The following is a 72,089-nucleotide window of genomic DNA, read 5'->3' as shown; positions in this document are numbered from 1 at the left end:
ACAACTACTACTACTGATTCTGCTGCTTCTACTATTCCTACAGCATCAGTGGCAACAACAGCTGCTGCACCTTCCTGCCAAGTGGTATAAAGTTCTTGTAAAGGCATCGTTACCATCCCCTTCGCTTCCGTCACCCGTCTCATGTTCTGACCAATCCAAGAACAGTTGAGACGTTTATCTCAGTCGTTTTTAGGGGTTCTGCACCTCAGTCGGTAACAACGGAATCATTATATGATTACCTTTTTGTCCGTCTGTCCCACTGTTAAAAGCTCTTTTTCTCGGGAATGGGTGGACGTATTAAGTTGAAATTTACTGAGGTCTATGGTCTCCTGGGAGTGTAAAAATCCGAAGCTTCTAAGTCAGTGCAATCAAAAGATACGGCCATTTCGGAAATAGAGTTTGACACTCGAAATTTCACTCATCAAAACCTATCCGGTACTTATCGTCGACGTAGAATCGTGAAATTCGGCAAGAAACGAGGTTTCACGGTAAACGAAAGGAAAAATTCGAAAATTGTTTATTTGCAATTATATAACACGAAAAAAAAATTGCCATTCGTTATCTGACTTTGCCTGTCCGTGCGTCACATGCTAGAGTATAAGGACGCTTGGCAATGCAACAGATGTAAGCTTCTACGTCAAGGAAGTCAAAAGATACCGTCCTTTATGTCACGTGATATTCAAAAATCCACTCATCAGACACACAGGGTACTTCCCGTAGACGTAAACTCATGAAATTTGGCAAGAAGCTAGGCTTCACAGTGCAACCAATGGAAAAATCCGAAAATTGTTACTCTGAAATTATCTTAAACGAAAAAATCTCATTTTTTATCTGACTGTGTGTGTGTGTGTGTGTGTGTGTGTGTGTGTGTGTGTGTGTGTCTGTGTGCGTATGTTATGTGCCCGCCCGTCTGTTAAGATACCTTTTTCTCGTGAATGAGAAGACGTAGAAAGTTGAAATTTACGGTCCCTTTGCGCTGTAAAATATTTAAGTTTCTACGTCAATGCAGTCAAAACATACAGCCACTAAAGTCACTTATTTTGACAGCTCACCATTTTCGATATCGACAACAGGCAAAAACAGTCGACATTATCGACTGCCTGGATTGATGAACTATCTATATACGTAATTAATTATGCACGGAACGCTCGGTGCGTGAGTTCTTCTCATATTTATACTGATATGTTTAAGGTAATGTCACCCAAATATACAAAATCCCTATTCGTCTTTAGGATGTGAGTAGTAGATGTGTTGCAAAAGCTGCAGCCCCTCGCACAGCCCAGTAGCTTATCGCTTTTCGCTATCCAAACACTGCGGTTGCCAAACTTAAGTGGTTGCTGACCGCATTCGGTTAAACATTTCCCATAAAAAGTGGGGCACTCTTACTACGGGTAGCTCATTTTCAGAGAAGTAGCCCTCAGAGCAGCTTAAAATGGCAGATGTGCAAAGTATCATCCACTAAATATCGATGACGAGGCTGAAGAAGCTGTTATTCGACAATGTTTCCATAAAAATTTAACGGATGATAACAGTTCATCGTCTTGTGTAGACACACCATTGTGAAGCAGTAAGATGACGACTTGTAGCTATAGAGTAGTTAACAGAGACGCAGTTAGTAGAAACTCGCCGTTCAATGGCGGTAGCCGGTCACAATAAAGATCCCGTAGACGTAGAGCGCCGTAGATCCGTTCTGCGAACACGACTCAACTTAGGCGCCATACCTCCACGATGAAAACAGTCTAATTTCTGAGTAAGCAATGAAGTGTGACGCCTAGCAAATATTTGAATAACAACAGAGCAAATGGAAACTACGCTAGAAGTTACAAATTACGTAAAGAAACATAAGTGCAGGCAAAGTCATCTGCTAACATATCTTAACCTAAATAAAATTTAATTCAGTTATGCCAAGAGAGAACCTCGGAAGGGAAGTATGAACGCTCACTATCAAAATACAAGCAAATTTTCTGCAATAAATTCGATATGGGTTTCCGGAATGATCACTCTGATACATGATCCACTTGCAAAGAACTTATGCGAAAAATCAAGGGTTCTAAAAACAATGTGATGCTAAGAAACACGGCTAGAACTGAATACACCGACATGAATTAAGAGCCACCATTTTTTTTCAGTCTGAATGAGACTAGCATTGATATGATAGTTCAGACTCAGCAAAACCAACCAATTCCTAAGTTTCAATAGGAGAAGCATTTTTTCTGGGTTAGTCGTGGCTGCACAATTTGTGTGTCATGACAAGCGGAACGCCAATAGATAAAAAAAACAACTTTTACACGCAGCAGGTAAGGTAACACAACGAGGTCTTGGAGCTAATGAAGTTGCCTCAGGCGCAAAGGACTACCTCCAACGCCTGGAAAACAGACGAAGGGAAGGGGTCCAAAATAGAACTCTAGGACTTTTCTCTGATTCATAAACTTCAGAAGAAAAGAACAGTATTTTAATGGCAACTTTACCAAGATTTCTGGAGAAGTTCAAAGTTTTCGCGAGTATTCCTATACTACCCGATGGAGAGCTACAAAGTTTTTTCCTGTTCGGGTGTTCGGAAACGTGAAAAAAAGTACAGAGAGAGAAAAGAAGTTACATCACATAACCAGTATCATGACATCCTCAGAAACCAGAATGACGTCAAAATATTGTAAAATGTCTGGTATTGTATAATCTCAAACAGAATTCTAGCAGTATTTTAAACTTTGATTGCCTTTGATTGCAGTATTGTCAAAGCCTAATTTATCCAGTAGAAAAAGCACTAGAGCTGCAGATTTCAGATTTCTGTTAGGCATACATATTGTGGGGAGTCAGGTTTAGTAGAGATCCTCAAGAAAGGACAGAAATTCTTCAGAGCCAAAGATGCAGCCTAAAAAATTAAAACAACAAATCATGTCAGTAAAGAAAACCATCAAGATATGACAAATTGAAGGTCGTTGAAAAAGCGGTTAGACCACGGAGTTTTGTGAAAATATATTCAAGGGGTATAGTGCTGTGGATAGTGCAAATGTACGCGATGTGACGGAAAATAGAGATCTCAGGGAAACAGACTGAGACTGGATTATAAACATATTAATTAGATTGACTCAGAATTTTGAAGTGTTTGTGCCGGTTTATTTACTGCATTATATATCAATAATATTTTCAAAAATCATACGTAATATACGTCTTTATTGTGTTTCCTTGGTAAATGGGTAATAGGAAAGGAAATTGCACACGAATGTCTTAAGCATAAAGCAAACTTTGAAATAATTTGAGGTTTTCATGGTCTTTTTAAAATATATGTACATAGATTGGTCTTTTGATTTATGGATGTATCAATAGCTGTTTAGGAATCAGTGAGTTACATGTGAAGTTTGGAAAGTTTTCATCCATATGCAAATCCCTGAACAGTCTTTGCGTTTCCTGAAAAACTGCAATTCTTCAGAAAGCGGAAATGGTCCTGTGTTGTGTCTGGACTGGCATAAGAGCCGTAGGCACGAACGCTGCCCTCAGCGGAACACAGCAGGCAGTGCTTGCAGCGAGAGAAGGAGGGTGGCTGCCGTCTGTCATGCAAGGCGCCGCTCAGTTAGGCTGCAGCACGACAGTTCGCAGCACCAGACCAGCGGCCAGTAAAGAACACGTGACTCCCGGCGTGCTGATCATCACGCAGAACATCAGCGCTCTCAAATGAGTTCCAGGCAGACACGGGCGCTGCAGTCTGGCCTCTCAGCCACTGCAGACTGCACAGCGGCGGTCGGTTCCACTCAGTGGACACACACCACCACTCACAAGCCAAATTACGATACGAGTGGTACATTATTTCTTTTTGAACTGCAATTTCCTCAACCTTTAATATAAAGGGAGTGGAACGACTTGACCCATACAGTGAACATTTCATTTCAACATATTTATTTGCATCATAGATAAATCATTAAGAGAATTACAATCATAAATCAGGTAATAACTTCTTTAAGAAACGGCACTCAGGCAAACTTTACAAACTGCTTGTAATATAAAACCACAAATAAATTAATCCCTTTAAAAACATTTAAAAACCCGCCACTACGGCCATTTTTACAAACTGCTTATTACATGAAACCAGAAGCGAATTAATCTGTTTGCAAATATTAAAAAAAAAAAAAAAAAGAAAAGAAATCACTCGGCTCAAGTAAATCATTTAAAATAAACTTTACATCATATAACCAGGAAATTAATTATTATTTCCACATAGATTGAAAACCGCCCCTCCCGAGCGAGATATTACCAATCAACTTTAGAAGTTATACACAATTTGATCAATAATAACCCATGAAACTTCCTGGCAGATTACAACTGTGTGCCGGACCGAGACTCGAACTCGGGACCTTTGCCTTTCGCGGGCAAATGCTGTACCAACTGAGCTACTCAAGCACGACTCACGCCCCATCCTCACAGTTTTACTTCTGCCAGTATCTCGTCTCCTACCTTCCAAACTTAACAGAAGCTCTCCTGCGAACCCTGCCGGTCTGGCACACAGTTTTAATCTGCCAGGAAGTTTCATATCAGCGCAAACTCCGCTGCAGAGTGAAAATCTCATTCTGGAAATAATAACCCGGTTATTTCCCCATCAAAATTGACATACGCCACTAAGGCTGAATTGCACCGCAATTTTAGAAAACGGTTTCAATTAAGACACATTCTTCTAGAAATCCCTCAAAATTGTTAAAACAAATATTTAAAACATTTAACTCGGGCAACCTTGCAGAGCCACCACAAGGTTTAGGGAACTGCTGTTTGTACAATAACTATGGTCCGAGACTGTGAGGCGGCGACTTGGCCACGAGCGGTGGAGGCGACTGAGTACTTATCTTCGAATTAAGATGTGGACTCCGTATTTACTTCCACCCTGTTCAGAACACCGAAATTGGAACCAAACAGCACACGCGAGGTCAGACAAAGTCCACCGCCCGTACGCCCGCTAGTAATTTAAAAGTGGGGGCTCTGCACTTCGCTGGCCCACTGCTTCCGATCTGTGAAACATAAATCAGAAGCGACAACATGGAACCAAACAACCCTTCCTTCACCTGAATACTCAACCTTATACAGAAAACTACTTCGATAAAAATGACCGTAATAAAACTGATTTCATTCCTTTAAGCAGAACCACGTGCATGAATGATGCAAACGGAACTGGCCCATTAAAACCCAAGCATCACATGGAGCACCTTATGTGGGCCTGTAAGGTAGCACACGGCAATCTTTATACACGGAATATAGATCGTTCGGTAAGGCTGCGCACACGTGTCAATGTTTTAGACACTTGTCAGCTGAAGTAAGAACAATACTATTAAGGAGCGAAGCACACACTTAATAAGAGGAATGAAATATCACATCACGGTCCTTGCAACACTTTGCTGCCTCAGGAGCAATCATCATTATATTTCACTAATCGTTGGTAGGACTTGAATTACTTAACTTGATGCCAGCTGCTGGATCGATGTGGCGAAGACGCCAGACGTTGCTTAGTCCGATAGCAACAGCATGTTGCTTCACGGAAGCGAGCACATGCACAGCTTCACGAGGTTGCCAAGACGCCACAGCGCCGGCCCGCTGTCACTGACCCCAGTACGGTCAAGCGCCAACTGCCGCCCGTACTCAGGCACACCGTGCTCGCTGTCGTCTACCCAACGTCTCGCTAAAACGTGCGCTTCCGCGTGCCGTGCCCAACTTTCTTCCTTTTCATTCCGTACTGCCCGCTATATCCTGAGCCAGCCCAGGCTCCAAACTTCTGCCAGACAGAATGAATACTGCCTAACCAAAGATAGCCCTGGCACCAGTCCCGCCACGGCTCAACAAGCTAAGTACAAAAAAAGTAGTGTATGGTACCGACATTTTAAGTAGGAGCTTCACCCAGAGTAGCTATTTATTGTCGTCTTTATCCTTTCTCGTTGTTCCGTTTCAAATTAGTGGGAACGTAAATCTCATCTCTCGTATCATACCGTTCAGTCACTTGGAAACATAGAGCCAAAAATTTAAGTAAGGAGCTTCACCCAGAGTAGCTATTTATTGTCGTCTTTATCCTTTCTCGTTGTTCGGTTTCAAATTAGTGGGAACGTAAATCTCATCTCTCGTATCATACCGTTCAGTCACTTGGAAACATAGAGTCAAAAATTTAAGTAAGTGTTTCAACCTGAACCGCCAAAAAACTTTACAGCTCACGTACCACTCAAACCCTTGACTCAGTCGCAGTTTTGCACATCTCGTCCAGTTATGTTCAGCACGCTTGAACCGGTAAAGGTTCAAAGTTGCTTATTAAATTGCACTTCCGTTTTTACACACTTTTTTCTCTTTTTAAAATCGATAAATAAGCTTTGCAATATTCAGCAAAGACAGTCACTCGTCAGCTTCGGTTAGTCGTGCAAACTCTTCGAGTTATTTTTTTGTGGCACCACTGAAACGGATCGGAGCGTGGAACGATAGATACCTTAGTCGAGCAGATAGGTTAGAAAATTTAAAAAGGGGAATGGATAGTAGAAGTTAGATGTAGTGAGAATTAGTGAAGTTCTGAGGCAGGGTGAACAGCACTTATGGACAGGTGAATACAAAGTCATATAGGGGTAAATCCGGAGTGGGCTCAATAATGAATATAAAAATAGGAACACGGGTAAGCCACTATTCACCAGCATGTGAGTGTGATCCTGAGTCGGAAGCTGATGTCAACCACATCTTATTTATGTGCCCCAAATTTGACCGTGAACGTTTGGTCTTTCTGAAGACATTGCTGAATATGGGCTACCAACTTCCTCAATCAGCTTCTTCTCTTTTGCGTACTAAAGACGTTCGTCTATATAAAGTGATACTTAACTTCATCAAGAGTACTGGTTACAATCTGTAGGTTTTAATGGTGTACGTGAATTATAAATATGTCTTGCTGATAAACATATTTCAGAATTGGTGTGAATTGTAAGCCAAGGCACTTTTAATTATTTTCCAATCCAATTCAATTCAATTTTTAAAACATTATGTACAATCCTGTAACAGTTAAGCTTTTTATTCTTGTAAACATACATTTACATATTTGTTTATTCAATTATGTGTACATTGTCACTATGTGTTGCCGATGGCTAAATTGAGTACACACTCAAAGTCCAAATAAAAAAATAAAAAAAGAGCCACTATGAACAGCGTAATGAACGCATTGTCACAGCCAAGACAGATACGAACGCCACACCTAATACAGTAGAGCGAGTTTATAAGCCAACTAGCTTCCAGAAGATGAAGAGATTGAAGAAATGTATGATGAGATAAAAGTAATTATTCAGATAGTTAAGGGAGACAAATTTATTTGTATGTGGAACTGCAATTCCACAACAGGAAAAGTAATTTGTTGGTTATGAACTGCAGATTAAAACTGAAGAAATTGCATAAAAGGTAAAAAGTTAAGGAGATGGGACCTGGATAAGTTGAAAGAACTAGAGGTTGTTGAGAGTCTGAGAGGGAGCATTAGGCAACGGTTGACTAGAAAAGGGGAAAGGAATACAGTAGAAGCCAAATTGGTAGCTTTAAAAGACAAAATAGTGGACAGTGTGTAAGCGTACTGTCATATCGCTGGCTTGGTTGCGGAGTATCTTTGCGGGCAGCACGTTTGAAGAGCCGAGCACGGGACACGGAACTGTTATGTTGTGTTGTGGGTACCTCTGCATGTGAGAGGCATTGTTAGTACGGAAGTTGAAGTGCTGCTACAAGTGCTGTTAGAGTAAAGTGATGAAATATGGAAGTGACTCAGAGGAAAGTGCGTCAAGAAGTAATGAAGAAATGAGCAGTGCCGCCGAAACGTATTTGTGTTTCCTCTAGCTGCATGTCGCACCGCACATCAATCATCTGCGCCGTGTGCAGCCTCTCAAAAAATGGTTCAAATGGTTCTGAGCACTATGGGACTTCTGAGGTCATCAGTCCCCTAGAACTTAGAACTACTTAAACCTAACTAACCTAAGGACATCACACACATCCATGCCCGAGGCAGGATTCGAACCTGCGACCGTAGCGGTCGGCCTCTCAGAATGAACTAATGTCGATCAGGAATATAGTTTACCCGAAAGAGAGCATTCAAGTGCCATTGTCTTGTAGCGAGCGTCAGAACGTGCGTTCGGTCATTGCGTTCCGCATCATCAACAATCAGCCGCGCCGCGACGGTTACGCGCATGGTTGTACATGTGAGAACTGAGAACTGAAAAATTAACTCTATGAACAATGTTCTATCATTACTAACGTCAAGGAGGACTGGTTCAAATGGCTCTGAGCACTATGGGACTTAACTTCTGAGGTCATCAGTCCCCTAGAACTTGAAACTACGTAAACCTAACTAACCTAAGGATATCACACACATCCATGCCCGATGCAGGATTCGAACCTGCGACCGTAGCGGTCGCGCGGTTCCAGACTGTAGCGCCTAGAACCGCTCGGCCATTTCCGGCCGGCCCAAGGAGGACTGGTAATAAATATCTGTGTATGCGTGGTGAGTGTAAGAACTTTCATTCGATTATTCGGCTTCCGCATCATCAATCATTCGCGCCGTGTTCGTTTACGCGTACGCTCGCCCAAGTGATTTTGGGGACAGAGAATCATCTAGAAGTTGGCATTAAAACTTACGACTTAGAGTGTAAACAGAATATAGTTGTTCATACCAGACCTAGGGTAGTGTTGTGTTTGACGCTGAGTGGCTCCCCTAACCCGCTTGCATATTTAGGTACATAATTTCAGGCAAGCCAGCAGCAGTGTGGAGCAGAAAAATACGACCGCCGCGGGACTATCAGGTACGTGGTGTGGACAGGGCGCACGGTCAAGAAACGCAAAGCGAGATCCAATTTAAGAATTCCCCCATCCATTTGTACCCCCGGGCGTGTTACAAGTAGAGGATCAAATAGGTAAAAAGACAGAACCTGATAGAAATCCTTGGATAAAGCAGGAGGTATTGAATTTAACTGATGAAAGGAGAAAGGTAGGAATGCAGCAAATGAAGCTGGCGAAAGGGAATACAGATGTCTAAAAAATGAGACTGAAACGAAGTGCAAAATGACTAAGCAGGAATGGCTAGAGGACAAATGTAAGGATTTAGAAGGATATTTCAGTGGCGGAAAATAGGTACTGCTTACAGAACAATTAATGAAATTTTTGGAGGAAAGAGAAGCAGCTGGATGGTGATCAAGAGCTCAGATAGCAAACCAGTATTAAAGAAAGAAGGGAAAGCTTAAATCTGGAATGAGTGTGTGTATAATCAGTACAAGGGAGATGAACGTGTGGGTTATATTACAGAAATGGGAGAGGATGTAGATGAAAATGATACTGCGAGAGTCGAAACAATGCCCCTGAAGTAGACGACATTTCGTCAAAATTACTGGTAGTCTTTGGAGAGCCAGACATGACAAAACTTTTCTACTAGGGTCGTCCACAAAGTAAGTTCCGTTTCTATGTCTATCCGTGGCAGCGCTACGATCGCAGTTCCGAGGATGCGCGACACTTACTCTGACTCAACGAGAAGACATGTACTCCATTTTCAGATCTCTGCTGCCGACGTGTGTTTTGTAGTGCTTCTTTATCGTGTATGGTGTGCAGGCTTCTAGAAGACTAATAATTCCAATTCCAAAGAACGCAGCTGCTGACAGGCGCGAAAATTACCGAACTATCAGTTCAATAAGTCATGGTTGCGTAATACTGACACGCATTCTTCACAGGAGACTGGAAAAACTGGTAGAAGCCGACCTCGAGAAGATCAGTTTCGATTTCGGAGACATGCGAGGCAATACTGACCTATGACTTATCTTAGAGGATAGGTAAAGAAAAGGCAAACCTACGTTTATAGCATTTGTAGACTTTCATAGGTTTTGAAAATGTTGGCTGGAGTACTCTCTTTGAAATCTGAAGGGAACAGGGGGAAATTCAGGGAGAGAAGGCTATTTACATATTGTATAGAAACCAGACGGCAGTTATAGCATCCACAGCGTGTGGGAGGAGAAGCAATGGTTAAGAAGAGAGTGCGACAGGATTGTAGCCTATTTCCGATGCCGTTCAATCTGTACACTGAGCAAGCAGCGAAGGAAACTAAGGAAAATTTTGGAGTAGGAATTAATTTCCAGGGAGAAAAGATAAAAACTTTGATATTTGCCGATGACATTGTAATTGTGTCAGAGACAGCAAAGGACTTGGAAGAGCAGTTGAATGGAGTGGACAGTGTCTTGAAAGGTGGATATAAGATGAATATCAACAAAAGCAAGACAGGGATAACGGAATGTATCAAATTAAATCAGGAGATGCTGAGGAAATTAGATTAGGAAACGAGACAAAGTAATAGATAGGTTTTGCTATTTGGGCAGTAAATTAATCGATAACGGTTGAAGTAGAGAGGATGTAAAATGAAGATTGGCAATGGCAAGAAAAGTGTTTCTGTAGAAGAGAAATTCTGTAGAAGAATCTAATACAGACTTAAATGTTAGGATGTGTTTTCTGAAGGTATTTGTCTGATGTGTCGTCATGTATGGTAATGAAACATGGACGACAAACAGTTTAGACAAGAAGAGAATGGAAGCTTTTGAAACGTGGTGCTACAGAATTATGCTGAAGATTACATGGGTAGATCACGTACCCAATGAGGAGGTACTGTACAGAGTTGGGGAGAAGAGAAATTTGTGTCACAATTTGACTAAAAGAAAGGGTCGGTTGATAGGACACATTCTGAGACATGAAGGGATCACCAATTTAGTACTGGAGAGAAGTGTGAGGAATAACAATCTGTCTGTCCTAACAAAGAAAGAATTACAATAATTACTGGAGAACGTAACATATCGCGCTAAATCATACCACCCATGACTCTCTTATCACATGATAAACCAACTACGTGAAATAGGTATTAGTTTATAGTGATGTACCGATAAAGCAGCTATATAAAGTGGGTGTTAGTGTTAAGTGGTCTATAGTTCAGCCACCTGCGGGGGTGGGAACTGTTTCTTAGCGAGTGCTATTTTGCTTGGTAGGGGTAAAGCCTACAGTTGAGTAAGGACCCGCCCTGAGTTTTCTAACTGACTGCCATCGGTTCAGGAGTTGACTATCAGGTGGCAGGTTTGTCTCATTTAACTTATTGTTCCAAGAAAATTCGTACCGGCAGATCGCTGTAGAGGTGAAAAATTGATTACATGGAGTTGGTCCCCAAATTCGGCAATGTCGCATTTGATTACTCGTCAGAGTCAGATTCAGATTTCTGACATCACGACAGTAGCTACTTACAATTTGGCGAAGTATTATCCGAAGAAGACGAAGAAGAAGAGACTGAAACTTCAAGAAAGAATCAGAGGAGTTAACAAACTGCACTATTTACTACGTACCTAGACAGGCTACTCTGACTAACTGAACTCATTTAACATTAACTGAATTTTCCGTCGGTGATTGGCAGAACATGATAATAATATTAAAAAGGAATACACTTCATAAAGTTCTGCAAAATTATATTTACTTCGTCACGAACGGGTTTCCGACTTCTTAGACCATCTTCAGATGACAAGAAAACAGTGAAATATAATTGTAAGAAACTATTTAAACTGCTACGGCTTACTAAAGGGATAAAAATATATTTTAAACAGCAAAGGGAAATGTATCTTATAGTTAGGAGGAGTAATGATCCCGAAAAAGTGAAACATTACAAAAATTACTGCACTGTATTAAGAAAAGTTATTAAAAAGTTCAGAAGTATGTGCACTATGTCTGAGATTAGCACATCTGATAATAAAATTAGAACAATTTGAAATGCTGTTAAAAGGGAAACAGGATAACCGAGAACACAAGACGACTGTATTTCTATCAAATACAGTGCAAAGTTTGTTAACAAGAAGTCAGAAGTAGAAAACATTTTTAATAATCATTTTTAAGTGTTATAGAGAAAATAGGATCCAGCTATTCATTAGAAAATGCAAGGCAGTATATGTAAGAGGCAGTACTTATGCAATTCGATGAAATTGAAATTCAATCCACCTCTCCTACTGAAATTAGGAAAAAGTTCACATGGAATTGATAGCATTTCCAACAGAGTACTAACAGCTTGTTCCCAACAAATAAGTTGAGTTCTAACCCACGTATTTCGTACGTCACTGAAACAGGACATTTTTGCCAGTAGACTGAAATACGCTATTGTTAAACCATTGCATAAAAAAGGGGTTAGGTCTGATGCTAACAACCACTGCCCAATCAAACTTCTGACAGCTTTATCCAAAATTCTTGAAAAAGTAATGTATTCAAGAGTAGCATCACATATTTATAAAAATGAAGTACTAACAAAATGTCAGTTTGGTTATCAGAAAGGTTTTTCAACAGAAAATGCTAGATATGCTTTCACTGATCAAATGTTAAATGCATTGAATAACTGAACATCATCCACTGGGATATTTTGTGATTTCTTAAAGGCTTTTGATTGTGTGAATCATGAAATTCTTCTAGATAAGCTTAAGCGTTGTGGTATGAATGTGACAATGCAAAAATGGTTTAATTCATACTTAACTGGAAAAATCAGAAGGTTAAAATTAACAATACAGATAGTCTGCAAAAATCAGCATAAACATCTAAATGGGGAGTTATCAAGCATGGTGTCCCACAGAGTTCAGTCTTGGGTCCCTTATTGCTCTTAATATACAGAGTGAGTCACTAACTATTGCCATCAAAAACTCAGAAAGTATGATAGGAGCTGAAAAATTTGTGGGACAAAGTTGCATGGGACAACGGGGGCCATAATATGACGCTGGTTGTTTGTTGTTAGGTGGGGTCGCTTCAGAGATAAGAAGGTCAACTTTGTTTTTTTAATGGGGTGCTATAGTTTGGTACTTATTTTCTGATAGCGGCTATCGAGACGACTCCAATGATGTGTAACACTAAGGTCTTTGAAGGTCAACGAAGGTTACAAAGGTGGCATGAACGTCCATTTACAGAAGGTGTTCGAATTGATGACCATTGGTATCAATGCAGTGCTGCAATCTTCTTATAATGGATTAAGTGGTATTCCTTCTCACTTCGGCTCTTATCGAAGCACATGTTCTGAAAATTCTCTCTTTCATATCTTCAGGTGTAGCTGGAACGTCTTTGTAAACAATCTCTTTTACGAATTCCCACAAAAAAAAAAAAAAAATCCAGAGGAGTCAAGTCTGGCGAACGAACCGGCCACGACGCATCTCCTCCGCGTCCAATCCAACCGTTTCGGAATTGTCTCTGCAACTCATTTCTAGCCATCAGCGAAAAATGTGCCGGACACCCATCGTGCTGATATCACATTCTGTTCCTTGTTCCTAAAGGTATTTCTTCCAATAACAGACCTAATGTTTCTTGCAGGAATGTGGTGTATTTACTACCATTAACACTTCCTTCGATGAAATAGGGGCCTATAATTCTGTCCTCCAGAATCCCATACCATACATTCACCGACCATGGTTTTTGGTCTGCAACTTGCCGCAGCCAACATGGATTATCAGTTGCCCAATAACACTGTGCAACAATGAAAATGTAAATCGGTTGAAAAGAGCCAATTCCTATCAGTTCTAATATGCTGATCACGAATATCACAAAGACAATTCAAAATTAGCTCTAGTTTTCATTTTACACTTTTTATTACGGTGAGACAATTATATATGGATTTTTATGTTAAGTTTAAAATAAAATATTATAATGGTTTGACAGAGTCATAATAAATAGTAACGATGGATTATATTATTGTCCCTAGTCTTACTTGTGTGCAATATTATGGATATAAACATTTTGATACCAATTTTAGTGATTTTTTTGTCCCCCTCCTCTTGAACATCAGTGACTTTATTAAAGCATGTAATAATTTTTGCACATTTGTTTCCAGATTAACTACCAGTTGTTCAAGTTGACTGCTACTGAAGAGAACAAAAATGCCACGAGGTGATGTTAACAGTGCTGACACATTTTGCTATGTGTGTGAAGTGACATTTGCTTCACAAAACCGCAAATAAAAGTTGTTATTTTAGGTGCAAAATAGGTGATAAGGATAAACCCTGGGCTCCACATGTGATCTACAACACTTGTGCCAGCAACCTTAGGAATTGGATGCATGGAAAAGGATGTTCAATGCCCTTTGCAGTGCCCATGATCTGGCGTGAGCCAACTAACCGTGCCAGTGACTGCTACATTTGTATGGTTCCTCCGATCAAGAAGGGAATATCTAAGAAGAAGAAGCGGACAGTGATCTAGCCTAACATTCCAGCTGCCATACGTCCAGTTCTACGTGGGGAACGACTGCCATAACTGAACCACCGACAGAGAGCGAGATTACTTCCGATGGAGATTCTAAATGTCCTGAACCATGTACATCACAAGATTCATAGTTTCTTCCAAATATATCATCAACTGATGATCCACAAAAGCTGTCTCAAAATGAGTTAAGTGATTCTGCTCCCACCCTTGCACATCAAGTTGGATCTCATGGAGAACTTTGTTAAGGGAATGAACAAAGATTGTGACATGTTTAAGTGCTTAAGGCAAAAATTTCCTTACTTAAGTGATGCCAAAGTAAAGTAGGGCATCTTTGTAGGCCCACAGATTCGAGAGCTCTTTGGAGACCATACTTCTGATGGACTCATACAAGGTGATGAGAAGCATGCATGGGAATGTTTTAAGACACTCTGTTTACAGTTCTTATGGAACAAACGAGCAATAAAATTACAGGGAGATTGTAGATAACATGTTGTCATCTTCTGAAAAACTTGGTTGCAACATGTCATTGAAAATGCGTTTGTGACATAGATATCTTGACTTCTTCTCCAAAGATTGTGGTGGTGTAAGTGATGAATATGGCCAGCGATTTCATCAAGATATTGTCACATTTGAGAAGAGGTATGCCGGGAAGTGGAGCCCCACTATTTTAACAGATTACTGCTGCACTGTCATAAGGGATGTTCCCGAGTATGTGTATAAAGGTCAAGCCAAGCGAAAACGGTCATCTTCTGAATTTATCCCTGAACTAACCATGTAATTGTATATACTGTACATATAGACATTTAACATTTGCAATCCTTTATATACATCTGTGACCAGTTAATTTATATATTTTCTTTTGTGCTTTACATAGTTCTGGTAAAAAGTAGACTTACAAAGTATTCTCATTCATGTAATATTATCTTCATTTTTTCTTAATACTTTACTTTTGTACTTCCAGAATGGCACTGAAATTTTATCAAAGCATACCACACAACAGAATTCAAACAACTAGTCACTTAAAATTTGAAATGCTGAATCTTTGAACATGAATGCATATTTAGTTACTGAGTTAATTGTACAAAAATGTAGATTGCTTTTTTAAAAAAAATATTCATAAAGATGATGATTTTGTATCATTTTATACTGAAATAATCATAACAAACTCAAAATAATGCAATTTACACGCTTTCACTTCAAATTTGTCGTTCTGTGTAGTGTAGTGTTGATAATCATGATGGAAACTGATATCGCCAGGATGATATTTATAGCGAACAACACTACTCTGGCTCACGCCAGATTACCTTCCGATTTGACGCGACCTAACACAAGGATCTCGAACCACAGTGGCAAGAGTACCAGTTTCCGTTTTCTCGTTAGGAACTTTCCTTTGTCAGATATGTTTCCGATGCGTTAAAGATCCAGTTGTTCTCAATTTATCATACACATATTTAAATGTACGACGTGTAGGGTGAGTACGTTGAGGATATCTTTCCGCGTATAAGTCTCTAGCTCTCACTGAATTTCGTTGGCATTCTCCGTAAATGAGAATCATATCGACCTATTCTTCGAAGGAATACATCATTCACATTCGTTTGATTCGACAATACTAGTCTTACGGTTCCTATTAGTGTTGTATTGCGAAACCGTCGAATGGTGTTTAGCTGCAAATGGCACGTGAGATGGATACGCCGTATTCAGCGAATATTTACTAATTCCACGATATACGAGAGAGAATTATCAGAGCATGTGCTTCGGTAAGTGCCGAAGTGATAAGGAATACCACTCAGTCTATGATAAGAAGATTGCAGCACTGCATTGACACCAATGATCAATGGAAAAAGGGTTTGATCATTTTATACTAGGCTGGCACTCATGTGTCATGTGTTTGTCGATTTCCAGTAGGGTCATCTTTCTGCTTTTTTTGACAGAATGTAAAACTTCACGTTCTACACCATATGAATGGCACCAGTCACTTACTACACGGCATAGCAGCCACAACGCGGAGGCGACGAGGAAACAGGAAGCCACACCGGCTCTCCGAGAACACGGCGTCTGTCTTCCGTTACCACAGCGTCCTGCGGAAACTGAGACCACAGATATTGCGGTCAGTGTCTGTCACCCGCAGCTTTCAGTTCAGCTGCATGCTAGACATCTGTTTTCAGCTCTAATGTTATGATAAAACGGGATTCACCGCTATATGGGGGGAAGTTAAGACGATTGTCATATTTCAGCTTTAGCTTTAGCTAGCAGAGTGAGGTAGATGTAAGTGCTCCACTACGCAAATATCATTCAGACCAAACAAAGTAGAGGATAAGGAGACTGTTAGGTTACAAATTTAGAAAACCAGGTGCCACAAAGGAGCATATGTACAAGAATGTATGTAATATATAGGAGAAAGTGAGGAGCAGTGTTACAATGAAATTAGTAGAGAAAAGAATAAAAACATAAATATAGTAAAGAACTTAGATCAATACAACGATAGCTGAATGTCTTACGTGAAAGCCCTACCTTCACCAGGCAAGAGGTGATAATAGTGATAATCATATGGTTAAAGAATCAGTTATTTACGTTGGAATCAAAAAAATGGTTCAAAATGGCTCTGAGCACTGTGGGACTCAACTGCTGTGGTCATTAGTCCCCTAGAAATTAGAACTACTTAAACCTAACTAACCTAAGGACATCACACACACCCATGCCCGAGGCAGGATTCGAACCTGCGGCCGTAGCAGCAGCGCGGATCCGGACTGGAGCGCCTAGAACCGCACGGCCACCGCGGCCGGCTACGTTGGAATCACTGCGACATTATCCATACATATAATAAAATGGTTCCTGGTCAATATCTGTAAATAAGTCATATTTAAGAAATAAATATGAGGATTTTCTATGACAGCAATGGAAGGCAAAATAATTACTTTTAGAATTTTTGTTTAATTCGTTGCTTGCCTGTCTGATCGTATGTTTGTACGCACATCATGAAAAACCTACTGCACAGAATTGGATGCGGTTTCCACAGTTGTATTGTTGGAGATCCAACTTAAAAGCTGGTACCTGTTTCGTCTTCACATGCCACCCAGAAGCCTAGTTATCTATACAGACAATGTGTCTTCTTTAAATGGGTCAGTACAGGGAAACCGGAATCCATAGCAGAAAAGAGAAACTGTGATAAGAACCTTTTGGTGCTTTTTCCTGAGAACATTTTGGCCATGATCAGATTTTTGGTGAAGCGTGAGTTGGCAATGAAACTGAGTAACTGGCAAATTTTTTAGTGTGGATCAACTCAGATTCGTGTAAGGATAATTTCGTTATATTGGAAGAAGAACATCGAGACAGCAGACGTTTTATAAAACTAAACTAAAAAAAAAACAGGACAGAAATGACAGAAAGCGTAAGAAGTATTATTTTGGAACATTTTATCATAATAATAATAGCGTTAACAGTTAAATCCCGTTACCCAAAGACATTCTTGGAACCATTCATGAATCGGTACAACTACTATCGTTGATAAGTTTGCCCAGCTACACTACTGTTACCGTTGTTAAGTTGTCGATTTGACACTAAAACATATAATTGTTGGTAAGTTTCTCGAGTTCACATTAAAAATCACTTTCGTATGTTTCTCCAGAGGTTCTCATGGTGTCTTATCGAAGTAAGTGAAGTGATATAGTCTTTGTGATTTCGTACTAGTGTCTTCGTTCATTTAACTTCTTTCATTTTTGAATTCATTCTTCAATTGGTGAAACTATTAACATTGATAAGTTTGTCTATAAGTAATAATGCCTTCGCGAAAACGGTCTTATTTTTTTCTGTTCCTGCTCAAGCCAAACGATCGTGATTGAGAAGATAACAAAGTGAACCGGATCGTGAAGATCGTTTAGCAGTGCAGCGTTCTATAATAGCGTCGCCTTGATCACAAGAGAATTCTTGTGAACGCGAATCACTTTGGATGCTTATAGACGCCGCAGTGTCACGGTCTGTAGACAACAACGTAAAACACGAACTTCGCTTGAGTGCAGGCCGATCTCGTCTCGCTACAGCCCGCAGGGCGCAAACGCAGAAGAACGTGATATTTGATTATTCTCTCATCGTAGGCGCTACGAGATTTCCCGATCTGTAGAGACGAATTCCGAACGGAAACTGCGCTCGCCCATGGCCACATCCGTCAAGAAATTTCACGTTCTCTTGAAATGCACCACGAAAGAGAAGCACGTTTATTTTCTGGCTGCAGCCGTCATGACATTTCGCGGCTATTGGAGACAGATGAGCAGCACGAGCTCCGTTCGTCTGCTGCTAGGAACCGCTATCTTCATAGGCGGCTGGCAGCCGCCCATCACTTGAAACAAGAAAGGAATCGTTTACAGGAGGTGCTGCAAACAATACTGTGAGACACGAATGATGCAGTTAGAGGAAGACCAGCCGCACTGAGGAGCTGCCGTGGCTAGAAAAATATGAATTTTCCTACGATTCAGTAATAAAATATGTCTGTTATTCTCAACTTGGCTCAACGCAATACGCGCGCATTGCTGTACTTAGAAGTGGCACGGAGAACCGGAGGAATTTGTTGCTCATCTGACAAAATTTACCTAGAAAGAATTCAAGACCCACCAGAGCCGTTGAAAGAGTTATTAAAGGAAGAACATCAATTACCGAAACACTTTTTGCAGAACTGAAGAGCCTACAACAGCGCTTTCCAAATGATTTCTTTTGGAGCGAATCGGATCACTGAAGGAACGTTTATGCCTACTTTTAAACTACAGGGCCAAGTGTACATTTAATTGGTTCTTTGTTGCCGGCAGATGTTCCAAGACTTTTACAAATTTATTTTGTAGCCATTTACCAAGATCAGCCAAATACTGGGCAACAACATATTCTTAATTTAAACTCAGGTTTGGACAGAAGCCTGCAAAATATGCTGCACTGTGAACCCGTATGTCAACAGCTTTAAACAGCACTTGAATCATTTCCAGAATAATGAGTGCAATAATTAAGATTTGTAGTCAAAGCTGGGAAAAAGACAAAAAGGATCTGACGAGGGTCGCTATAATGCACGAACTACAAAAGAAGTCGCTGTCCCGTTATTTGAAGGGCAATGTGATAATGTGTTACGTACTCATAATGATCGTCTTCAGAGAATCAATGAAACTCATCACTCTTATGATTCGCTACAGTACCGTTTAATGTTTGTCGAGGTGAAGACGGCTACAATTTTTCTGTGCATAATGTTGATTCTGGCACTGATGTTCCGAATTTTAACAAAACAGCTTCCGCAATGCAGCTCTACAGCTTTTTAATCCAATTACATAAGAGCGAACATATCTACTTACACCGATTTCAAGGTCTTTTTAGCGAATTTATAGCACACGTGAATGCAAAAATTGTAACTAAATGGTAGTATTCATCCGCACCCAGAGACGTGCAGAAAGTTACCCTGACGTTAGAGACGCTTTACAGCAAGATTCTGATGCTGAAAACTTGGGTAGCATGCTGATTCTGCCCACATTTACTTGTGGTCTCAGATGTTTGGGCATCACGGTTTCCCCAGTCAGAAGCACCGATCTCAAACTGCAACTAAGCCTCGCATAAGGCAACGGACCACCAACAATGTTCCCAGAGCCTTTAAACCACAATGAACAGTAGTTACTCCAACAGCGATAGAGAGACTATGAATGTACTGCGGATGGTTAAAATTGAATTCAAATAACAAAAGTAATTTCATTTCCTTTGAGCTCTCAGCAACTTAGATACAAAAAAAAATTTAATCATTTATCCCGACAGATTGATTGAAATTACGATTTTTAAAGTGTACATCCGTTCATTAATAATAGTCTTATCAGATAAAACAATAAACTGATCAGAAGTAAAATCTGAGTTTAATTACTTTGGCCCGTGGATAAGAATCACTCACAATACACGTAAACGAAATAGAACGGTGATATACACACACACACACACACACACACACACACACACACACACACACACACGCACGCACACGCACACACTGGACATCAATCACTAGAAACCACGTAGGTGCAACACAATTTCTAATGCTCACCGCACCATTTATCATGCAGCATTGCGGTTTAACTTGCTACTGCCGAAACACCACAACCCAAACAAATAGCACAGCGCTATTCGGTGGATGAATTCAGTTTACGATAAAGTTATGCTAAAGGAGTCTTGCTTAACAGCCTTACTTCTGGTTTAAAGAATCTTAAACCAAAAAAAGTAAACACGACAAATTAAATTACCGTGGTGGTTCGAATACCCAGTGACCAGCAATGAAAAAGAACGCTGGCATACCACGGCTTAACGCCCCTATTTTACTTAGAATCACACGGGACACATCATCACTCCCTTAACATGTAATCCCTATAATCCTTACAGCATATAACACCTTAACCAATGTTTTGATAGGGAAAACTTTCACTGCATCGGCCAAATGTGGCCAGACGCAAACGCTTCAATACTTTAGCGAAATTGGATAGCCCCTTGCATAGACAACACACATCGGGAAGGTGTGTGTAACCACATTCTCATGTAAGGGTGTAAAGCAACATGCCGGTCCTTAGTGCAGTGAACAACATAGAGAAAATGAACAAACCATAACTTTCCGTAACTTCGGAAAACCAGACGTGCAGCAACAAATGCCCGACAACGACGTAACAGCTGGAAGGGCCACACTTCGAGACACCACTTCGCTTCAGTCTCAAACAACACTAACCTAGTTCCGCGCTGATCTGTGCTGCACAAAAGACGCAGCATCCGGCAGTGCTTGTTCTGTTGCGTCCATGTGGATTGTCCAGCAGTTTACGCAGTTCCCAACGATGGCTTTCGGTAATACAGTCAGACCACCTTGCGCTACCGTTCCCGATTCCACATCAAAAGTGAACACTAGCGGACACAGTGAAACTAAAGGCCTCAGTCAGAGTCACAATGCAAAAAATGCATCTTTACGTATCACCCAGTATCACCTTAGAAGGCGGGTCTGGACAAATCCGACCAACTGCTACAACGACATTAAGGGGCTCCGGAAAGGCTCAAAATCATGAAAAGTTCAATTTTTACTTTTCTGCGTTTTCTGAATCTGCAGACTATTACCTTTTAATAGATATATATAATTTATTCAATTCCGAAGACTACAACTATTTTTAAATTTTTTTTGAAAAATGTTCTACATGGGCGTGACCGACTGTGGCGCTGTTAAACTGCTGTCAAATGGTGTTATTATTAACGTCCGTGTTCATCAGGTACATTTTAGTGATGTGAGATAAAGTATGTGCTGTGGCTAACCTGTGATGGTTCAATATATATCGCTGGTGTGTTTGTCGATGGTTTCATGTTTATTTACTCTGTCGTTATCTCGAAAATATTCGTAATTAATTCTGTTTCTTGAGTCTCTGTTTTGTTGAAGAAAATACATCACAGAAGAAGCTTGGTTCAATTAGTGAAAACTATGAAGGTTTTATGGGCGAATCGGATGTGAATGAAATATTTGATATGTCGGTTCTCAAAGGAATTTTTTCAAACTGTGTAAGATGTATTCATTGTAGTGAAGTTGGTCTGGAACTCTCCATAATAAAGCACGTAGGACTTGCTAGTGAAGTACAACTGAAATGTGATAAGTGTTCATACATGACCACCTTTTGGAACAGTGTTGCAGTAACTGTTACTGAAGAAAATGGTAGCAAAATCTACGAACACAACAACGAGCGACGCTTGCTTTAGACAAGGAACGCCTTCGGGCTGCAGACAGGGCTGTAAAGAGTCTAGAAATACAAGCAAGAGTAAACAGGAGGAGGAACAAGAGGAAGATGGAGGAGGAGTTTGCAGAGGATGAAGATAATCCATCCTATGGACCTGGAATGCCCTAAAAAGTTAATCCAATCTTTGTCGCTCGATTCCCAAAACTTTTACTTTCTCATACTAATTACATGTTTTCTAAGGATCTTCCAAACATATTTGTTTCAAACTTTCAGTAAATGTTACACAGTAACTTCTGCATAATTTAACACAGCCTTTTTCCAAAAAACTGTATATTTTTGAATATACGAGTATAAATAAAAAATTGCAAAAAATGTTGTGAATTTTCATTACAATTGAAAAAAAAAATCATCTTTAATAACTGAACTAAAATTTTGTATAATCTCTGTGTTAAGTTGTAGCCCATATTCCAATAAATAATCTGTAAAAAGTTCAACTTCCTACCTCAAATACTTTGTGAGGAAAGATGTAATTTATAAGCGTTATTTTAACATTGCAAGTATAGGGCGTTCCGGAGCCCCTTTAAGAAATCTCACCGACATAATTTATAAGTCACGTCAACTACAATATTTAAAAAAATCTTCTTTCAACACGTAATGCCCGCTTTTGCATTATCCCTACCACAGGCGTAATAAAAAGAATTCCTTTAGACGGTTAGTTTCAAAGAAATAAGTGGAATCCGCAGTTCACTACTGCCGGACAACGCTGTGATCCCAAAAGGAAAACATTTAACACTGCATGCTGCGACACCGTACTACCGTACTCCACGTCGGCGGCCCACAAACAGGAGATGTTTCGATGAGTAACTCCCCGAGTCAAGCGCCGCTGTCTGCTTGCCCCAGGCACCCATCGCTTGTCATACAGGGCACTGCGCCGACGACAGCATCAGGGACAGGCTACAACACTCACTTCCTTCGCAAATACTGATTCCCTTTCATGTTCTTCGACTCTTATAACTACCGTATCGTTTCTGTACGAGTTCTTGATGACCTGGGCATAAAATCAAAGCGTGTCCCAGTCAACATTGTCAAAAGCTTCCAACAAGTCTACAAATACTGTAAACGTAGATTTGCCTTTCTTCAACGTATCTTCTACAATGAGGTGTCGCTTCACCATTGCCTCGTGTGTTCCTCCAGAAAACAAACGGATCTTCTCCGAGGTGAGCTTCTAACAGTTTTCCCGTTCTTCTGTAAATAATTCGTGTTAGTATTTCGCAATGACAACTTATTAAATTGATAGATCAGTATTATTCTCACCGTTCAGTCACTATCTTCTCTGCAGTTGAAATTATCATATTTTTCTTGACGTCTGAGAGTGTTTCGCCAACCCGATATATGTTGCAGACCAGGTGGAATCGGTTCTAGGCGCTTCAGTCAGGAACCGCGCGACCGCTACGGTCGCAGGGTCGAATTCTGCCTCGGGCATGGATGTGTGTGCTGTCCTTAGGTTAGTTAGGTTTAAGTAGTTCTAAGTTTTAGGGGACTGATGACCTCAGATGTTAAGTCCCATAGTGCTCAGAGCCATTTGGACCATTTGAACCAGGTGGAATAGTTCTGTCATCCGTAGTTGTTCCATAGATATCAATAGTTCCGAGAGAATGTCGCCTACAGCATTGGCCTTATTTCGAATTAGATCTATCTATGCTCTGTCAAATTGCTCTTAAAATATATATCCTGTCTCATCTTCACTTACTTGCTCTTCCTTTTCTATAATGTCGCTTTAAGTTCTCTTCCGTTGTATAGCCGTTCTATATATTCCTCCCACGTTCCATTTTCCCCTTCTTTATTGGTACTCATACTGCTGTTTCTGTTTTCCCCAAAAGCTTCTTTAATTTTTTCTGTACGTGGCGTTTATCTTTCCCCTAGTCCTGCATGCTTGTAGCCATTCTTGCTCAGCCGTTCTCTGTTAGTCTCATGTTCTATACGTCTATATTCCATTTCGCCTATTTAATTTACTGAATTTTTATATTTCCTCCTTTTGTCAATTAAATACAGATCCTCTATGTCCTTTAATGACTTATATTGGGCCCTGTCTTTTTTTTCTGCATATTTCACCCTCAGCATATTCACTATTTCATCTTTCAAAAGTATTCATGCGTCTTCTGTTGTATTCCTTTCATATATTTCACTCATTTGTTGCCTAATGCTCCCTTTGAAACTCTAACCAACTATGGTTCCTTTCATTTATCCAGATTGCATTTTCTTAATTCCATAGCGTTACACAGATTCTTTACTTTTCATATGTAGTTCATAGGCAATAAATTGTGGCCAAAGTATATACCCGCCCCTGGATAGGTTTTTGCGGTTTAACATCTGGTTTCGAAACCTCTGTCTTTTCATTACGTAATCTACCTGAGACCTTCCGGTGTTTCCAGGTATTTTCGACACAAACAAAGTACTTTCATGAACTTCATACCAAGTATTAGCAATGAGTAAAATATCCTCTTAGTAAATTCTGGTTCCCCCTTTACGTTTTGAAGTTACGAATATGATGTTCTTGAAAACGTAGCTGCCCGCGTTTCGTGGTCGTGCGGTAGCGTTCTAGCTTCCCACGCCCGGGTTCCCGGGTTCGATTCCCGGTGGGGTCAGGGATTTTCTCTGCCTCGTGATGACTGGGTGTTGTGTGCTGTCCTTAGGTTAGTTAGGTTTAATTAGTTCTAAGTTCTAGGCGACTGATGACCTCAGCAGTTGAGTCGCATAGTGCTCAGAGCCATTTGAACCAAAACGTAGCTAACTAACTTTGTACGCATTTTATTTATTTTGTTTGTTACACCTGAACACACTTCACACTTTCAGTACCTAACTGTCCATTAGTACATCTGTGACAACAAAAAATCACAGACAGGTCTGACATGCTATCTGTCTGATGTAAACACGAATCAGTTCCACATGTGAGCAAAATTTCGAATCGTATTGGTATTCTGACATTCGTGTTGAAATATTGATACAGTATTGTACATACAAAGATAAAAAAATGTTTAAAATGGCTCTGAGCACTATGGGACTTAACTTCTGAGGTCATCATTCCCCTAGAACTTAGAACTACTTAAACCTAACTAACCTAACGACATCACACACATCCACGCCCGAGGCAGGATTCGAACCTGCGACCAAAGCGGTCGCGCAGTTCGAGACTGTAGCGCCTAGAGCCGCTCGGCCACTCAGGTCAGCTTACAATGATAAATATGATACAATAAATGGCTAGTTAAGTGACGTATCATTGTTTCCATGCGGTCTAGGTAGTAATCGAAGGCTCCAAGACACCTGTGGACAGCCTCGAATTCGCTTCAAGATCATTAGCATCCCTCCATGCTTGATGTCTTCCCCGACGACTATGCCATCTTCCAGGAGAATCGGTATCAGAAGGTCAGAATAGTGATTCAGCGGTGTAAGGAGCATGACAGTGATCTCACGTTTACGTCTTGGACAACAAATTTGCCTCATATGAACCCATGGAATACATTTGGGGCAGTATCAGATGCGAATCCGCACCCGCAAACCACGAGAATTGCGTGACCAAAGCGTCTTGTGCCACATACCTCCAGAAATCTACTGAGGACCTACCGAACCCACGCCGTGCAGAATGTCTTCGTTGTTGCGTTTCCAGTGTGGATCAGTACGCTATTAAGCAGGCTGCTGTGACTGTTATCGTGCGTATGACCTACGGATTCGTGGGAATAACTGGCTCAGTTTCAGTTTTAGTTGTAGGCAGCACGTCAGACCTGTTGGATAGACAGACTGGTCCCTGAGTCCTTTCTGGTCCGTGCTCCCCTGAACAGGACCTCGAGATCTACCACTGACTCGTCGCTCACAGTCCTCTTGATGAGTAATGACGGGTATCATATTTTCTAGAGAGAAAACGGTGTACGTGGGAGAGGATGGTACTTGAGCTATCTTTAGTGTCTCTGGTGCCACACTGTCGGTAGTTCGCTCAACACATTCGCAAGCAGCAGCTTTTGATTGCAACACTTAGAGCGATATCTAGTTGCTTATAAGGAGCAACTAACTACTCAGTAACAGTATTCTGACTAGCGCAACAAGTAACTTTAGAACAACGTTGCTTATTTCCTTTTGATTTCAGGGTATGTTACAAGTAGTAAGGATATATGGGGTCGTGATTTATGAGCTTACTGCTGTTCCGTCCTTTGCACCATTCTCATGACACTGCGCGCCTGGGTAGCCTACATGTAGGGGCAGCACTGCGGCGAGGAGAGCTGCAGCATGACTGTTGATGCATGCGCATGCGCATCACACACACACACACACACACACACACACACACACACACACATTTTTCTTTCCAAATCACAGCGCAGTAGTTTTCTACAGTAAAAAATGAAAATTCCAATCAGTGTTTACCTGAGAGCCACCATCTTCATCCTCATAGTTCTAACTGTGTACCCAAAACCCGCCATCTTCATTCTCATAGTTCGAACTGTGTACCCAAAACCCGCCATCTTGCTCTGCTAGTTGTGTCTCTGCACCTCAGTGCTGCCACCTAGCTATGCTAGTTCGATCGCTGTACCCGAGAACAGCCGTCATTTCTCATAGTTAGTCTCTGTACCAAGCGCTGCCATCGTTCTCTGCTTGTCCGATTTTTGTACCCATGAGTCACCATCTTCCTGTTCTTATTCGATTGTTGACCCCCAAATACGTTGCAACAGTAGTTCGACGTCTGGCACGCTTCCCCACATCTTTGCTCTAATGTAATCTAATCTAATATTTGTTCTAATCTAGTTTAATCTATGGACGCAATGAATTTACACTAGTGATTTGATATCACCTAGCTTTTGAGGCTCATTTAAAGGTAGCCATCCCACCGTTACAGTGCTTACTTTATCATAGAGTTCGAAGTGCTGAACTTCTTTTGCGGATGAGGACAGTTTATATTGCTTTATAGTGGAAAGCGTATGTAGCTTCGCTCGAAATATATACTGAACGGTTTATTTATCAACGCCATCTAACTGCTGATGGCGTAAGACATTCTCGGTCTTCTCTTCAAGCTCGCTACTAGCTCGTTTTAGTTTGACAGATCCTATCAGAAAGGTGCACCATAGAAGGGCGCACATGCTCGGGGGCAAGGGGGATTTCCGCCCTCCCCCCCCCCCCCCCCCAACAAGGGAAACGAGAAAAGTATATTGTAATCAGACGTTTTCTTTCAAGAAAATTAATTAACAGTGTCGGAACTGTAGCTTTTATGGCTAGTTACAATTCGCCATTCGTGTTCCAAATCATTAAAAATTCTCCACACCCTTGGGTCTAGGCACCACGCCCTGCAACCTATCGTATGGGCGCGTGCAATCAGAAGCTGCCTCCCCAGCACTGGAACACACACAATGCCGGACAGTGCGCGTGCGTCATACGTGGAACACCTTGTACAACACTTACCCGCCAAGGTCCGAAGATTAAGGCGTGGAATTGGCGAAGATCGGAAGCTGCCTCTTCAGAAGATTTTCTGCTATCAGTGTAGCTAAGTGCATAAACATGTGTGTGTTGACCTTGTGGACGCCTTAAACAGATGGTAGCTTTATTTCATATTTTTGCATTATGTGATGTGAAAAGAGTTGAAGTTACAGAGATTTTCCACCTCAAATCAATAACCTTTCTTTGTTTTTCCGTAATTGAAAGTATATGTGAGCAAAATGTGAAATGGCTTGTTTACTTACTAAATACTACAGTTTGTACTATTCCAAGTAAAATGTGCTGGATTCTGACAGTAATGTTGCCTAAAGCAGGGAGAGGGCAGACTCTATTACTAGAAGTAAGGTTAAGGAACGGTGGGTACATTAAACGAAGTATTATCACCACTGAGTTTCCTATTTACTCGCGAGAGACGTGCTTCTCTCACAGTTCCACGCGTCCTTAGGTCACATTTCCGTAGGCTAAACGTACTGCAAGGAATTGGCCAGCCCTTAGTCACAAACTTATATTGGCAAACCATATGATGTGCAGTGTCTGAGGGTAGAGCAATAGTCTGTGAAACTAGTCGTGCTAATGAACTACAACTGAAGCAGATTGCCAAATCTTATCATTATGATGTTCATTTCGGGTTGTTACCCAAATCTGACTTTATGCCACTTTATGCTATGTCATACAGCGTCTAAATGGTTTTCAGTTCTTTATAGCAGATTTCTTCCAATACTGTACAGCTCGCCAAATCCTCAGTGCCACCGACACACCCTTCTTGAGCACATTAACGATGTACCTGTCAGAAACTTCGACAGCCATTCAGCCTCACGGCTGGCCTGAAGGTAGGAAAACCCCACCTCAGGAGTGTCGAAGGGGCTGCCCGATCCTCAGGCGCTAGACCAGCCGCGAGGCTGAATGACTGTGGACATTTCTGACAGGTACATCTTTAATGTACTCAAGAAAGGTCTGTGTGTGGCACTGAGGATGTTGCCAAACTGGCAGACCCTTTGCGATTTTATTGACTAATATGTTAATGTTGCACCCCCCTGTGATCAGGCCACAGGAAGGCCTGAAGCAGGAAACATAAGGGCTGAAAACGTATAAACATCTTCTGCTGCTTCCGATTATGTTCGAATTTTGGAGAATAGTTTTGAAAGGTAACTAGTACCACCATGTGTACCACAGTAAAAAGTTACTCTGCACTGCGGAGGAGTCAGACCACATTCAATGGGATCGCAGCCCCACGATGTACCTAGAATAGGGCTGAATAGTCTGGAGGGGAATCAACAGTATCTAACGTTGTCACGTATTCCGTCCTATTGCTCTTTGCATTGCAAACTGTCGTTTTTGACAGTCAGTGGCAAGGACTGGTATGATTGACACTGTTGATGACATCTCCTGAGACCTTTTTGTGTCGATTCTGAGAGGCAGTGTACCTGATGAAATGTTTTCCTGGCCACCCATAATAAATCCTCTTGACTGGAACGCTGGGAATCACAGTCCTGACGTCCGTCGCAGAGGTGTCAAAAGAAGGGGTGAAATGTGTGTGAGAGGGGGTGCAACGACCTTCCTCTTGTGTGACACAGCGGCGTTGGGCAGAAATATGACGAAATCTGGTGGCAAAAAAAAAAAAAAAAAAAAAAAAAAAAAAAAAAAAAAAGAAAAATGGTTCAAATGGCTCTGAGCACTATGGGACTTAACTTCTGAGGTCATCAGTCCCCTAGAACTTAGAACTACTTAAACCTAACTAACCTAAGGACATCACACAACACATCTGGTGGCACCATGATATCGTTAAGTCACCTTATAGCTCACATGAACATCTGAGCTGTGGCCTTCTTTCTGCATGTGTCGATACCTAGCTGTTTGAAGCATCACCGAGCCCCAGGGCTCTGGCACCAAGCAGAGAAAGGTTGTACATATCTTTGAACCAGTTTTGGAACATGTGGCGCAATGGAGACTATTCGAAAAAGAGAACCTTTAATTGGTTGTGCGGTTATAATAAGAAAATGAATTAAGTTTTCCCAATACATTACAGTCCATTTGTATCATCTGTCAACATGAATAGCACATAGTGAATAAATTTCTTCTAACAGTGAGCTATCTCATGGTGTTTCGATAGAAATGTCCCTGGGGGGATTTACAAGAGGGGCAGGGGTCAATAATTCATTTATTTAGTTACTTAGGTGTGCTTTTGTTGGCTAGGGGAGTTCCCAGTGGGATGCAGAGGTGGAGAGGGAGGAGGAGGGATATGAGGATGGGGAGGTGTGGGGAGGGAGTTTCTCAAAAGGACAGATTATTCCCGAGGGGCATAAACCACTTAACAGAACAATAGCTTAAGGGAAGGTGGCCATTAATCAATCAAGTTTGCCCTCTGAATGTATGCAACCTGCACTAATAAAATGTGCTCGTTCCTGCTTCATCCTATTACTGAGGCACACTGCTGTGTGCTGTGCTGTGTGCGAGGTCAAAGAACCATTCAGAGGCGCTCCCTCACTCCAGTGCTTTGCAGTCATTAGTCAGTTTCATTTCATGAGTTGCAGTAGTGTGGTAGTTGTTGCTATTTCACGACATGTGTTTAGGCTGCCATCATCTTGGAAGCAAGCGTGTGTAGATTCAATCACCTTCAGTCAAAACCTTTAGCTATAGAATGCTCGTGGTGACTTTATCCGTGATTAAGAGGCACAATACGTATTTGCATCACGAGCAGCCAGCAGTACAGTTCCACCGATGTTGGAGCAGCAGGCTTTGTTGCGCTGCACCTGTCTGAGTGCTCATGCTGATCAGCACCTCATAACTAAGTCTATTCATTTGTGGTCCTCAATTCCCAAGATTCATCTCTGTTTCTCCGATTATCAATCTCTCTATGGACTGAACGATAAATCGATGTTTCACTTCATTTTCTACATCTGTCTGATATACATTTACTTGACCTACAGCAAGCAAGTGGCTTGTCGCACTTTAGCCAAAAATTGTGAGCTGATTAAATCCCATTCTTTGTGAGAAAACTGGCTTGCATTTGTATGTTTTTAACAAGAACTAGCTGTACCTGACCACGACATGCTGTGGCTCAATCTGGTTAAATAGGAAAGAAATAAAAGCATAGATTTGTAACATGAATGGGAATAAGGATATACACCGTAATCTTCTTCTTCCCACTCTGTCCATCTCCTCCTCTTCTCCTCCTCCTTGCTCTCCATTTCCTCTGGTCCCCTCTCTCTGTCCATCTCCTCCTTTCCGCTCTGTCCATTTCCTCCCACCCCTCTGTCCATCTCCGCTTCGCCTCCCCCACCCCACTCCATCTCTCTGACCTTGAGCCACGTTTACTGATACTGCAAATTCAGATTCCGTAGTAGGCCCTAATCAGAAGTGGAGAGGCTATAAATTCAATTTTCATACTGTCTGCGAAAATCCCCTGCAAGGAAGAAAACAAAACAGGAAACTGTTGTGTACACATTCTATGTTCAAAGAAATGTGTAATGGAAAACAATACACAGGGTGTAAATTTTAAGTTGACAAACCAGATTAACTCGAAAAATAAGCTTCACACGAAAAAATGTGTAGAATCCAAAGCTGATTACTGTCGAGGGGGACATCTGCTGGTGCTAAAATTAGCCCACCACCTCAGCCCCTAGCCGGCCGGAGTGGCCGTGCGGTTATAGGCGCTACAGTCTGGAACCGCGTGACCGCTACGGTCGCAGGTTCGAATCCTGCCTCGGGCATGGATGTGTGTGATGTCCTTAGGTTAGTTAGGTTTTCGTAGTTCCAAATTCTAGGGGATGATGACCTCAGAAGTTAAGTCCCATAGTGCTCAGAGCTATTTGAACCTCAGCTCCCTGTGGGTGGGGTGGGAGGCAACTTTAAAATTTCAAATGGGAACCCCCTTTTTTTATTTCAGAATCAGATTCTTCCATGTCCTTGTTCTAATTTTTGCGTGCAAAATTTGGGTCAACATTTGTAAAACTCTAATTCCTCTCTCTCAAACCCCACCCTATGAGGAGAGAGGGAGAGTTTTAGTTTTAGCGAATCAAACTTTACGAAGTAAATAAGTATTTTTTTCTTTATCCATAACCATTTTCCACGCAAAAATGAGAACATGAATTTTCTTGAATTACAGCGCCAACTACCAAGAATCAAAAGAAATGTTTAAGTCAAAATGTACATAGTTTTTTATGTAGAATCTGATTCTGCAATAAAAAATGGGAGTTCCCATTTGAAATTTTAAAGTTGCCTCCCCCCCCCTCACCCCCCTACCCACCCACCCACACGGAGCTGGGCTGGCGGACTAATTTTAGCACCAGCAGATTCGCCCTCGAAAGTAATCAACTTTGGATTCTACACGTTTTTTCGTGTGAAGCTTATTTTTCGAATTAATCTGGTTTGTCAACTTAAAATTTACACCCCGTATATGGGAGGATCAATTTGTCTAATAGTTTAAGTGCTCCGCTATCGTAGTTACTTAAAACTGCCTGCGACAAAGAAAGCGCAACTACACATTTTTACACCAGAGAGTTCTTTCTCTTGTAGTCAGTTTTAACAGAAAACCTGTACATTCTTGTTTAAAAAAAATTATTATATATGTTCTTGTGAATGATTTCTGGGTCATAATTTAAAATTTGAGATAAAACAGTTAAGAGATTTTGGGGATCAGTTTGTGTTTATTTTACTTTCCAGAACTACCCTTTCTTGTATGACACTAAATTGGTAGTCTCACTATCCGACATGCCCACCGAATTACATCCATGTGATACGGGAGACAAACCTTTTCGTAGCCATGGTTGCACGGTGAAAGTATCTTCTTTTAGCATCAACTGAAATTAAGATTTATTTGCAGTCTTGAAAATACAACACATGACAGGAGATAGTGCGAACTTGTTTAGCAACCAATAAAATATTTCTTTCTTCTTGCACGTTTGCACTTGGATGAAGAGCCATTTTCGTTCCTGGAGTTATTTCCGTTTGCATATTCTACGTATCGCAGTACTTTGTGTTTTCGCTCTGTGTATTCAAAGCGTTGATGTCACTCTGATTTGCTTCTAGGCGTACATGAGGACATATTTGCCTAAATGGATGCGAACATCTTGCTGAAATGAACATTAACGTTAACCGATGTGCAAGACCGAGAGCTGAAAAATGTTGCCAGTGATTCGTTTCAAACCCTCGCATTTCATTGCCTCGCAAGCTACCGTTCAACACAGAAGTTGTACGAGCAGGTTTTAGCCGAATGTGCGTACTGCCTATTAAGTGAAGCTTTTTAGTGTAGATGAGTGTATGTGTAGCGTGTTGTAATTTATGTAGCTGAGCATGGCGAGAGAGAAGTAAGTGGACGATACGGCTACACTTTCCACAGTCCTCTATGAATCATAGTTGCTTTGTAGAACCACATACTCGTAGGAAAGGTGTGACGGGAGATTCCACACTAAGATAGACAAACAGCTGTACAGTTTAGGGTACTGACATGCAGGAAAGTTAGTGTGACGTCCACTTGTATTCCTCCGACGTCTCACTCACGGGTCTACGTTATCATAAAAAAGAATCACATTTACTGTATAAAATATTTTATTATAGTATTTATAATAAATAAATATTGTACACAGAGACAGGAAATAAAATACAGTGTTGCTTGAGAGTTACTCCGAGAGTGACTTTGCGGTCACAGTCACCGTGGGGGATTTTAATGACACAAAGAACTAATAGATTAATATTTTTCTCCTTTCCTTTATACTGGTTTCCAGAGAGTAACATTACTTATAAATATATATCACAGCTCTTGGATAATAAATTACAGTCCTTTTACAAAAATGACTAGCTTCAGTTTACACGAAAACCATGTAGCTATGTTACGTAGCTACTTCGTCAATAATAATTGCTGCTTGAGTTTTAATGTATTTTATGGTTGGGGATGAGTGCGCTTACGTGTGCGTGTGGATGTGTATTTGTGTGTGTGTGTGTGTGTCTGTGTGTGTGTGTGTGTGTGTGTGTGTGTGTGTGTGTGTACGTATGTGAACTTCATTTGTCGCATGCTGTTCATTGATCAGTGATGCGTCCACTACGTGACTCACATTAATCACAGTACGTTTTTGGTTACAGTTATGTGCTAATTGCCATAAAGATAGTTCTTGAGTATCCCTGAGATAGCTGTGCTGTTAGCCGTTCGTCTTTAGGGCCAGACGAGTTTTTCCAGCCACCCCACGTAGCTGGAGACGCGCGTGTAGATACTGGGCACTGAGCCGCCACACGGCTTCGGCCCTAAGCTGGTGATTCCGACCACAGTGTAGGGCGCTTTGTTTCCCCTCACCAGAGGACCGCCGGAGTCGCCCTGAAACAAGAAGAGACATTACTTTGTTGCCAACAAATGGGGTGCAATAGCTCCTTATTTGTAGTGTTTTGACTTTATGACTTAAGCTGTAATTGGATATGTCTATGAAATTTGTAAATAAATAGAACTACTGGGCATATGCAGGTAATTATGTTTGATGCGAAAATTCTATTTTTAACACTTACAACGCAGGTATCCGTTTTTCCTTGCGGATCTCCGGCACAAATTACCGACGAATTCAGTCCTCTTGGGAATCTATCCTTGTAAGCGTTTTGGCAGTCTGATAATGGGAATGGGGATATTGTAGTCTTCATAAGCACCGAGCTGGCTCGCGTTCCTGAAAATGAGAGCCAAGATACAGACGCACGAATCTTCACTTTCCTAAAACTGAAGTTGTAATTTGAAGTTTATACATATATAATGAGATATGACAGCAGCAGCTTTTCAAAACTTTTGACATTTCCTCTATTTCAATATCAACGAAAAGCAGCCGTTAATAATACAGTGACGGAATAAATCACAACATCAAAAAGTAATTAATGGAGTGTAATGGAACTTCGGGAATACATTTGTTTGGATAATATAAGTAATTAACATTGCAAGATAACAGGTTAATGTAAGCGCTAGATAAGCTATTGCAAGTGGGAAATGCTGGTACATTAATAACCGGCGTAACCGCTAGACTGTTGAATGTAACCATGCAAACGTGCACGCGTTACGTTTTACAGGTGCCAGATGTCAGTTTGTGGGATGGAGTTTCATGCTCGTAGCACTTGTTCGCTCACTACAGTTACGGTTAATGTTTTTTGTAGATGATGTTGGAGTTGTCGTCTGACGTTGCCCCACATGTGCTCGACTGAAGACAAATCCTGTGATCGAGCAGGCCAAGGCAAAAGGTCGACACTCTGTAGATCATGTTGGCTTACAACTGTGCTATGAAAGCGAGCGTTATCTTGTTGGAAAACACCCCTTGGAGTACTGTTCATAAATGGCAGCACGGTAGGTCGAATCACCTTACTGATGTAGAAATTTGGGTCGGATATCCGCTAGAGTCCTTTCTGCGGTCATCAGGTATACGTCCAGTGTGTCTAGCAAGGCGACAGTTTGGTTCCAGATCCACAATTGACCTTCTTCTAACCAACACCCGTACATCACTGCCACCAAGACAGAACCAGCTTTCATCAGGAAACGCAACACTCCTTCAGCCTGCCCCTGTGGTGCTAGCTACAGCTCAAATTACTGCTACAGGTGGAGTACGATCCACCAGAACTATATGTTGAACATGATCGTACTCCCTCTCGGCAGTGCCACCTGGCCGCCCGGAGTCTTCTTGGACTGTACATTCTCGTGACCACCGCTGCCACCAGCCACGTACAGTGCCTTTCTACGTTATCGCACAAGAAAGATCCAACATCTAGTATCCCCATTACACGACCTCGTTCAAACTCAGCGAGGTGTTGATAAAGGCGTCTTTGTCATCTTCAAGGCATTCTTGACTAACGTCAGCTTACCACGTCCAGTTTCACGGGTAACTCACACTCAAGACCGTTACAGCGTATATTTAAAGCAAACCTGATTTGCGTCCTCATACTGCCGCTATTTGTACCACTCTTACGCGACTAGAGGTCATCTCTCGCATGCAGAAACACAACTGTCGTTTAACTCGCATGTTCCTTATCGGAGTTGTGATTTTTTTTTTTTTTTTTTTGACGTCATTGGTCAGTGTGGTTTCGCTTGGGAAGAATCGTGGAAACGAGCGTATCTGCATGTAAAACAAAAAATCTTCGAATATCTGCAGAAGTGCTGGAGCAGTACTTGCCAGAGTGAAAGAAGAAAAGCAAGGCTCATGAAAGCTATTTGTTTAGAGTTGATGGCACTCCAGTGTTCTCCGTTGTGAACAGGTTGTGACACAGTTCACTTGACCGCAGCAGTACAGTTGTAGGGATCCAAAACAGAGTTGAAATGGCCCTGCCGTTTGAAAATGTGACCAATGTCAAGTTTCCTCCTGTGGTTGAACAATGCCACAAACCTGTTCACATTGTGGTGGGTTATATAACTTTCTACAGCAAATAAAACCTTCAGCACACATTCACGCCAAACAAATTTCTTTTAAGAGAGCCTGGGACCACATTATATTCTACTCGTTATTTCTGCTTGAACGATACGTCATCAGTTATGGTACCTGATGTTACACAAACTGCGTTACGCTGCGCAAGAGTAACGGCGAGGAAGACTGTCGCGAGAGATATGTTTACCGTGTATATATAGCCGTCGAGGTGTTGCTACAGTAACTCATATGTTTCCATAATTGGAGTAATGCAACGGTGAAATGCAATGGCGTTCTAGGCACAAAGAAACAAAGAAGTCTTTGCAGTTGTAAGAATTAAGAATAAAGACTTTGTGTCCTGTCTTACAAGATTCGTAGGAATTGATGACAAATAAATAGCGTGGAAATATCTTACTCTTAGAATCACTGTGATAATACTCGCTGAGGTCGTTTAGAATCTGGACAAATCACATCCATGAGTGCTGAGCGCAGTGGTTCAACTACTTTCTGGGACGAGCTCTCGAGAGGACTGTGCTTGATATCTCTGTACGACCAAACAGATTTGTTTTCCGCGGTTTCCCTCAATCGCAAATGATGAAATCGATCTTCTGGAAAGGAAATGTCCCAATTACTTTCCCAGTTCCTCCCTTGTCCGAGCTTGTAATGAAATGTCGTGTGACGAAGGCCTCCCGTCGGGTAGACCGTTCACCTGGTGCAAGTCTTTCGATTTGACGCCACTTCGGCGACTTGCCCGTCGATGGGGATGAAATGATGATGATTAGGACAACACAACACCCAGTCCCTGAGTGGAGAAAATCTCCGACCCAGCCGGGAATCGAACCCGGGCCCTTTGGATTGACAGTCTGTCGCACTGACCACTCAGCTACCGGGGCGGACGTCCGAGCTCGTACATCGTCTGTAATCAAATAGAGAACGATGAGGACAGTCTGCATGTAAAACGATACAGTGTCACTGTTGACGTCATCACACCTGGTTTCGACAGGATATTTATGAACCGACGGGATCACAAGGACAAATATTTTGGTCATTACGTGTGGGGTATACCAAATAAACCAAGTCAAGATCTGAAAATATTGGGTTAAATGAGAAAAATGGTAACCGTCAGGTTGAAGTTGATACACAGAGGTGAAAAAAGTCGTAGGATAGGGATATACACATATAATTATATAGATGGCGGTAGTGTGGCGAACACAAGGCATAAAAGGGTAGTGGACTGGTGGAGTTGTCAGTTGTGCTCAGGTGATTCATGTGGAAAGGTTTTCGACGTGATTGTGGCCAAACGACGAGAGTTACCAGACTTTGAACGCGGAGTGATAGTTGGAGCTAGACTCATGGGATATCCATTTCTGACCATATCCATTACGACAATGTAGCGATATTTACGTTAATGGGTTATAGCAGCAGACGACCGATGCGAGTGCATTTTCTAACAGCACAACATCGCCTGGAGCACTTCTCTCGGGTTCGTGACCATGTAGATTGGACGCTAGACGACTGGCAAACGGTGTCCTGGTCAAATGAATCCCAATGTCAGTTTCTAAGAGCTGATGGTAGGCTTCGAGTGTGGCACAGACCCGACGTGGTCATGGACCCAAGTTGTCAACCAGGCACTGTGCAAGTGGATGGTGGCTCCATAATGGTGAGGGCTGTGTTTACGTGGAGTGCACTGGTTTCTGGTTATATTCACCTACTTGGAGACCATTTTCAGTTATTCATGGACTTCATCTTCCGAAAGAATCATGGAATATTTATGGACGACAATGTGCAGTGTCACCGAACCTGAATTGCTGGCGATTTGTTTGAAGAACGCTCTGGACAGATTGCGCGAATAATTTGGCCATCCAGATTACCTGACATGAATCCCATCGAACATTTTGGGGACACTATCGAGAGGTCAGTTCATGCATAAAATCCCATAACGGAAACACCTTCGCAGATTATGGATGTATATAAAGGCAGCATGGTTCAATATTGCTGCAGGGGACTTCCAACGCATTGTTGTGTCCATGCCACGTGGAGCTACTGAACTACGCGAGGAAATGAAGGTCCGACACGCTATTAGGACGTCTCCCTCAGCGTACTAGAGGCATACGATAGGCGACTTTGAAAATCGATGGGAAAATTGCTAACTATGCCAACAAACAGCTGGCTGAAGCAGACGCAGCACGGCAAGCAGCAGCAGAGCCCCTACCGGCAGCGTTCGTGGCCCCCCAGCCTGTGGCGAGGAAGTCGGCGCCGTCTGCGGGGCTCGTGTCCAGGCAGGCGGGGAAGACGGCGCCGCCCAGGTCCACCCTCCTGTCCAGCTCCAGCAGCGCAATGTCGTGGTAGCGCTGGCGCCTGCTGTAGCCGGGGTGCAGGATGAGCCGCGAGACGCCGTAGTCGGAGTCGCCGCCGGCCGCCCCCGAGCTGGGACTCAGCGTCCCGAGCCGCACGCTCACCGGTCTGCCCCTGTAACACGCAGCCACACTCTGCAACGGTCGCTTCACTTCCGAGTACCGGAGTACCTTCTTGCTGGCAACCTCCAGTAACACACAAACGTGCAGCGTTCCACTCAGCGGTGCACCGTCTTATATCTATTCCCATGTCCGAATAAGATTTCAAATCAGGGCTAGACGTATTAAAAATTGATATAATTAAATTTTCCTCGAGACATTTGAGCCTCATCTTTATCTACTACACTCCTGGAAATGGAAAAAAGAACACATTGACACCGGTGTGTCAGACCCACCATACTTGCTCCGGACACTGCGAGAGGGCTGTACAAGCAATGATCACACGCACGGCACAGCGGACACACCAGGAACCGCGGTCTTGGCCGTCGAATGGCGCTAGCTGCGCAGCATTTGTGCACCGCCGCCGTCAGTGTCAGCCAGTTTGCCGTGGCATACGGAGCTCCAGCGCAGTCTTTAACACTGGTAGCATGCCGCGACAGCGTGGACGTGAACCGTATGTGCAGTTGATGGACTTTGAGCGAGGGCGTATAGTGGGCATGCGGGAGGCCGGGTGGACGTACCGCCGAATTGCTCAACACGTGGGGCGTGAGGTCTCCACAGTACATCGATGTTGTCGCCAGTGGTCGGCGGAAGGTGCACGTGCCCGTCGACCTGGGACCGGACCGCAGCGACGCACGGATGCACGCCAAGACCGTAGGATCCTACGCAGTGCCGTAGGGGACCGCACCGCCACTTCCCAGCAAATTAGGGACGCTGTTGCTCCTGGGGTATCGGCGAGGACCAATCGCAACCGTCTCCATGAAGCTGGGCTACGGTCCCGCACACCGTTAGGCCGTCTTCCGCTCACGCCCCAACATCGTGCAGCCCGCCTCCAGTGGTGTCGCGACAGGCGTGAATGGAGGGACGAATGGAGACGTGTCGTCTTCAGCGATGAGAGTCGCTTCTGCCTTGGTGCCAATGATGGTCGTATGCGTGTTTGGCGCAGTGCAGGTGAGCGCCACAATCAGGACTGCATACGACCGAGGCACACAGGGCCAACACCTGGCATCATGGTGTGGGGAGCGATCTCCTACACTGGCCGTACACCACTGGTGATCGTCGAGGGGACACTGAATAGTGCACCGTACATCCAAACCGTCATCGAACCCATCGTTCTACCATTCCTAGACCGGCAAGGGAACTTGCTGTTCCAACAGGACAATGCACGTCCGCATGTATCCCGTGCCACCCAACGTGCTCTAGAAGGTGTAAGTCAACTACCCTGTCCAGCAAGATCTCCGGATCTGTCCCCCATTGAGCATGTTTGGGACTGGATGAAGCGTCGTCTCACGCGGTCTGCACGTCCAGCACGAACGCTGGTCCAACTGAGGCGCCAGGTGGAAATGGCATGGCAAGCCGTTCCACAGGACTACATCCAGCATCTCTACGATCGTCTCCATGGGAGAATAGCAGCCTGCATAGCTGCGAAAGGTGGATATACACTGTACTAGTGCCGACATTGTGCATGGTCTGTTGCCTGTGTCTATTTGCCTGTGGTTCTGTCAGTGTGATCATGTGATGTATCTGACCCCAGGAATGTGTCAATAAAGTTTCCCCTTCCTGGGACAATGAATTCACGGTGTTCTTATTTCAATTTCCAGGAGTGTATAATAATGGAAGCTTAAGAACTGAATTAAAATTTGTGACATGGCCGGAATTTGAATGCAGGTCTTCTTGCTTATGAGGCAGGTATGCCAGCCATTACACCACCATAGCACTGTAGCTAACAGCAGAAAATAAGGTGAAGATGTGAACTGAAGTTTGTGTTAGGGATGGCGTTGGACAAGGTTAGTTCATGCAGGTGTGGTGGTGTAAGGGCTATTATACCTGTCAAGTAAGCAGTAGACTGGGTTTCAAATCCTGGCCATGACGCAAATTTTAATCCATTCCATCAGCTTCCATCATAAGCAAAATAGAAATTATTTCCTCGACCGCTGGCTACAATCATGCCTAGATCGACCACATCTTACATAGGAAACAGAAACTGAAAATTATATCTCTCTTCTATGCTCCCTCTGCTGCTCCTTCCACTGTCTGCAGAATGTGGTGTACAATCCTATACCTAGCACAGGTACCACAGAGTGTAGCAAAACCGCTGAAGTTCTGCTATTACAGTATTTCCTACTGTGTGAGGAGGACCACACCCCAGTGTATTTTCACTAGCAAAGATATGACCCATTTAACAGCCAGTGATGTGTTATACAGTATTGCTTGCCCTGACTGTGATAAGTTTTATGGTGGTCAATCAGGCACAGATATGGCAACTAGGTTGGCTGAACACGAATGCAGTTAGGGGTTGCAAATTCTGATTCCACATTTGCTGAGCACGTACTGAGTGAGTACCACAGCTACCAGACACAGTCCCATGTTCCCCACTTGGCAAACAAAGGCAAAAGACTTTGCCTGTTGGAAGTTCTGGACATCAATAAACATCTGGCCCACAGTCCTGATGACCAAACACAGCTCAGTAGTTCTTCTTCTATAACTTCCACTTAATTCCCATCCTTTTTCCAGCGCTTTGCACACTGACTGTTCCTCTCTATGTTCTTTAATTTATTTCATTTAATTACTTAATTGTGATTGCCTATTTACTCCATTTATTTTGTTCTTACAACTGTCAGTTCTATCTTTCACAGTTTTTCTTTGTGCTTTTCATATAGGCTATAATACCTCTCATTGCTAACTGTTCTCAGTATCTCCCACTTACTTTTCACATACCTCTCCTCCCCTATGTCCTTTCTTGCGTCCAAACTCTCTGCTAATTCCTTTCTCTCTTCTTCCCACTTTTCTTCAAGTCGTAGACTTTCTACATTGTTTCGCTTTTCCCCTACTCTTTTTCGTTTCTTGTCAGATCTATCTTTTGCCTACATCTGATGCGCGTTAAGTAATAATTGGTGTCTTCGTCTGCTCATCTACCGCTGCTAACTTCCATATTGTCTGACGTGTGCCGTTTATATACAGTTACAGGGTCTATCTGGTTTCTTGAAACTCCATCTGCGAACCCGAATTGCACTTCTTAATGTCTTTCCTGTCATTCTACGGACCCTTTTTCATCATCTCCTTTCCACAAGCCAAGTCCACCAGCCTCAGTTCATTATCATTACTGACTTCTACTCTTGACAGGTACTCTTGTCGAGTACTAATTTTATTTTATTGGAATTGTTAATTTAATTGAAATTATTATAAAGGCACTGTTTATCGAATATAGTGATAGTGTTTCTCCTGGTTTGCTCCCTTTAAATTTATTTACCGTTCACCTTTTTACGTTTTTAATTGCATTACCAGTGCATGTCAAAGACAACATTACTTTGTGTTCGTGCCTCAGTCTAGATGTGTAACATCTCTTCCAGCGTTATTTACATACAGTGTAAGTTCTTCGACGATGATGACCTTGCAAGCCGAAAACCGGTTAACCTGAATAACTTAATCCTGTAGAACACACGCAGTAGGTATAGTGTTTTTCATTTATAATTATATTTTTCTACCAAGAAGGAGAATCATACACTCAAAGTGCTACTGTCAAGTTTTGAAGTATATATGACCAGTTTTCTTTGACCTATTCGAAAATTCTTCCCTATATAGTTATCCAGTGGCAACAATATCAAGTTTCCGGATGATATAAAAACAAAAAGGTGTCCTTCACCCATGACTTTCGGAGAACCGTGATGTAGTTACGTAGGGTCCAGAAAAGTTCTCGAGCAAGTTACACAATGCGTGATGTGTAGCCAGGTTTGGATTGAGAAATTACAGACAGAAAGCCGGATGCAGAGAAAAAAATGGTTCAAATGCCTCTGAGCACTATGGGACTTAACATCTATGGTCATCAGTCCCCTAGAACTTAGAACCACTTGAACCTAGCTAACCTAATGACATCACACAACACCCAGTCATCACGAGGCAGAGAAAATCCCTGACGCCGCCGGGAATCGAACCCGGGAACCCGGGCGTGGGAAGCGAGAACGCTACCGCACGACCACGAGCTGCGGACCCGGATGGAGAGACATCGACAGACCATGAAATAATTTCTTCTATGCTAAGGAAGTGTATTGCTTCCAGTACTGTCCATGTTACTTATTCACAGAAATCGAATCCGGTTAGCTAAAGTCTCAGACTTCTCGCGAATACTATATAACATGTAATATCCGATAAGATAATAGCAATGTATCATCCCAAGGCAATACAGGTAACTCTTATTTCAGTCAAATGTAAAGTTGTTCGTTTGATGAAATGTTGGTTTTGGCGATAGGTAAACGAGTCCCGGTTGAAAATAGTCATGGCCTGAAAACACCTGTCTTTTACAATAAACACGGGTATGAAGTGGAGCGATCGAACAGGCTCTGTTGTAGATGAGATTGTTGATAGGCTACTATACCGGGAACAACAGTACGTATAAGATGATCGCTTGCGAAATAAGCGAACGGTCAATGCTCAATTAAGTGGTCACAAGTGTTGTACCATCTTACCTACAGAGAAGACACATAGAAAGAAAGCTACACAGGAGAGTGACGCGGAATTCTGAAATATCTCACCTGTTCAAAGAAGAAGGATGCCAAGTGTTACGCGGAAATCTAGCATTTAGAAAATTAGAAACTGGTTTCCTAGGCGGGATCTACGCACGATCTTCGATGTCTCACGAATTGCTCACATGGAAACGTGACGAAAAATTAAAACCTCACATGGAGACAGAAACTTTCAATTTTGGCACGCTGTATCTGAGAACAATAGAAAAAGAAATACGATCTCCCATGCCATTTACAGTAATTTCTGAATGGATACGTTCATTCTCGATTGATATACATATGCAGCACATAGTGCATATCTAAGAGAGATTTACAGTACTGATTAGAAAATTTTTTGATGCTGTTACAGGTAGAAGAGTAGCTGGAGACAGTATCGTTCGTGAGGAAATTTGTGTATAATTCTGGAGTAATTTAACGGAGAGAGTGGCTACCAGAGTGAGAATTTCCGGATGGATTCGGAATTATTCGCCTGGTTCTTGTTACAGGGCGACGCTGAAGGAACGCTCTGTTACGCGCCTGTGAACTGAGATGTACTACTGCAGATGTCTTCAACGATAGGTGCCAATGCGCTCCTAAACCGTGCCTCGGCTATTTTGAGGCTGGTGTCTCGATTGAACGCAGGTACACATTTGTCCTTCACCACACATATCTTGTAGTTGCTCACAAACCAACGTGTAGTTTCTGTACTCTTCTACAAAAGTTTTGCATCCGTTTTCTGTTTAATATACACGCAACGGCGGACGCTTCTTTGCTGTGGCACACAACCATCGTGGTTTCTTCTTGAAAATCGTATTTGGTTATCCACAGATATATTTCAATAGCTCCGTGCGCAGTGTAATTCGAAGAATATTTGCTAAGACAGAGAAGCAGTAATTGTATAATCATATAATATGCACATATTCGTGGACGACCTTGCAGTTTCAGTGAGAATATGTTAAGTTTAATCAAATTCATTTGCGTAAGCAGTTTCTTATACTTGCTTTGCTCCAGGAAATGAAGTGCGATTTGGAAATGCCTCTGTTTGATTCATTACTAAAGTTCAAAATTCTAAGCAGCACCTGAAAAGTACTTTCAGTGGACAACTTATTTAGAGACGGTATAAATAATATAAGTGGTATAGTCATGTGAAATTTTTTTTCGAAAATCGGATATATATCAGAGGAACAATATTCACGGAGAAAACGGTTTGTGCTGCACTTGTAAGCGAAAATTTTTAAGAGTCGAGATTTGAACCCATGTGCAATTCAGTCTTCTACATTTTTTGATAGATGTACGGAGAAGGCTACTCACGTGATCCTGTTGGCGCAGCAGTGGGCCGCGGTGAGGACGAACTGGTCGCTGATGAGGGTCCCTCCGCACAGCCAGCTGAGGCCCTCCGTATCCGGTAGGTTGTAGCCCAGCGCCGCCTGCAACACGACGCAGCCGTCAAAGAGTCTGATCCACCAGCTACACAAGAGGCGTGGACGAAATGACCTCGTGTCAGTTACCACACTACACACATCTATAGCTGAAGCAAAATGTCTGCAAAATTGTAGGTGCAACTGCACAGTTCTCTTCCAGTCATTATCTTCGTCGGCCAGCTTTTCCTATTCGTGACTGGCCTATAGGAATACAAGTTTCTCTCTCAGAAGAGGTAAAAATTAGGAAATTTGTGGTAAGTTAAAAAAAAGTTCAAATGTGTGTGAAATCCTATGGGACTTAACTACTAAGGTCATCAGTCCCTAAGCTTACACGCTACTTAACCTAAATTATCCTAAGGACAAACACACACACCCACGCCCGAGAGCGGACTCGAACCTCCGCCGGGGTGTGGTAAGTTCCTATGGGACCAAACTGCTGAGGTCATCAGTCCCTAGGCTTACACTCTACTTAATCTAACTTAAACTACCTAACGCTAAGGACAAGACACACACATCCATGCCCGAGGGAGTACTCGAACCTCCGACGGGGGCAGCCACGCGAACCGCGTGGCTGGTCGCTGCAGACCGAGCGGCTACAACGCGCGGCTTCACAACAGGAGTCAAAATGCCAATAAATAGCGAAAAGCATGTAGGAAGGTTAGAGTGTAACGTTCCATCATCGAGGAAACTGGAAACAGCACTAGCTGGGAACGGACAAAATGGGAGAAGGGAACCTTCCGTGCTGTTGCTGAAGCAATCATCCAGCTGTGCGGAGAACCTGGTAGCCTCGCCGACAGTTTAAACTTAATCTTTTCGTCCAGTGTTGAAACCTCTGAACCACCTCGTTCGGCCCCGTGCACTGGCTCTGTCGCGGCCGGTTCTCAGGCAGCTCGCTCGAGCCTGCTGATGTACATTTTCGTCCACATTTTTAGTGGACGGCAAGTGGTGGCATTCTATTCCTTATCACCACACCATGCATCAACATCCTGAGTAAGACCCCAAACTTCCTTGCGGCATCCCTTACAGCTAGGGCGGATGACTTGATGCTGATGTGTCCATCGGATAAGGACGTTGGATCGGCGGCCTCCTGGTTTTCACTTGTTTCTGCAGGCCTCGTGTAATTTCGGTGATGGTTGAGCCAACTATTCGTTTTCGTGAACTTCACTGTCTATCTGTGTTTGGTTTCCCGCCCTTGTCGCGGTTACGTTGTGGTCCTTCTTCCTTCTACGTGTGGCAGCAGTGATGTGTATCAATATTTGCGCCACGTACCATCTTTGGTTTGGTGCGTGTAGTTTCCGGCAAGGGGGTCTGGAGGGAGTCGGTCGGTTGTTGCGGACGAGGGAAGTTATCTCCGCCCCGTGCAGTCGGTTTGGGCTGCTGACAGCCCACACGTAGTATCGGAGCGTGTGTGGAGCTGTCCGATCACTACGAGCTTCGTGGTTCACCGACCCAGGACGTCAAAGTTGAGTAGTAGTTTCAACTACCCAAGCCACGTCTATTCATGTTGTAGTGGTTCGCTTCGGTGGTTTGCTGTTGGGGAGGTTTACCGGTGAGCAACACCGAGCAGTTCTACTGCTGAGATTTAGCCGCCATGCGGTGCAATTAACTATTTTGGTCGATTACGATTTGAGCGCACCAGTGGAATTTTCTGTCTTGTGGCCGTTAGTGTTCCGGTTACCTGCCCTGGCCACTAACGTAATTTCAGGCAGCGTCCTTTTCTCACCTGTTGTCGCTGTGCAACATGCTGTGTAATTTTGACAGCTAATACATACTCCATTGTGGATTATCAGGTCTGTAACATAGCCGGTTTGAGTCCTCATATACTGATTGACCAGAAGCAAGTCGTTGTGTCAGTTGGTCCGTGGCTGTCCGCTGGTTGGGTTCCAACGGATCAAGTGTTAGCTGGGCTCACCACCTGTCTCATCTATGTGAACGAGAGTAGACCGACCTCCCTGGAGGCCTTCTGAGGACCACAGGTGTTTAATTATGTGTTGTCAGCTATTTTAAATTTTAGGCTTATGGTGATTTGTTTGTTTTCTTAAAATTTTGCAAAATTAATATTTAAATTTATCTTTCAAGCTTAAACAAGGCGGCCTTTTGCCTTTAAAGATTATGGTAACATATTTTAAAATTTTGAAGTTTAATTATGGCCCTCAGCCATTGGTATTGCATCTTGCATATGTCTCTTCTTTAAATTATTTTATTGCTATCTCAACTGGATTTTTATCTTGTTAAGATTTCTTGTTGGAGGCCTTTCGCCGTGAAAGAGTTGCATTCGGTTAGGATTCGCCTATGTGCCGCTTTGGTTGTAAAGGTTATTAAATTACAATAAATGACAGTTAGAAGCAGAAACTGACCTCAACCGTTGGCCCTTTCCACAATCCTATTACCTGTTCTGCCCAGCGGGTTTAGCGGGCGTTTCAATCGTGTGTAACAACACTACAACCAATAAGCGCTTGTCACAGTCATCTACACGATGCTGGAAGATAAATGACAGTGTACGCTTGCTGTCTCATTGCGAGCTACGAATATCCAGTAAAACCTAATACACCATGCAGGTTCATAATATGATCGTGGTGGAAGATTTAAACTTTTTTCTCCTCTCACACTATATTTCAGAACCACTAATTTGCATCTCTACTCCTAGAAGACTTACCATGTGTGGAAACTCTCCAACACCGGCCATTTTTCCGCCCAAGATGTAGTCGTCTGGGCCGCTCCACTGGTTTTTGTAGATACCACAGGCTGTAAACGAGACAGAGAAAACCTTAGTGAACACTTACTGGAACAAGACAGTAGTATTTTACGTAGCACGCACTTACATTTTGTAGGACTGTCCTGTGCTGATCTTGATATAGTGATGGCTAATGTAGGGTATGTTATGTGTATGTGACATACAGGTGTCGCTTGTAATGTTCCTCACATTACGTTTGGCTCGTGCAGCCACAGCAGGTAGGGGTTATATCGTTAACCACATCTATAGCATTCATATTCGCGTCAGTTGACATTCAGTGGGCTACATAACAGATTTAAGATTTTCAAAACGACATGCTATGGAGAATACCTTTGCACGAAACGTCATATCCTTCAGCAAGTTTCACGAATATAATAATAAAAATATGAACCTGAAGGGAAAGAATATCGAAAATAGTATCGAGTCTTGGGAAAAATTTATTTAATTCTGTTTCAAATTTTATTGAGTAAGTACCCGGTGTCCATTTAAATCGAATATAAAGGGCTTCATCACCGTGGGTATTTATTCAGTTCACATACATGAAGTAAAACATACGTTTGTGATAATTCTTATTCTTACTGGTATAGTTTTGTGTGGCTGCGCGTAGTGTATCGAGGACCGTTCTCTCAATGACAGGATTTAATGTTAAACGTTTTGTGCATCTCACGCTGTGCAGTTAGTATAAGTTTGAAGAGCGTCACTGCTATTCAGAAGTCGACGAAAGTTGCGAAAAACTTATTTATTCGCGAGCAATCCAGACCACTGCCCCTCATTGATAACAAAGAGCAATATTTTTAACAATTTTTATTTTTTATGGTATGAACATTGTGTTCGTTCATTTGGCTGTACGCAATAAGAACAAATAATACCAGCCTTAATATGTATATGCAGAGTACGTACAGCCTTAGGTAGATGTTGTCACATTCTTCTACTTGTGCATTGAGGTTCAACAAGTTTTCAGCAGTTAATTCATGTATTACATATCTTACATATAACTACTGTAAGAACATGTAGTTGAATTGTATATTCTCTATCATTGGATATATATCTGCGGTTTCGATATATCTATGGCATGTTCACGCTAACACAATTTGGTTTGACCTTGCTCATGTAGGTTATATAATCCATTGCAGTAACATTGAATTTAAGAACGGTCGCTGAAGATAGGCATCTGAGTCCATACTGGTTCGATATATTTGTAAATAATTTACGTTCTGTGTATCTCTAATGAATCACAGTTCAATACTTCAGATTAAGTGTATAAGGCAGTTGGCGGGTGCTGAATGTCGTAAACCGATGTTTGCCAGTGGCCCACTGCAGACACTAACAGTCGTTGCTCCTCGACACCAAATGGACAGCAGAGATAACTACCGCTCTCGCCAAGTTCGAAATGGCCAGATGGCCAGTTTTAGAGATGGGGCTTGTCCTTGTGGTGTCACCACCAGACACCACACTTGCTAGGTGGTAGCCTTTAAATCGGCCGCTGTCCGTTAGTATACGTCGGACCCGCGTGTCGCCACTGTCAGTGATTGCAGACCGAGCGCCACCACACGGCAGGTCTAGAGAGACGTTCTAGCACTCGCCCCAGTTGTACAGCCGACTTTGCTAGGAATGGTTCACTGACAAATACGCTCTCATTTGCCGAGACGATAGTTAGCTTAGCCTTCAGCTACGTCATTTACTACGACCTAGCAAGGCGCCATTACCAGTTTATATTCAGATTGTAATAATGTCTAACAAGAGCCATGTTCTCCAATTGTGGATTAAAGTTAAGTATTCCAAGAACTACGTTCTTTTCTTTATAGGATAATTACTTTACCTTGTTCCAGATCTCACGCCAATCTGCGTGAGCTTAACACGTGGCTTTTGGGCTACCTCCAAGTGGCTTGGCTGTCTTGCCACGCCACTACAGTCCTAATGGAAAACTAACACCTGATGAAGCATAATACTATTCCCGTTTCTCTTTTTTTTCTTTTTCGTCTGTTCGTTATGAAGGAGTGCACCACCAAGGATAAACTCATCGTGGGATAACTCACACTTCGCGCATTTCCATCGATTAAAATAAAGACAGGGCTGAACAGTACAGTGGCACAATAACCTTGTCACCGTGTTCAAAGGTCTGGGTGTCGGTACGCCCATACAGGATTACGACTCCATACCACTCTGACTGTCAAAACGATCGTATTCGTCAATGTACTGCTGCTTACCCTCGTATGGCGAGAGATCGGAACACGTAATGCAGCCAGCAATATTGTCGAAGATTATCATTTTGGTGGCACAGGTGTTACGGAGTGGGGAAGCATAATGCTGCATTGGCGCACTGCTATCAGTCTTAGAAGACGACACACTAACCGGTCAACGTTGTTGTAACACTGTACTCGTTCTCGAGGTGCGGCTTTCCAGGGGTGCATTCGGCCCTGTCTTCATTTCTATGACAATGCAGGACCGCATAGGACAGTGCAGATGAATTAGCTCTTGGAACGAGAGGCTGTTTGGTGAATGGACTCACGTGCCCGTTCCCGCCGACTTAAGACCCAGCGACCACGTGTGAGATGAGATGCGTTGGGGAGAGTTGTCGCAGCGCGGCCACGTGCACCAGCGACCAGACAGACATTTTTGACCACCCTGTTATCGCTGTGCCCAGCATGGGGGCACGCACTGCCGCCCGTGGTGATCACACACTGCACCAAGGACCATCTTCTCCCTTTCGTAATGTCCAGGGGACCTTCATAAATCTCACGAAGTCAAGTTAATTATTGTCTTTGAAAAAAAGTGTGATTTCTATTCGTCCCATTGGGCCTTCCTTTCAGTTAGCTTCTGATATATACCAAGGCAGTTGCTTCTATGTACTGTCTAAGAGCCATCGAGCTATCTTACTTGTCAATGACACATTATGTGGAAGTTATTTTCATCCTTCAGTTTTGCGCACTAATTCATTTGGAGTATTTTTTCTCGTTTTGCCACGGATCGGAAGTAAAGTGAGGACAATTTACGGCAGTGGCATTCTGTTAACATCCCATTATCCCTCTAGGGATAACCGTGGCAGAAAATCATCTGGTCACAACTATACCACTGTTTGTATCTACGTAAGTTTCTGCATCTACTTCTGAATGTTTCGTGTTGGATGGTCATGAAGGTTTGATCATTTCTTTGTTGCCTTTGTCAGCTAGAAAGATACTCGTCCCTTTTTTAATCTTTCTTTTAATACTAGTGATCGATTATATTATAATGATCTTGTGGTAGATGATTCTGATTTGTACATTCACGTGCGTTCCACATCTCCTGGACCAATTTCAATCAGACTTGGTGTGCTTATCACTTAGCGCTTGAGATAAATTTCTATGGTGTAAGAATCACCTATCAAAGGTGAGGGGCTGGGGGTGAGAAAAGTGTAGACAACGACTCGCAAATGTCGAGAATTTATTCATCCAGTAGTTGAGACTGAGAGGAATTTGTGTCTTGCAGAAAGCTTTACGTATAACTCCAAACCTTTGCGAAACTTTTTCTCGCTGACAACCCTCACAACATAATGACAGGAAGACAGTTAATCGGCAACTACATTTTTGCTGTTCATGAAGCAGAACTGTCGCATTAGGCATGACGTTTCAATTTCTTGTTTCCTTACTGCTAACTATATATGTCCGACATATTTTACAGAGAATTTGACATATAACACTGAACGTATGTCCATATTCATTTAGTGACGCGACACATTTTTCAGGAGATAAGACCTCATAAACAGGGAGACCCGTGAAAAGCTACCGCATCACGGAAGACTACACGGATTTGCTACTACCTTCATTAGTAACAAATTTCGCAGGCAGTATCTACATACGCCGCTCAATGTACATAAAAAATTACATCAGTCTATGACACATTGTTGAGGCGGTATAAGGACACTCACACTCAGATGAGTGGAAAAGTTCCGCATCATGCATGACTATTAAAAGAATACGTCTTTGCAACTAACTCTATTCCCGACTTATTTCGCGAAGAGTATGAACACACAAAGGCAAAATTACTGTACACCATCGTGCGAGACATAGTTATCAGAACTGGGCAGCGTGAGAACGAAACTGTAGGGCGAAATTCGCTAATGATACATGTGAACTATTGTACAAATATGTGTTAAATATGTTAAATATGCGTCAAATATTTGTGACATATACATTCGGGGGGAATGCTACAGGTAAGAAGCTCTTCATAAATTCCTGCATCGTTTTCAGACAAACTTGGCACACATATTACGTACTAACTGGAATGAAATACATTGGTATAAGAAGAATGTGGCACCCTGAAAGTATTCTAAGTTCAGAGTTGGCGGCCACCGTTCGGCCACTCGGCAATCTGCCGTTCGTTAGCAACCGCGTGCTGCCACACAATGGCCGGACCACGTGGCTGGCAATTCCGTGGTGACGCTGTGTCGATGAAGGAGATATGTGTGCTGGGAGTGCCAAAAGTGGCAGACTTTGTGAAGCCTTAATGGCAAACGTTTCACAGTTCGTATAGAAATTAATAGTAGCCATATGAACCATGATACCCCAAAAAGAAACATGTACATTACCATTATTTGCACGAAGATTCTGATGGTATAATCAGATTTTCAATATTAGTTTAAAGTTTAGTATCTGACGACAAATTATACAAGTAACACGCAGCAAAGAATTTCCAAAATCTAAACGCTTCATCCCATTTGTTTTTAGAAACCTATTAGTGTAAACCTCAATTGATATGAATTACAGGCATGTAAATTGAATAGTACATGAGTTATTGGAGGTCAAAGTGGCCATTACTAGTAATCGCGTCAGGCGATAGGTACTCCCTAGTGACACGAAAAAGCGGGTGCAGCATGCTTATAAATATATTTAATCGTCTGTGTCTTTGTTTATATCCGATATATCCTATTCATGAAGAAATTGGTTAAGTATTTACTGTGTTTTAGAAAGCACAGAGATATTAGCTACTGGCCTACCTTTTGTTCCTATTCCTTTGATATATGTTTATTTGATTTGTTTATGTATTTAATAATGTGTGTTACAGCGTGTTTATGGCCAAGCCGTAGGCATATTTGTTTAATTTCAAGTTATTTAAATGTAAATCCAGTATCTCGAATGTGTTTCATTATGTTTGTGAGTGTGCGTTGGCTTGGAGACGGAGCGGGAGCACTGTAGCCAATCACAGTGATAGTTTCAGAAAGGACACATGGAGAGACTGTATGGAAGTGGAAGAGCGCTGGGCAGTACTGGAGAGGACGGGAGAGAGTCCTGGACAGTACGGCGCGACGGGGGCAGAGTCGTGGGAAAGACTTGGAGAGTGGAGCAGTCTGCGTGTGGTCACGGGAGATAGAAATATTTCGTAGTGCTGACTTGTGAGATTTATGTGGCGTCTGCAGTGAAGGCGTAGTACGCGTTTAGAAGTGAATATCTTGCGAACTATGTTGTTGCTCATAACTATTTACGTCAAGTAGGATTCTATTGTTTCCCTGTTATTGAACCTGTATTTTATTTAATTGCTGGACCATCGACACCAATAAGAGTTTTACAGTAACGAAGGGCATTCTTAAAGGTACTTCTGCTATCGTACTCATCATTTAAAGTCATTAAAATAGTACATACAGAATTTATTTAATTGCAATCTTTCGTTTAGAAGGGTCCATATTAGGTTCAAAATTCGCAAATGCCGACTGATAGGAAACTTTGACCATTCTGTTCATGTTTATATTCGTATTGTATACTGTAGACTCAGCAGTATTTGGCTTGTAATGCGGCGGCTACGTATCCCAGCCCCTAGACAACAAAACCTGCCAAAACTTTTAGTATTTTAACTCTGAGTCTTAGGACCCCACCACATCATACCATTTTTATTTTTGAAAGCCCGCAAGCAGAAACTTCTTGTTGGAGTCATGGTAATAATACGGAGGGAGAAGCGGTAGTAATAGTTGGACGCAGATATGGGAGAGGAGGAGGTAGACAGAGGCGGCTGTAGGGGAAATAGATAGCAAGGGAAGAGGAGGAGACTGACTGAGAAAGAGGTGTGAAGGAGATGGACGAAAAGGGAAAGACGAGAAGATGGAGAGAGGGAGGAAGGAGGAAGATATGGACAGAGTGTGGGGGGGGGGGGGGGGGTGGAGCGAAGAAGGAGATGTACAGAGAAGGGAAAGAGGAGATGGATAGAGACAGGGGAGGAAAGGAGACTTACATAGAAAGGAAAGAGGAGCAGATGGACAGAGAACTATGGAGGAGGAGATGGACTGAGAGAGGGAGAGGAGGAGATGGGGAAAGAGAGGGGGCAGGTGGAGATGGAGAAAGAGAGGTCGGATCAGCTGGAGGGGTGAGGAGGGAATGGAAGGGGGAGAGGGAAATTGAGTTACAGGGAACAGGAGGAGGTGGCGAACAGAGAAGAAGCAAGAGGTGGCCAGAGGGGGCAGGAGCAGATGAACTGAGAGAGGAGGCAGGAGATGGATTAACAGGAGGCGGGAGAAGACGGACAAAGTAAGTTGGAAGGGGGAGATGCACGTAGAGGAGATTGGAATAAATACATACCGGGAAACACTGGTTACTTAGCAAGTAAGTGTTATAAGTTGAAAAAGAAATAGTAATGACCTATCGCTACGGAAGCAGTTTCCAGTCTACGCACCCAAACAGCAGTGAATGGAATGTTTGCTGTCATAGAAAGGAAGTGGTGACATGCTGTGTACCCGTTGGCTAGAAGACAGAGGGGTAGGGAGAGAGAGGGGGGGGTTTACCTGCTGTGCTGGGCCGGTCGGTGGCGGCTGCGCCGGCGCCGTCGTCCGCCGCGATGTCGTTGCTGGCGCCGGCGTCGGCGTCGGCGTCGGCGTCGCGGCGGCCGCCGTCGTCGGCGAGGTCGGCGGCGTCGCCCTCGCGGCCTGCGACGTCGGCGCAGCAGACGACCTCCTCGAGGCCGGCAAAGCCGCAGCGTGGGGGCGGCGGCCGCCCCCGCCGGATGGCCTGCAGCGCCGGCCCGCAGTGGCGCACGCGCAGGCACCTGCCCGCCGACGAGCCGTCCCGGCAGGAGTCGCCCTCTGCAGACACACGGGCCGGCGCCTTGCAGGAGACAATGCGGCGTGCCAGCGCAGGGGGGAGCTCGGCTCCCAGTGTCCACGTACAGGTGTTCTACTACCACACGAGGTAAAGGGCCACTTTCTGTGTGCATGGAAGGTCACGCGAGTCACTCCTATCCCGAAACCTGACAGTAGTCCACCTGCTAACTACCGTCCTGTCAGACTACTTGCTGTAACACCTCACTTTGGCCGCGCGGGGTTAGCCGAGCGGTCTAAGGGGCTCCAGTCGCGGCTGTGTGGCTGGTCCCGGCGACGGTTCGAGTCCTCCCTCGGGCATGGGTGTGTGTGTTTGTCCTTAGGATAATTTAGGTTATGCAGTGTGTAAGCTTAGGGACTGATGACCTTAGCACTTAAGTCCCATAAGATTACACACACATTTGAACATTTTTGAACCTCATTTTGCGCAGCATGAGACCATTTATCCACGGTCGGGACATTATTAGGCCAGGTCAGCCTGCGTTCCAGCCTACACTTTCGGCTGAACTCCAACTACTGCCAGTGACAGAGTACATCGCGTGTAATATGAACGTTTCTAATTCTACAGCGGCCATATTTTTAGACATAGAAAAAGCTGACGTCCTTGTTTGGACTGACAAGCTCTCGATGAAACTGCAAACCTTGCCTGCCTATTGTCTCCATACGATGGGCAGTTTTCTCCAACACCGACAGACAATGGTTCACATCGATGGGCAACGCTCCAACGTCAGACGCCTACAGGAAGGTCTCTCACAGGGCTCCCTGGTATCCCCAAACTTACCCATCCTGCCCCAGGCCGTCCTAGCTCAGTTTGCGGATGACACGATAGCCGGCGGATGAATGCAGCTGTGGCGAGACTGCAACGTCAACCCACGCTGGCGAAACTGTGGGCATCAGATAATGACATTCGTATCGACGCCCACAACACTACGGTTATCCTCTCCTCCCCCAAACGCCCCGACATGCCGGACAGGCCCACTCTTCGCCATCAAGAACTTGCATGGCTGAACGAAGTAAAATTCTTGGGGGTGACCTCGGATAGCAAACTCACTTTCAAACGTCACATCCTCAACAAGAGAATTCAATTATTATACTTCCTACACCAATTGTACCCGTTGTTGAGCAGTTCCCAGTTCGAAGCTTTGGCTATGTAGAGCGACAGTTTTATCTACAGTTCTGTATGGCTGCTCCACGTGGCGAACTACCAGCCCATCCAATCTTCGGCCACTCCAAGTCATTCAAATCAGTTGGCCTCCCCTCTTCTTTGGAGCTCCAAGATGGGAGCTGAATGCCGACTTTCACGCCGAACTGAACATCTCACGCATCTCCGATCACATTACTTACGAATGCAGGACCACAACCCGACTCCTGGGACATGCTGCCTCTATCGCTCTACAACGTTGGCATCGAGTACGGATCCCTCCTCCAATCACCGCCCCCTCTCCCCCCCCCCCCCAGTATCTTGTTCCAACAAAACCCAACACCTTTAGTAGAGCTATGGGCTACGAGCCCTCCCCCCCCCCCCCCCTACCCGATTACGTAGTTCTTTTTTTTTCTGAGTCATCAGTCTTCTGACTGGTTTGATGGGGCCCACCACGAATTTCTCTCCTTTGCCAGCCTCTTCATCTCAGAGTAGCACTTGCAACCTACGTCATCAATAATATGCTGGATGTATTCCAATCTGTGTCTTCCTCTACAGTTTTTGCCCTCTACAGCTCCCTCTAGTACCATGCAAGTCAGTCCCTGATGTCTTAACAGATGACCTATCATCCTGTCCCTTCTCCTTGTCAGTGTTTTCCACATATTCCTTTCTTTTCCAATTCTGCCCAGAACCTCCTCATTCCTTACCTTATCACTCCACCAGTTTGATACTAGTAGACTTCTCTCGGCCAGAAATGCCCATTTTTCCAGCGCTACTCTGCTTTTGATGATCTGCTTGCCCCGTCCGTATTGGTTATTTTGCTGCCTAGGTAGCAGAATTCCTTAACTCCATCTACTTCATGACCATCAATCCTGATGCTAGCTTTCTCGCTGTTCTCATTTCTGCCAATTCTCATTACTTTCGTCTTTCTTCGATTTACTCTCAATCCATATTCTGTACTCATTACATTGTCCGTTCCATTCAGCGTATCATGTAATTCTTCTTCACTTTCACTCAGTATAGAATGACATCAGTAAATCGTATCATTGATACCCTTTAACCTTGAATTTTATTTCCACTCCTGAACCTTTCTTTTATTTCCGTTATTGCTTCTTCGTTGTACAAATTGAACAGTAGAGGTGAAAGACTATATCCCAATCTTACACCATTTTTATTCCCTCTTGGTTCTTGTACATATTGTATATTACTGGTCTCTCCCTATAGCTAACCCCTGTTTTTCTCAGAATTTCGAACATCTTGCACCACCTTACATTGTCGAATGCTTTTTCTAGGTCGAAAAATCCTATGAACGTGTCTTGATTCTTCTTTAGTCTTACTTTGATTATCAACCGCAACGTCAGAATTGTCTCTCTGGTGCCTTTATCTTTTATAGAGCCAAACTGATTATGATCTAGCATATCCTCAATTTTCTTTTCCATTCTTCTGTATATTATTGTTGTCAGCAACTTTGATGCATGAACTGTTAAGCTGATTGTGCGATAATTCTCGTACTTATCAGCTCTTTCAGTCTTCGGAATTGTGTGGATGATATACTTCCGAAAGTGAGGCGGTATATTGCCTTCATACATTCTGGACACCAATTTGAACAGTCGTTTTGTTTCCACGTCCCCCAATAATTTTAGAAATTCTAATGGAGTGTTATCGATCCCTTCTACCTTATTTGATCTTAAGTCTTCCAAAGGTCTCTTAAATTCTGATTCTAATACTGGCTTCTGTTTCTTCTTCTATCACATGAGACAAATCTTTCCCCTCAAAGAGTCCTTCAATGTACTCTTTCCATCTATGCGCTCTCTCCTCTTCATTTAACAACGGAACTTCCGTTTCACTCTTAATGTTACCAATCTTGCTTTTAATTTCACCGAAGGTTGTTTTGACTTTTCTGAATGCTGATTCCGCCCTTCCGAGAATCATTTCTTTTTCGATTTCTTCACATTTTTCATGCAGCCATTTCGTCTTAGCTTCACCTTCCATTTATTTCATTTCTCTGTAACTTGTATTTTTGTATTCCTGAATTTCCCTGAACGTTTTTGTAGTTCCTTCTTTCGTCGATCGGCTAAAGTATTTCTTCTGTTCAAAAAAAAATGTTCAAATGTGTGTTAAATCTTATGTGACTTAACTGCTAAGGTCATCAGTCCCTAAGCTTACACACTACTTAACCTAAATTATCCTAAGGACAAACACACACACCCATGCGCGAGGGACGATTCGAACCTCCGCCGGGACCAGCTGCACAGTCCATGACTGCAGCGCCCAAGACCGCTCGGCTAGTCCCGCACGGCATTTCTTCTGTCACCCAAGGCTTTTTTTGCAGTTACCTTCTGTGTACCTATGTTTTTCTTTCAAACTTCTGTGATTGCCCGTTTTAGAAATATCCATTCCTCTTCAACTGTACTGCCAACTGGACTATTCTTTATTGCTGTATCTACAGCCTTCGAGAACTTCAACCGTATCTCGTCATTTCTTAATACTTCCATATCCCAATTCTTTGCGTATTGATTCTTCCTGACTAATGTCTTGAACTTCAGCCTACTCTTCGTCACTACTACATTGTGATCTCTGTATCTGCTCCTGGGTCTGATTTCGAAATCTCTGTCTGACCATGTTGTAATCTATCTGAAATCTTCCCGTATCCACACACACAGACACACACACACATACACAGACACACACACACACACACACACACACACACACACACACACACACACACGTGCGCGTACACACACACGAAACTAGGTAAAGCGCAACAACCTGGTAACAAGGCCAGGGGCCTGGAGCCGAGCGGACCCAAAGTCAGGAGTGAACCATTACGGAGCTACGATCACAAAATGGCAGCGAAGCATTGACCAGAGTCAGAAAGTGTGTGCGTTTAATGCAGATCTCTTCAGCTGATACCTGCTGTACGAAAGAGCGCACTACCGATTACTCTACTGAAGCCTGTGATTTCAACTGAGCAGACGCTGGACTATTAAGGCAGCTACGTTGAAAGCACCCCGATGTCGCAACATAGCTCGCTGGCAGATGTCGCAACATAGCTCGCTGGCAGCTCCGTCGGACAAAACCTCACCGCTGGGACACGTCCGGACACACCCCGCTTACCTTGGAAAAAGTGCCGAGCGATCACCGCTATTCGCCGTTTCTTATGGCCGCAACTCGACCACGCTGGACTTCTGAACAGAGCTTATTCGTAAAAGTTTGCTCTACTAGACGCGCCCTATCCTGACGTTATTAGCAACCTGTTTTCCATCACACTGTATAGTAACACAAATGTAAACAGACAGCACATATACGTTGATTTCCGCGTCTGTTGCCAGTCGCATTAAAATCAACCCGAGTGTACAGCCGTGTCACCCCATAAAACAATTAGTACGCGGAATCACTGAAATAAGCAACGTCTCAGCCGTGCTGCGGAGACTTTCCTAGGGACAGAGGCTAATTACTCTGTGCCCTGAGAAAGGCTACTGCAACACGGCTGAGACGTTGCTTATTTCAGTAATTTATCGTACTAAGTGTTTTCTGAGATGGTGTAGCAGTAGACTCAAGTATATCGGAGACGAAGAAACTATATCTGTATGGTCAGTGGTGTCTTACTACACAATAGAGGATCTATTTCAGTTACATGAAAAACTAGTCTGGGTAAATATAAACGTAGGATTCCACAGCCTTTGTCACAGTCAATAAAATTTTCCTGGATTTGTGACGGCATTGTCAGTATGCAAAACTACCGACGTCTCGGCCACTGTTGCAAGTGACCTTCTTCAGGGTCTTTTGTTCACTGCTTCTTATATACCTGCAGACGTGGTTGTTACCTAATTCTGATAGACCGTTAAGGATGGAGAAGAGGGATGTTACAAGTTGCATCCTTAACAGCCTATCAGAATTAGATAACAGCCACGTCTACAGGTATATAAGAGCCAAAGTTTTCTAATTCACGAGTAAACATAAACACCCTGCAGAATGTCACTTGCAACAGTGATCGAAATGTAGTAGTTTTACATATTAACACAGAAAAATTTTACTTACTGAGTCTGGATTAACACAATGCCGTAATCTCTAAGGGACCGATTGTCCAAAGTCAAGTGCGTTCTACGGTCCTTATTATTTGTGTATTATTTTGTCTGCATACGTTAAATAGGTGGGAGGAGGGAGGAGAGGAGAGGAGAGGGGAGTGAGAGTACTGATGGGTGGGCAGAAAATCCTGACGAAGTTTTTGTTGTCTTGAAGTATTTGGACATTGATTTGAACCTATAGTTGTTGGCAAAACTTAACGTTGTCGCCAAATAACGTCCGTTCGTCATCATTGTCATAAGAGTAACAAGTTTGTATGTCACTTATACAGGGTGTTACAAAAAGGTACGGCCAAACTTTCAGGAAACATTCCTCACACACAAAGAAAGAAAATATGTTATGTGGACATGTGTCCGGAAACGCTTACTTTCCATGTCAGAGCTCATTTTATTACTTCTCTTCAAATTACATTAATCACAGAATGGAAACACACAGTAACAGAACGTACCAGCGTGACTTCAAACACTTTGTTAAAGGAAATGTTCAAAATGTCCTCCGTTAGCGAGGATACGTGCATCCACCCTCCGTCGCATGGAATCACTGATGCGCTGATGCACCTCTGGAGAATGGCGTATTGTATCAGAGCCGTCCACAATACGAGCACGAAGAGTCTCTACATTTGGTACCGGGGTTGCGTAGACAAGAGCTTTCAAATGCCCCCATAAATGAAAGTCAAGAGGGTTGAGGTCAGGAGAACGTGGAGGCCATGGAATTGGTCCGCCTCTACCAATCCATCGGTCACCGTATCTGTTGTTGAGAAGCGTACGAACACTCCAACTGAAATGTGCAGGAGCTCCATCGTGCATGAGCCACATGTTGTCGTACTCTAGCAGCACAGGTAGAGTATCCCGTATGAAATCATGATAACGTGCTCCATTGAGCTTAGGTGGAAGAACGAAACTAAAATGAGCTCTAACATGGAAATTAAGCGTTTCCGGACACATGTCCACATAACATCTTTTCTTTATTTGTGTGTGAGGAATGTTGCCTGAAAGTTTGGCTGTACCTTTTTGTAACACCTGTATATGACGCAGTATTCTCCAACGGCATATTAGAGATCAGAAAGCTGCTGATGTTACGCATCATCATCGTCAGGATTTCTCTCCAGGTGGCTGGTGCGACGGGGGGGGGGGGGGGCGTTTGTTGGTGTCCTATCAGTCGCGTCTCAGGTGGCGAGCTGAACTTGTCTGTAGGGTTGGAGGGAAATAAAATACCTTCCATGCACCAAAATCAGGCCCCTTTAACGGTAGTTTCGGCGTGAGGAATACCTCTAGCACGGCACTGTTGACGGAGGTGACAGCCTCTCTTTTCTGAGGTCTAGTGAAGAGAGCAACCACCGTGCTGTGGGCAAGAGGGATCGTTAAAAGCTAAGGGAGTAAACACTCAAAGAAATTCCTCAGAGCGTTAGGCATAACAGAGCAGCAGAAGAGATGTCATTGCTTTCAACGAAAGACAGCCTCGGACTGAAAATAGCTGCTGTTGTCACGTGTCACGCTACGAATTGCAGGTAATTGACAAGCATTCACTTGTAGCGCGAGTGCGTCCCGGTCGTACCATCAGCGGGCCAGAATGGAAACCGTGGACTCACCTTTGAGCAGGAACGGAGAAGCTGACGCGAAGCCCAGGAGCAGCAGCAGCAGCAGCAGACAGCGGGCGGCCGTGGCAGAAGCTCCGTCGGACGCCATCCTGTGTGTGGGTCCGTGCAGTCAGCAGTCAGCGGCCGGGGACCGCTTATATAGCGGCCGACGCTGCTGCCTGCCTGCGGTGGCGGCCGCGACTACCAGGAAGGCGGAAAGACGGTGGCGGCAGCTGGACGGGGGGGAGGGGGGGACCGCGCAGTGGGTCCCTGGCGGGCTGACGCCGCGCCGGTGGCTCCCCTCGAGACGACCGACCACCTTGCGGTTTCCTTTCCCAACAGGTCGTTGTCGCCTCTCAGGAATTACATTGGTCTTCCTGTAAGAAACTAATAAACGGAAAAAAGAAAAGAACACGTGATGTACCCCTGGCACACTGATTAAGACGCTGGAACCGTGTCCAGGTTATGCACAGTGGAATTTTTTGTACTTCGTAAGACGTGTCTCGCACCTGAAGGTGACGTCTATCTATGGACCATAAGAAATCGATGCTAAACACCGTAGACAATTCTCCCGTGTCCAACCGACTTTCTTATCGAGCAATTAAGACTGAAATGCAGAATGACCTGAGCCAAATGTCCACAGTTCTAATTTAATTATTTAAGGGGGGGTAGGACGTCAAGCGGGCCAACTTGGAGCAGGAGAGGAGCCGCAGGACAATTTATTTTCTACTGTCTATACTTTTAGAAGTAAATTCATAAAACTTTGTCAGCATGACCAGGAAGGATTCGGGATTCACACTCATAGCATTGGAAGTTCAAAAACATAACAAAACAAATTTTTTTACATGTGAAATTTCATCATTTTTTCGCTTACTATTGGTTGCATTTGTTGCTAAAGGCACATTTCTCTTCACAAGTAAGAGAGATTCTATGATGAATTTTGCACAGAATACAAACCATACTTACAGGTGTATGAAACTAGAATTTTCCAAATCTATTAAAAACTGTGGAAAAATTGAGATAATTAACTACAAAATTTGATTTTTTTCTAAATATAAAGTTTAAAATGTAACAGCTCATTCATATTTTCATAAATTAAATAGATTATAGAGTTTCGGACACCTGTAAGTATGGTTTGTATGCTGTGCAAAATTCATCGAACAGTCTCTCTTACTTATGAAGAAAAGTGTACCTATAGCAACAAATGCAGCCAAAAGTAAGTGAAAAAATTATGAAATTTCACATTTAAAAAAATTATTTTGTTATGTTTTTGAACTTCCACTGCTACAAGTGTGAATGCTGAATCCTTCCTGGTCATGCTGACAAAGTTTTATGAATTTACTTGTAAAAGTATAGACAGTGCAAATTAAAATGTCCTGTGACGCCTCTACTGCTCCAACTCGGCCCGTTTGACGTCCTACCCCCCATAATTCTATCCGCGGTTCTGTAGACCACTTTACGATGTTGCTATCTACTAACAGATTTTGAGGCGCTAGGTACGGGGTGTTTTCGCAAGAGCGTGCAAAAACGTAACAGCACATATAGGATGGTCCACTGAACAATTTGAGATAGGTAACCTGGGGACGGAGAAGCCGGCTTAAGGAGATATGGAAGTAAACTTGTCTACCGCTTTGTCTATCATTATTGTTTTCCAGCTTATTTAGAACTAACATGCGTACAAGTATACACGTATTGTACTGTTTATTTACGTGAACATTCTTCATTTCCAGCAACGAAAGAAGGAGGACAAGGCTGATTCAAAACATGGCTCTGAGCGCTATGGCACTTAACATCTGAGGTCATCAGTCCCCTAGAACTTAGAACTACTTAAGCCTAACTAACCTAAGGCCGTCACACACATCCATGCCCGAGGCAGGATTCGAACCTGCGACCGTAGCGGCTCCAGACTGAAGCGCCTAGAACCGCTCGGCCACACCGGCCGGCGACGACGCTGATTACCAGGAAGTTATGATGCAGGTTGTGTTCACTTTACTTGTCCATAAAGTGGCTCTACTGTGTAGTATTCACACTGTCCCGTGAGGGAACATGGTATGAGTCGATGGCAGACCCATTCATTGCTCAGTACTATTCACAGAATACGGTGGAGCAGGAACGGTACAGTATTTCCTTGTCCTATTCCATGGCCTGCGAGGTCGCCTGATCTGGGAAAGTCCCTGAGCTTCAAGCGCTAATAGAAAGCACAGAAGCTGAAATCGTTATAGGTACAGATAGCTGGCTAAAGCCTGAAATAAGTTCTGCAGAAATTTTTACGAAGTCACAGACGGTGTTCAGGAAAGATAGATTAGGCAGAATTGGTGGTGGAGTGTTTGTGTCTGTCAGTAGTGGTTTATCTTGTAGTGAAGTCGAAGTAGATACTCCGTGCGAATTGGTATGGGTGGAGGTTATACTTAACAGCCGAACTCAGTTAATAATTGGCTCCTTCTACTGACCCCCAGACTCCGATGATATAGTTGCGGAACAGTTCAGAGGAAATTTGAGTCTCGTAACAAATAAATACCCCACTCATACGGTTATAGTTGGTGGGGACTTCAACCTTCCCTCGATATGTTGGCAAAAATACCGGTGGTAAGCAGAAAACATCTTCCGAGATTGTCCTAAATGCTTTCTCCGAAAATTATTTCGAGCAGTTAGTCCACGAACCCATGGGAATTGTAAATGGTTGCGAAAACACACTTGACCTCTTAGCCACAAACAATCCAGAGCTGATCGAGAGCATCATGACTGATACAGGGATTAGTGATCACAAGTTCGTTGTAGCTAGGCTCAATACCGTTTCTTCCAAATCCACCAGAAACAAACGCAAAATAATTTTATTTGAAAAAGCGGATAAAGTGTCACTAGAAGCCTTCCTAAGAGACAATCTCCATTCCTTCCGAACTGACTTTGCAAATGTAGACGAGATGTGGCTCAAATTCAAAGATATAGTAGCAACAGCAATTGAGAGATTCATACCTCATAAATTGGTAAGAGATGCAACTGATCCATCATGGTACACAAAACAGGTCCGAACGCTGTTGCAGAGGCAACGGAAAAAGCATGCTAAGTTCAGAAGAACGCGAAATCCCGAAGATTGGCTAAAATTTACAGATGCTCGAAATTTGGCACGGACTTCAATGCGAGATGCCTTTAATAAGTTCCACAACGAAACATTGTCTCAAAATTTGGTAGAAAATCCGAAGAAATTCTGGTCGTATGTAAAGTACACAAGCGGCAAGACGCAGTCAATACCTTCGCTGCGCAGTGCCGATGGTACTGTTACCGACGACTGTGCCGCTAAAGCGGAGTTATTGAACGCAGTTTTCCGAAATTCCTTCACCAGGGAAGATGAATGGAATATTCCAGAATTTGAAACACGAACAGCTGCTAGCATGAGTTTCTTAGAAGTAAATACCTTAGGGGTTGCGAAGCAACTCAAATCGCTTGATACGGGCAAGTCTTCAGGTCCAGATTGCATACCGATTAGGTTCCTTTCAGATTACGCTGATACAATAGCTCCCTACTTAGCACTCATATACAACCGCTCGCTCACCGATAGATCTGTACCTACAGATTGGAAAGTTGCGCAGGTCGCACCAGTGTTTAAGAAGGGTAGTAGGAGTAATCCATCGAACTACAGACCTATATCATTGACGTCGGTTTGCAGTAGTGTTTTGGAGCATATACTGTATTCAAACATTATGAATCACCTCGAAGGGAACGATCTATTGATACGTAATCAGCATGGTTTCAGAAAACATCGTTGTTGTGCAACGCAGCTAGCTCTTTATTCGCACGAAGTAATGGCCGCTATCGACAGGGGATCTCAAGTTGATTCCGTATTTCTAGATTTCCGGAAAGCTTTTGACACCGTTCCTCACAAGCGACTTCTAATCAAGCTGCGGGCCTATGGGGTATCGTCTCAGTTGTGCGACTCGATTCGTGATTTCCTGTCAGGAAGGTCGCAGTTCGTAGTAATAGACGGCAAATCATCGAGTAAAACTGAAGTGATATCAGGTGTTCCCCAGGGAAGCGTCCTGGGACCTCTGCTGTTCCTGATCTATATAAATGGCCTGGGTGACAATCTGAGCAGTTCTCTTAGGTTGTTCGCAGATGATGCTGTAATTTACCGTCTAGTAAGGTCATCCGAAGACCAGTGTCAGTTGCAAAGCGATTTAGAAAAGATTGCTGTATGGTGTGGCAGGTGGCAGTTGACGCTAAATAACGAAATGTGTGAGGTGATCCACATGAGTTCCAAAAGAAATCCGTTGGAATTCGATTACTCGATAAATAGTACAATTCTCAAGGCTGTCTATTCAACTAAGTACCCGGGTGTTAAAATTACGAACAACTTCAGTTGGAAAGACCACATAGATAATATTGTGGGGAAGGCGAGCCAAAGGTTGCGTTTCGTAGGCAGGACACTTAGAAGATGCAACAAGTCCACTAAAGAGACAGCTTACACTACACTCGTTCGTCCTCTGTTAGAATATTGCTGCGCGGTGTGGGATCCTTACCAGGTGGGATTGACGGAGGACATCGAAAGGGTGCAAAAAAAGGGCAGCTCGTTTTGTATTATCACGTAGTAGGGGAGAGAGTGTGGCAGATATGATACGTGAATTGGAATGGAAGTCACTAAAGCATAGACGTTTTTCGTCGCGGCGAGATCTACTTACGAAATTTCAGTCACCAACTTTCTCTTCCGAATGCGAAAATATTTTGTTGAGGCCAACCTACATAGGTAAGAATGATCATCAAAATAAAATAAGAGAAATCAGAGCTCGAACAGAAAGGTTTAGGTGTTCGTTTTTCCCGCGCGCTGTTCGGGAGTGGAATGGTAGAGAGATAGTATGATTGTGGTTCGACGAACCCTCTGCCAAGCACTTACATGTGAATTGCAGAGTAGTCATGTAGATGTAGATGTAGATGTAGATGCAGTGCAAATAGTACGTTCATTGTGTCCAGGATGGTATTTGCAGTTAACTAATGCAAAAAGAAGTACGCAGTAACCTGATTTTATTTCTATTATCTGCTTAAGCTGGCTTCTCCGACCCAGGTTCCCTACCTCGAATTGTTCATTGGACCATCCTATATGTCCTGTTAAATTTTTGCACGCTCTTACGGAAACACCCAGTATAATGTTACTGTTTTGGAAGTCAATATTACATTCCCATTAGGAAAGCAGAAGAAGATGCTATAATATACAGTTCATTAAATCAGTACGTCAAATACATTTCTCAGTTTTCTCTGTTACATTACTCTGACGGAATCACATAGCTGTTATGTAATATTATCTTGGCTGTTTTCTCCGTTTATACATTTCAGGCATATCTCTATAGTATGGTCCACATATATCACAATGAGCTTTCAAAAACTACCCTTGCGATAAATAAACGCCGACAGATTTTCCGTGGCCTTTCAAATTCGCTTACTGCCCCTGCTGCCATTATTTGAATAAGTCCACGACTAACACTTCCCTGCTTGTCCAACAACAGCCAAGAGGTTCAGTTATGTTGTGATGGTTCGTTAACGTATATGTTGTTACACACCGAGCACCACACGTGGGGAATGAGAGTGTAGCAAGAAATCGGCCGTGGAGCTGTGCAATACACTACCCCAGCGTTCGCTGTCAAGTATTCGGAGAAAGCGCGGAAAGTATAAATGATGGAGAAAACACCCACTGATATATTAAAACGCCTGTGACCAGGCGTTATGTTGACCTGATAAACAGTAAAATCACATAGTCCAAGCAGATGAAAAACAAGCATTCAGAACGATATTAGACCGGACTATAGGCAACTCGATACTTGCCAGTACCTATTCTGTTTTTGCTCTACACTACGTGATATGAAATCATTTTTCTGACTGACGTCGACGTAGTACGCATCTGACCTTACATATAACTGAAATAAAGTAGTGTGATGACTGCAGTAGAGAACGCTCCGTCTAATTTAACGGGTGTTCATAATTCGTATTTTAAAAGCACACGGCTGGTTCTTACGCAGTTTCCTACAGATATATTGTAACACAACTTCCGAAAGAGCCACTGAAGGCACCAAAAACAAAAGAAAGTTTAAATAGTGTAACTTATTAGCGTCCTCTAAATTCAAAGGACGACACTACTGTTCATAGAAAACGGTGCAAGTAACGCTTCCCTCACAAGGTAAAACTCTTTAATGCAGATACCGCGTGTCTCAACAGGGCATTAGCATTTCAGTCGTAATGTCCAATGCTGTCGTCATTCCACGTCTTCCTCTATAGCGGTAAGTGCCTGGCTCTTATTTCATTTCCTTGTTTCAGGGCCAAAATCGCTGTGAGCTCTATGCGACTTAACATCTGAGGTCATCAGTCCCCTAGAACTTAGAACTACTTAAACGTAACTAACGTAAGGACACCACACACATCCATGCCCGAGGCAGGATTCGAACCTGCGACCGTAGCTGTCGCGTGGTTCCAGACTGAAGCGCCTAGAACCACTCGGCCACTCCAGCCGGCTGCTTCAGGGCCGAAAGAGTACCGTCGGCATCGGGTTAGTCTTCTTACCCTTACCGATCAATGTTCGCGTCAAGCACAAATGCATTCTCGCATATTTCATTCTGCAAAGTATGCCACACAAACTTTATATGCTTTACAGATAATGCAGAATTATTTCCTAGAATTCTTGTACTTTAGAATTAAGATCGTAACCGACAAAAAATGAGTAATGTGCATGAGAAGTAATTATTTTGTGTTTGAGAAAGTGAAAACGTTATCTGCATTCATGTTTCGCGAAATCTCTAATCACAGGCGGCCAAAGCGACGTGACGGGAGTATACGAACACCAAGCAATGAGAGTCAAAGTGTCGTAATAACTAACATACAAAGTCCTTCGAATCTGTGTATTACATAACATTACTTGAACGGTTAGAAAAGTCAAACATCGAACCGTGTGAGCCAAGAACATTAGATAGGGGACGCCGCCTGTGGTCGTCTTGGCTTTCGCATCTTCACGGCAGGACACTTTCTTCCAGTTATGGTTAGTGCCATTTTGATAAATCTGTATAATGTACTTTTTATCCAGTTTACCTATAGAAATAAACAATAGAAAATCTGAAAGTAAATTTCTTTCCTTCTGCAGGAAGGAATGCAAGGGACGTGTAATATCCGAAAAGCAGGAAGTAGCTACGAGCTAGCAGGGGATCTCTGTGTTTGTTAAGTATTCAAATGAGATACGGCGCTTAGCATATTCCATAAATATGCTACGGATTCTAAAGAAGCTTCACATTGTGTAGGTGTGTTACCATTGTCCTGCGTCACATTACGGTTGCGCCACATCTGCACAGAACCAGGAGCAACCTGCGTTGTGCAATACCGCATTTTTCAGCTGATTCCGTGACTTGTTCACATCTACATCTAAATCAGACTCCGCAAGCTACCTAATGCTGTGTGGATGAGGGTACTTTCGGTACCACTATCTGATCCCTCCAACCCTGTTCCACTCGAAAATAGTTCGTGGGAAGGATGATTGTCGGTAAGGCTCTGTATTGGCTCTAATTTCTCGAATTTTCTCCTCGTGGTCAATATGGGAGATGTATCTGGGGGGAAGTAATATATTGTCCGAGTCCTCCAGAAAAGTGCTCCCTCGAAATTTCAATAGTAAATCTCTCCGTGACGCGCAACGCCTCTCTTGTAACGTCTGCCAGTGGAGTTTGTTTAGCATCTCCGTAAGCTAAACGATCCTGTGACGAAATGCAACGCTCTTTTTTGGATCTTCTGTGTCTCCTCTATCAGTCCTACCTGATAGGGATGCCAGACAGATGAACAATACTCAAGAATCGGACAAACAAGCGCCTTAAAAACAACTTCTTTCGTGGATGAGTTACGTTTCCTTAAGATTTCTCCTATGAATTTGAGTCTGGTATCTGCTTTTTCCCACTCTCTGTTTTAAGTGGTCATTGCACTTAAAGTCGGTCTGGATAGTTACGCCTAGATATTTTACGGCAGACGCTGTGTCCGGCTGGTTGTCATAAATAGTTTAGCTGTACAGTAGAGGATTTCTTTACGTACTTGACTAGGCGGAAACAATGAGTCACTTATAAATTACTTTCTTACTCCTTTGATAAGAACAGTTTTCTTATGAAAGTGCAGTTTTCACGAAGTACCACACATCATAAAAGCTAAATTTTTGATTAAAATAACCTGCAATCATTTCTAGACGCCTCACTAAGACATGGAGTTACTGCCTGAATTATTTTGCATTCCACATTTTTCGGCAGTACATTTGCTATTACTATTTGAGAGATGACGAGTTGCAGTGTGTGTATTTCATTGAATAGGTTTGGGAACACATAATGGATTAAACGTAAACCTGCTCATCAAAGCAAATGCTTCCGCCCTGTCCTATGCGAGTAATTATCATTGACTGGTAGTGAAATGAATTTTTCGCTGCGGTATAATCGGAAACATTGTCTCTAAATTCTTCACGCAATTGGGAAATAACTACCATATTACAACTAGTTGCTGAGTCGTGCGAAGTTTCTATTCCTCCTAATGATTTCGGACATTGTCTGATATCCATCGTAATGTCGGACGATTGGACAGTCTTTTCTCGTTCTTATCTGCTACAGTAGAGACGACAAGAATCTCACTGCTACCTTTATAATGGGCCGTCTCCAATGACCGTGGCATCAAGGGGATTTTAAAGTTTTGTGTTGCTCGGTTGTACTTCGTGCGTAGTTCCGCAATGCATCAGCGGAAGAGTGAGTGTTTTGGAACGCTCGTGGCGGTTTCACACTCGAGAGCCCGCCGTCCGCTGCGGCCGCGGTGAGCAGTTTAGGTGTCGCAAACTTCGCTGCGTTGGCCCAGAAGCCGGAGAGAGGGCAGTGCTCAGGGCTTCCCCCCCGCTGCTGCATGCATACACGTGAGTGAGGCGGCGGCGCCTCGCACGCAACGCCGGGCGACTTCCTTCCCCTCCTGCCGGATTTCTTCGAAGTCAGTGAATTTATCTTTCTCTTCCACAGAGCTATTTCCTCACCGCGGCGTATACGATCTCGCACCCGCACGTCAACGAAAACTGTGTAAAGCGAGAACTATCGTTTTATACTTTCATTTGTTTACATTATGTCATCTCAGTGGATCATCATCACCAACTGCTTTAAGCATTAGGTACTTCCACTTGTAGTGAGTTTCACATTTAAATTATCGTTCATCTTTGCATAGGGTATCAGTTCCAGGGACACTGAAGTCGCTTGTAAAATTGCACTTTCTTTATCGTCATTTTTTCTGTTTTCCGCCGTTCCTTAGTTGCTTCAAAATTAATGGAGACATGTTCATTCTGTGCAACTAAATGAAAGGCAGTTTGTTTATTGGCATACGCTTTCCGCTTCTTTTATTTGTGAAGCATCTTCAGTGGCATGTAATACACGTTTCTTTGTATACATGTAATAAGTGTATTATATAGTAGTTACAACATGTTACTGTGTTACATTTTGTCATGTCTTTGTCTCGTTTTTCTGATTAGACTCGACTTTTGTAGCACAAATTTCGTGAGGCGAAATTATTGTTGGTATTACTTACGATTTCTAGTGCTCTTTACCCAGCTGTGTGGTCCTGGAGATGTGTTCATTAGTCGCCACGCTCCAGATGGCCAATTTCCGGTGAACAACACTGGAAATCATAAGAAATGATAATTTCATCTAATGAAATTTGCGCTACAAAAGTGTAATCTGAAAAACAAGGGAAAAACATGACAAAGTGTAACGTAGTAAGATATTGTAAGTACAACATAATATAACTACTACATAGAATCAAGAATCAATAATTTTAATTCACCATAGATCATTTTACAATGATATTGGCCTCGTCATACAGGATGTGCAAGTACATACATAATAATAAAATAAACTAAAGTTTGAGCATGGCAGTGTACCAAATTTCAGCAGGGTACTTTCTAAAAGTTAATGCTGTAACCTGTACTATACCATAATATAATATAGTATAGTATAATATGGTATAGCCTGTACGTAGTGTATTGTGTACTGTATACACTATGTAATTACACACGACTTAACCACAGCACACAATAATATGTTTAACTACAGAAAAGATTTCAATGCTAATACCCTCCTGAGGCATATCAAAGAATTCTTTAATATCATAAAATGGATGAGCTGACAGCCAGCTGTACCACTTAATTTCAAAAAAAATATTTATATCCTTAGACTGAACATGAACTGACAGTTTAGTCACCATTTTCAGTAGTTTTACTTTATGGCAATTTCCTGTTCTTGCTAATCCGTGGAGTGGTATGCGTAAATTATCGTTAGCTCTGTTGTTGTGTTCGTGTGTTTCCCCTCTGGCAACAAATTCTAAAGTATAATTTTTAATATAGAGTACAGACACATAAATGTATACATTTATAATAGTGAGTATCCTGAGACTGGAAAAAAGAGGACGACAGTGCTCCCTATGACCTCCTTTACATATTATGAGTAACACTTTTTTTTGCAATTTCAAAATGTTTTTGATGTGACTGGAGTGCCCACATATAATCAATCCATATGAAATATGTGACTGGAAAAGCCCAAAGTATGTCACCCCGAGGTACTCCAAGCTCACTACCTCCCTTAGTTTCAAGGTAAGGTATGCCACCCTTATTATAGGTATAAAAGGAAACATGTCTCACAGGCCACAGAAGATGCTTCACAAATAGAAGAAGCGAAATGCGTATGGCAACAAACAAACTGCCTTTCACTTAGTTGCACAGACTGAACATACCTCTATGCGCTTTTTTTTTGCGCCGAATTTTCTTACTATTTAAAACAGCGAAATAATGTTTGCAATGGTCAGAACAAATATGAAATCGTCAGCTTCGATTAGTCGCGGCAAGTCCGGGTTATTTCTTCGTGGCGCCACTGCAGCGCCGGCCGCGGTGTTCTAGTGGTTCTAGGCGCTCAGTCCGGAACTGCGCGACTGCTACGGTCGCAGGTTCGAATCCTGCCTCGGGCATGGATGTGTGTGATGTCCTTCGGTTAGTTAGGTTTAAGTAGTTCTAAGTTCTAGGGGACTGATGACCTCAGAAGTTAAGTCCCATAGTGCTCAGAGCCATTTGGACCATTTGGCCACTGCAGCGTGTGTGCACCTCTGGCGCCCTGCTGGGGCCGCTAGCCGACGAGGAGCGCTGTCTGCTGTCTGCTGTCTGGACCTGTCGGTCCGAGCTGCCATCCTGAGCTGCATCCTGAGTCGTGGCATCCGTGCGAGGCGCTCTGCTCGTCTGCAGCGTTGAAAATTCTGCGTGAGGTCTTTCCAACTGCTTTTCCAGGTTGGTCATCAGGCAAC

The 72,089-nt window shown here is 43.0% G+C and overlaps 1 protein-coding gene across 1 annotated transcript; it reads right to left on the bottom strand.

Moving 5' to 3' along the window:
- Positions 1 to 32,980: 32,980 nt before the first annotated feature.
- LOC124795552 (CLIP domain-containing serine protease 14D-like) lies at positions 32,981 to 60,885 on the bottom strand. Its single transcript, XM_047259625.1, has 7 exons — positions 60,789 to 60,885; positions 53,659 to 53,955; positions 46,836 to 46,924; positions 44,070 to 44,185; positions 37,959 to 38,215; positions 33,885 to 34,036; positions 32,981 to 33,699 (listed from the first exon to the last, which is right to left on the bottom strand). Exons 1-7 carry the CDS (start codon positions 60,883 to 60,885, stop codon positions 33,541 to 33,543), a joined length of 1,167 nt encoding a protein of 388 aa, XP_047115581.1. The 3' UTR covers positions 32,981 to 33,540.
- Between the last annotated feature and the right edge of the window lie 11,204 nt (positions 60,886 to 72,089).

Source organism: Schistocerca piceifrons, chromosome 4, assembly GCF_021461385.2.
Source record: "Schistocerca piceifrons isolate TAMUIC-IGC-003096 chromosome 4, iqSchPice1.1, whole genome shotgun sequence".
In the NCBI taxonomy this organism is placed as follows: Eukaryota; Metazoa; Arthropoda; class Insecta; order Orthoptera; family Acrididae; genus Schistocerca; species Schistocerca piceifrons.
Note: the sequence above shows the minus strand (reverse complement) of the source record. Positions and strands in the feature narration are given on the sequence as shown.

Bases quoted from the DNA above. Each gene is read 5' to 3' on its own strand.
- LOC124795552 (XM_047259625.1), bottom strand. From the start codon at position 60,885: ATGGCGTCCGACGGAGCTTCTGCCACGGCCGCCCGCTGTCTGCTGCTG. The intron at 53,956-60,788 runs GTGAGTCCACGG...GTGTGTCTGCAG, and splicing joins TTCTCCGTTCCTGCTCAAAG to AGGGCGACTCCTGCCGGGAC. The intron at 38,216-44,069 runs GTGAGTAGCCTT...TGCGTGTTACAG, and splicing joins TGCTGCGCCAACAGGATCAC to GGGCAGACCGGTGAGCGTGC.